The following is a 72,089-nucleotide window of genomic DNA, read 5'->3' as shown; positions in this document are numbered from 1 at the left end:
TAACACTTCAGTATACTGAATTCTATCACCCAAATAAGATTTAACCCTTAAAGCGCCGTAAGCGCATATGCGCGCGAGGATCGACTTTGCTCTGAACGCCGTAAGCGCGTAGACGCGCAATATACTTGTTTTTACTATTTTGCACTGTTAGTTCAGAGTTTGTCCGCTAGACTGTGAGGGGTGTATGTTACAGTAGTGTAGCGGGGCTGTGCCACATCACGTGACAATCTTTGTGTTTAACGATCGATACTGAACCGGTTTTTGTTGAACAGCTGGCAGTTTGGTAGTATTGCTCAACGCCGCAAGCGCATTTATGCGTACGTCACTGCCTCGCCGCGCGCCGGGCAGCTCTTGTGTTCTTCTTCATAACCTGTTGAAGCAGTGCGAATAGTTGATCGGTAAACTACTTTGTAGTTTTATGTGTTATATGATCATCTTTTTATGAAAGTTATATATTTATAAACTTTTGAAATAAACGGTTTCTTGAATGGCGATAAAAGTCTTTTTTCCTCGTAGAAATATTTTTACTCCTTATATTTATAATTATGTATTTTAGCTCTTGTTCCGAAATTCTACATTTATGTTTATTTTTTTTTATTTAGGCTTGTTTTTACTCCAATAAGTGTTACAATATTTTATTTACTTCTATAAACATCTGAAAACCATTTTGTAATTATTATAAAAATAACACCCGTTAAAGGACTAAGAATTTGGAAAATATTTGGTTTTCAAATTTGTGGCATGTAAATTTAATTTTTTATTATAACTTTGTATTAAATATGTAATATACTTATTTTCTAGTTCTATTCTAGTACATATAAGCACGCAATTTCATCATTGATATACATAATAATAAAAGGAAACAGTAAGCAGTAGGTAAAATTTATAAAGGAGCTGGAACGCTACATAGTAAATCATGTGTATTTTGGGCAATAAATATGATAAAAGATATTTTTTTGCAGTTTCTGTTTTATTTTGTTACCTAAAAAAAGAAATTAAAATTAGCGTTGAGAAAATCTAATTTTAATTTTTTATAATAAATGAGCGCTAATCCAGAGTTTAGCTGAAACTGTTTGGCGCTTTAAGGGTTAATAAGTTTAACCATATAAACAGGCACATCATATTGAACAAGTTTTTTCAAGAGAGTACCATGATTTACTCGATGAAAGGCTTTGGAGAGATCCAAACACACCCCCGCCACTCTGAAGCCATTATTTAACTTATCCAAAGACTGATGTACAAAATCAGCAGCGGCGGAGATGGTGCTCCGACCTCCCCTAAAACCATGCTGATACCCAGACAAAAGATTTTTTTGTGTGAAAAAGAATTTAAGTCTCACCAAGATAAATTTCTCAATCAATTTACCAAACGTGGATGGTAGGGAAATCGGCCTGTAATTTTCTACAAGGTTCTTAGGACCCTTCTTATAAAGTGGCCTAACTACTGTCAATTTCAAACATTGCGGAAAAATCCTATCATTAAAAACACTTTGTATTAAAAATAGAAGTATAGGAATCAGCTCGTATTTACATTTCTTCAACAAAATTGGTGAAAACTAATCCCAACCACAAGAGTCTTATTATTCAAGTTGTTTATGTGTTTTAGCACTTCATCATCTGATATCAAAATAAATTCATCATCATCATGCGGACCCAAGTCCAAATCTGAATTTTGTCCTTGTGAAGCTTCTGTATCATCTATGTAGCATGAATTGACAAAAAAATCATTAAACATATTGCTTACCACTACAGGTTCTGAAATTGTACAGTTATCCTTATCAACTAATTCAATATTATTTACACTATTTACAGGAGCTCTAATGCTATTTACAAATGCCCAGTTACTTTTGGACACATTCTTAGAGTTGTTAATTCTCTCATTAATAAGCTTAGATTTAGCCTCTGCAACCTTTTTGCGAAAATCCTTTTTACAGCTATCATACTTTAATTTATAGTCTAATATGCCAGTTTCTCTATATAAATCATAATACATGGACATATCTTCCCGCAGTATTAAAACATCTGCATCAAGATTAACCTTACCAATACTCGGGGACATACCGTTACCCAACTTACTTTTTTTTATAGGACAATTGACATCTAAATGCCACAGCAAAGTATCAATAAAAGATTTCCATTTCTCATCTAAATTTATCGCATCATAAACATTCTCCCAACTTTCCCCTGCCAAACCAGCTTTTAACGCTAACACATTAGCATCAGAGAAAACTCTTCGAGAGATCTTTTTCTGAGTAAGCCTGGAAGACTCTTCTCTCCCAGGGTTTCACACCCACACCAGGCCCATTTGTGGACTTGAATGTATTTCTAGGTGAATCGTACTCCTTTACAATAACTCCTTCCGGCCAAAAATCAGGACACAACACCCGTTCAAAATGTTTGTCAAGTATACATACCTTAAAACTTGAATAGTCACTATATTTGGTTTTCAGTTTCTCACTTTTGGAAACCTCAATACCATCAACAGTAACATAACCTACAATGTCATCAACAGAAGTATCTGGTGCACAACGGGATATAAAAACCCACTTAAATTTTTCAACTGACTTAAGCCCACCTCTCTGTGTATTGGAACCAATTATTACGGGCTTAGTAACTCTCCCGTACTGGTTTCCCTTCTTATTGACTAATCCAATAATAGGCCTGGGTTCTTTTCCCTTTACACACTTTCCAGATTTGCTTTGGTCAAAAGATGAAGATTTTTTGTACGATACAGTTTTCCAGGTTAGTTCATCACTATCAATCGTATCCACCTCCACTGTATCATTAATCAAACCAGACGACAACTGAACACATCGATTTTCTGTAGTCGATTGTATATTAGAATCTCTCAAATCATTTTTACAGTCTATGTCCACCATGGAGTAAACAGTCTGGTGCCCCCTTGTAAAACGAGAACTATACCAGCCTGCAGTGTGACAACGGCGGTCAGAAAAATCCAAAAGATGAAAGAACTCCATCATGTAATTAAGATCATCTTCATTCTTGACTACGAAGAGACTCAATATCATAACAAATATTAAGTTTACACAAAAAAATTTTTATCAAAATATCTTGTGGACAGTGATCCTTTATATTTTATATGATCAATTTAAATTTATTTTACTCAATTAATTGAAAGTTTATATATGCTGGAATTTTTTCGTTGCCGTTGTGGTTGGTCTTACCACAAGGTTTTACACCTATAAGACCAATGTAATTATTTTAACCTCTCGGCTACTTAATGTAAGTAATTGCAGCAATAGCAAAATAGGAGTTCTTTGTTTGAAGGTTATTTTTGATGATGGAAGGATTGTGAAGGAAACAGGATTTTTCCGGACATTTGCCATCGTTCAGTGAAACAATAAATCAGTAACACTACGTTTCGAGATCTGTAATCTGATCTCTTCTTCAGGTAAAGAACTAACCTAATATATAATATTACAAACTAGGTTAATCTAAACAAACCTTACCAAAGCGTTGTGGCACGCCTCATTCAGGAATCACAACCTACATGTTGTTTTGTCAACTTCACTAACTCTATAAACATGCACTTAATAAAAAAACTATACAAAACACTAATCATTAAAACTTAACTACGGAATACAGGTCACAATGCGTCTTCATTCGTCTACTAACCACCTACGACTAACCAAAGGGGACTAGCCAATGGTAATCGTGACGGCAGACTAAAACAAGATGGCGGAAATAAAAAGGAAGGGGGACAGGAATGGGCCCAATCGTTATTATTGGTTCATGCGAGATGAACTTCTTAAAACAAAATTGTGACTCCGCATTGGTTTATTACAAATATCTGATCCGTTTGATACTTTTGGTTGAGGCAAACTAACTCAAGGTTGAATTGAGGCAACATACATTAAATTAGCAGACCAACCAATAAGTCAACCATCAGTCGAGATTAGGCCGCTTTGGTTGCCAATTCTAAAAAATGAACTAAAGAGAAAACCAAAAATTATTTTATTTTACTATGTCACTAAAGTTGATTCATCCTCACTTCGCAATACTTTTTACAAAGTAATGATTCTAAAGTTTTTGTTTTAATCAATGTTTTTTTCCTAAGTACCAAACAAACATCGTTGCAGTACATTATGGAGACAAACATTAAAATTTTTACGAGTACAAAAAGATTTTATAGTCTATATATTAAAATTCTATGGTCTGAATTGTAGCAAAAGTAAATATTAATATATTAAAACACAAAGTAAAGAAGAAGAACCTGACTGTGAAATAATTTGTTTTTTAACGTCACAATCTGGTTTTACATTACTAAGATGTCAATAAGTTGTATAAAATTGAATTATTAGATTTATTTCTTATTCCCCTCCTCTTGATCTTATATTTGTAAACAGAAACAATGTGTCATGTAGTTAATTTTGTATGATATTTGCATAAAAAAGAGTTTTAATTATCTGTCATTCTATATATAATAAGGAAGTTATGTAAATTGTATTTCTGATAATTTGTATTGATAAATAAACTTTCTGTGTAAAATTATTATATTTTTAAATAAAATAAATAATGTTTAAGGAACACTACATTGTTACATTCATATTTCCTCTCAATAACATTTGCACAGCTAAAGGCATAGTTTTACTATAAATTCTGAAAAACCAGAAGAACGCTTTGATGGATTCAACGCTAGATCTAATAAAACTGTGTTGCATAGAAAAATATACAGTTGACACCCTTTATTCTTAAACAAGTGTTTTCATACTTGCAAACAATAATTATTACTGATAAATATTTACTATTTATTTAGTCCTGTTGTACAAGCGATTGTAATATTAGCTAATTTATTAAATATTATATTTATTTATTGTTAATAGTTATTAATATTAAGTAATGTTATATTTTCATTAGTATTTGCTTAGATTATAATGCCTTATGGCCTGTGATTTATTCATTAAGAGATGTACGGCATGTGATTTAGTACATTGAATGTTTAATTATTTTTAATGGATGACTTTTGATTATTAGTATATGATTTTGTGATCTCGATATCTAAAAAACTAAATAAAGCCAACACTTTCGGAGCATAATATTTCTTTGCACTGAGTGTTTAATATTCTAATCACTTATTCTTTTTACTTCAAATAACACTATGAAATAATTCGTTTATTGTTATTCAGCGGATACTACACAGTCAGTGGTTACGAGTAACGTTGTTGTGAACTGTGATGTTTGGATAATGTTTAGAAAATATTTAAACGGTAAACATCGCTTTGCATAATGAAATTTCGTTACTGAACTCAGAACACTAATTTTATTACTTTTGTTACTGCAAGTTCATTATTTTTTCGTGAGAAACTAAATAAGCAGAACTAAGAGTAGCAATTTCTGCATAACTTATATAATAAATGTTTAGCATATTTGATTAAGGACTTTACTAGGAAAGGTTTAACCATCATTGATAATTCCTCTAACCGTCATGTTTTATTTTAGTGAGTTAGGGTATGACTATCAATTGAAGGTCTGGAAATACTAATTTCTTTGTTTGTCTATCTGCTTGTCTGTCCGCATAATAACTTGAGGAAATCTTAACCTATTAACTAAAATAATACGCTACTGGAACAATGTGTTGACATAGTACCACAAGCAGCCTCATGAAATAAGCTGTATTGTTGACATTTTCATGAAAGCTTTACTGATATATATATATATTAAGCACTTTTAATTCATACTTCTTATTAATCTTAATTTGTAATGTTGAAAATAAACCAACAACATCTCTAGCAAATTTATAATCTGGTCACTTAACAATATTTTTGTCAACCAAACCACGACCACGTTCATAAATACGTGAGTTACGTTTTGTTTCAGAACTGTCCTGTTGAGCAAACATCGAATACGCGCAATAAATCAGGTACATGTTTTATTGCTAACATTCCATTTTATCGACCGAACACATCAGACAACAAAAGTGATGTTTATTCAAGACTTGAAGTAAACGTTGAAAGGAATTGTATGTACAAATACAATTGCATATGTTGGAGACGATTAAACAATACATTAGGTTAAATCTTACAAAAATTAGAACAAGTGAGCCAATACAGCTATTTTCAGAAATCTCATAATGGAACACTTTTGCTGCTGTAATTTCCACTTTGTACAATAATAATTACAGTCTAGTTGGCTATCTTTTTGTGATGACTGTCGCCCAGAGGAATAAAAATTATCATTTGTGTCGTCTAAATTTTTTTTTAACGAACTCACCAATAGTCTTTAAATCGTGATTGAAGCTCCATTTCTGAGTGGGGAACCATTAAGGTCAATGATGGTGCCGTTAGAGTAAAATAAATAAATTTGTAAACAATCTATTTAAACACAAAGAGATTTTTAGTAGTTGTTGTATTAACACATATAGTCCAACTATCCCAAAACTTACAATATCATTTTATGGAATTATCTAGACTTGTATTATTTAAAATCAGGTATGAATCAAATTTTTATAAACAATATTGAAGTTTTAACATGTAGAAAGATACCTCAAGAATTGTTTTATTCTAACCAAAATTTCTGTTAATAAATCTATATTTATTTACAAGATAAGTGAAGAGCTATTGTTTATTGTCAGGCTTACAATTCTCTAATCATTTTACCCAAGACGATCAAGTTGGAAAAAATTAAGAGTTAAGAAGTTACGTTTAAATGTAATATTTAAATATCCAACTGTAATTCACTTTGTTATATACTAAGATTGCATCGTATTAGAAAACATAAAATGCAGTGAAAATAATTTTAATTTCAGCTAATCATACTCTGGAATGCTTTATCGTGGTATAGTTTTAAACCTGCCAAAATTAGTTTTAAACTTACAAACTGTTCTAGCTTGAACCTATTGTAAGTATACGTGTAATTAAGTTATTTACTATGTGACGATATTATACATATTTGGGTTGTTATTATTTTAGCTGATTACTGACCTGAGCAAAAACTTTTAGTTACATTGTGGGACCACTATTGCTGATAGGACCATTGGAATGATGAGAGTTAACAAGTTTTAATGCAATTTATCACTAGGTATAATTTAGGATGACTGCTATATTAATGTTTTAAAAATACCTTGCATAGTAAAATATAGCGTAACTCATTAACAAAATCCATATTAACAAGTCCCAGATATTTTGAATGTTGGCTAATTCACGTTTAAACTTTTTTATTTGCAAATAGCCACTCAGTAATTTTTTTAGTAACAAGTTAATATTACAGATATTTAATTTCAATAATAATTTAATGTTATAATGTATAATAATATGAAAGAAATAAACAATGTTGTATGAAGGGACAAATTCTTTTCAATAAATACTTGTCTCTCTACAAACCTTTATTTTTCTCGAAATTCATTACCATAACAGGGATAGGGATGTTTACAGTGTTGGAATGTACCCAACTAATTTTGCTGTACAAACTCGGTAAATACTGAAGAAACATTGTCTGACAAACATTGTTGTTTAAACACTCGCCAGTAATTACTCTGCGAATGTAATCATCACCCGACAAGGAACGTATTTTAATTAAAATACTTGAGTAAGAATCTTTGGCTGCCACAACTATATGAGATTTTCATATAATACCTAATACTTTCATGGTTGTAAGAGTATCGGATTACGGATAGTATTGGGGTTTATTATAAAACTAGCAGCAACTCGCGCTTTGCACGCAAATTTAAAAATTTAAGTATAAAGCAATCTTCGTGAAAGCAAGATGTAAAATAATGTACCCATATAAAGGTTTTCAAAATAAACAAATTAATTTATATAAATAGTATTGAATGTGAAAAATATGTGATCGAAAAAGAAGTTAAGCTAAATTTCGATTGTTTTATATTATAGTGGACTTTTAGAACATTTAAGTCCCATGAGTTATAATTTCGATTCAACACAATGTTTTTTTTTTTTCAGATAGATACCTTAAATATCTTTAGGTATTTGAAACCATATAATATGGAAAAGTTCACACGCCTATACCGTGTAACCGTACCTTGTTTTACGGTTATAAGAATTAAAAATATTCATTCTTACAATTTAGAAACCTACTTCGGTAAAGGTTTCGATCCTGTTTTATTTATTTTATGCCACAATATTTTATAAAATACAAATATAGGTCTCAAAAACAGACTTCAAGCTTTAATTTTCTCTACCCGATCAAGAAAATACATAGTCAAAGCTTATGAACCTACGGAGTGGAAATTCCTTATTGAAATATGTTTTTCCACCAATACACAATTTTATATACAAAATTCCTTTACCAACTTCAAGCAACTTTTAAAAACAATTAATTATAATGTGTTTGTGCATCACAGGAGCCTTTTGTTTTTCATACTGAAATCTTGGAAAGGATGACTCGCTAAATACTGTCCATTCCTATGTGTTTTGTATTAAGCGACTGTTAAAATGACATAGTCATGGCAAGTCCATGACAAGTTAACAAAAGAGTTCGATAAACGTTACGTGAAAACATTCACAGCATTATTTTTAAGGCGATAATTAAAACTTAATTTTTATAGTATCACAATACATGGATCATTTCTTCCTCCTGGCGCAAAATGTATCAAAAGTTATATTGTAACTTTATCTTAGCAATTTGTATCACACTACTGTGTATTCAAATTTGACATAAACAATTAAATAATTATTAATCACTTTAAACACTCATAAGGATACCATGTACATATGGAATTTAAATAAATCTATTTCTTTGAGATGAATACCTTATAGGGTTACAAGAATACCATATACGGGTACTTGGAGTTTAATTATTATTGTGTACTTATAAACGTAATGTACTACAGAGTTGACTTCAATTATATTGAACGATTCTGATTATTATTGAATAAATAACAGATTGACATATAATCAATTCGTATTTTTCATTTATGACTATAAGATTTAATGTTATTATAGTTCTTTTTAAATTATTTTGTATTTTTGTTAAGAAACTTAGTTTCTTCCAACTTGAGTTAATTACACAATAATTTTGAATGGATAATCAGACCCGTTTTTAGATTGCTATATATTTTTAAGTGACAAAATAATTGTTCAAACAACAATAAATTTAGAAATAAAGTATATTTTCGACAAATTTTTTGTCAGCTATCTTTAATAATTTTCAAAGTTTGTTTCAGTAGAAAACAATTTTGTGAAATGTTCCTCGTTGAATGTATTTGGAACAGGTGGGCAAGGCAAAACCTTAGACAAAAAACCTAATTTACCCTAGAGAAAACTTTACAGTTTACGCAGCACAATCCAACCTCATTAGTCCCTCATGTACTGCTTGGTGCACAGCGAACTGGAACATGCCACGGCATCGTTGGTGTTTAGCTAGGCAGCAATTACACAATGAAATGATTTATTACTTGTGTTGGCTGGACGAAAGATCGTGTTTAATGTAAAAATTCACTCGATTCTCTAATGGTGACTTTAAAATAAATTAATAACATTCATAAAATGTTATTATAACACACCAACTTGTTTTTAGTTTTACCTTTTTATGGTAGGTATTCCTTTAATTGCAGTTCTTGTTATCTTTTTATTTTATGAGAAATAAAATTATATTATGACTTATTCATTCCAATTCATAAAATAGGAAATCGTGAACCTTATTTACCTAATGTCCAGTTCAAATCAAGGTGAGTCATTCTCTTCATTTACGTTAAATAAAAGGACTTAATATTTTTTTATTATATAACACTTTTAGTACATTGTGTTACGTCGGATGACTACTTTCGTTATTCTTGTTCACCTAGAGTCAAATCATTACTAATAGCATAGTTTAATGTTTTCCCTTAGTGTGTAAAGCTAATCTGCAGTATAAATATGTTTAATTATACGAGTATACATAAAAGAACGATTAGTAACTTATGGCAAGATGGCTCTGTACAACAAGGTTTGAATATAGAAGAATAGGAAAAAGAAGAATAATGAGGAGTAACGATTTAGTCCTTTAAATACATACAAAAACATTACAAAAATAAAATCTAAGGAATAGCCTAATCACATATCCAGTAGTGTGATTAGGTGTAATAAAATAAAATAACTTTATATAGTACTTTTTGACTTCAGTTACATTAGATTACATGCTGGCCACCCTCTGAGGTGTCTAAAACTGCAAATAAACCAAAAATAAGAATACAAATAATATTAAAAATCAAAGATAATTTTAACTAGTTTTTTCATATAATGTCAGGATAAAAATTATCCAATATTAACAGTAAACAAATAATATCCTCTTCATAAAATTCGAATTAAAAAACCCACAAATACGTTTTTAAAATAACATAGTAAACATAGGACATTAAAAATCAAACCAACATTATAAACATATAAATAACTTTTGTCATATACAGGAAAATCAGTGGTCTATTTAGGTACATTCACTATTACACACTGAATGTACATGCATTCAGTATAAATATATACAACAACAATTTATATATATTTGCTATATGAAACCAAATAAAGTTTTATATAAAATAATGAGTAACATTTAACTTAAGCTAATGACTCTATTAAGGAATCTAACATCATTTATCTCAATTAACCAGTCAAATACACTATTGCTGAAAAGGCTCAATTTATCTATTGATCTTATATTAATAGGTAATTTATTATAGAATTATTTACCTACATACTGAAAGCAGAGTCTAAATATTTCCTTTTTTAGATATGGTCCTCTAAAGGTAGTAATTGTTTTAACACTGTTAACCAAAAAAGAATTGGAAAAGCTAATTGTTTATGAATTTAAAACGGATTGTTACAGAACAGTCCTGCGATATAATACAATAAAGTGAACAAGTCCCGTATATAATAATTATTGTTATTTACTTCGTCAACAGAAATAATTTATAAGAACCATTTTCGAAAACCTTAAAAAAATACAAAAGTAAAAAGAGATTTGGAGATAAAAAACAAATTACCATGTTTTTTATACGTTTTAACAAAACTAGTTTTGTTTAAATATTAAATTTTCTTTATATTATTGTAATAATAATTTTTAATTGCAAAGAGTTTATATTATGGTAGTAGAAGGCAAAACAATCATTCATAGTCAATCACCTCAAAATAAAATTATAATAAAATTTAAGTTATTAACAGAATAAATTAATTCAGAGTAAAAAGCATTAGGTGCTTGATATATTAAATATTACAATCATTCTATCGGTAATTACCTTTGAGAGGAGACTTATAAAATGCACCCCACGCATTTTACTCTGAATTAATTTATTCTGTTAATAACTTAAATTTTATTATAATTTTATTTTGAGGTGAATGACTATGAATGATTGTTTTGCCTTCTACTACCATAATATAAACTCTTTGCAATTAAAAATTATTTTCTGTTTTTTATTTTGGTTAGCTATAAAAGCGTGTTTTTAGTTTTTTAAACTATTATTTATTTTTCATTTTTTAGTTCGATTTAAAAATTAGTTTCTTGTGGAAATGTGGTATTTCTTACGAATCATTCCGCAATCTCATCATTTCATTTAAAGCTTCACTATTGCATGGGGTACTTCCTGTTAACTTAGAGCAATCAAGTTCTTCAATCCGAATACCGTCTAATGATCTTACTCGACTAAGTGCTACATAGCCTTGTCCAGCAGCAAACTATCGCGAGCCTAGATCAAGGATGTCGGGTTGGACAGGTTTTTGCCCGCTTGCTGCGTTTCTGTCATCGGTGCCTCATTAAAGGTTCTGTCCTATTAATAGCTACCAACGGGGAAATAGCAACCTGCATCGCCTCAATATGACTCCTCGAGCTTGCACTTAAGATGTCGGCTCTGATCCCTGGAGACTCGGAGCTTCGTAGTTCTCTTTAGATTAATTATTGGGGTAAAAATCGAAGGCTGGCATCTAAGCTACCATAGAACTGTGGCTGTTTGAAACACCTTTGCCGGACTTGAGGGTTAGGTATGTAAAGTATTTAATAAACGTAATGTTGGCTAGTATATATCATTTATCATTCTTACTGAGCTGTATTAAAACTATTACTTATTTGAGATATTATACTATTATAAAATGTTACATCCTTAACTAAGTTGAATTTTTCGTATCGTAAATCATTTTATATTTTTATCATATAATTGCTATATTCTGATACATATAATTTCAATAAACATTGAATCGCAAAAAGTACTTGCTCCGCCGGGACTCGAACCCGGATCTCTCACTTGCCGGGTGAATGTGCTACCATTACACCACAGAGCCCGCACTTTTTCTTTGATATCTATATTACTATATTAAGAGAGTCAGCACATCCGAGAATACCGAGACGAATGGAGACTTAAACGCTGGGTTAGCGCAGGTTGAATGGAGACTTGAACGCTGGGTTAGCGCAGAAAATCTTTACCTAACAACTGTCTAATGAGGTGACTTAGAGGCCTGAACGTCTATCTCTGCTACTTATACATATTAAAAATAGTAAACCATTCATAGTGAACAGGATCCATTCGTCTGTTACAGGCTGAAAACGAAGTACCTTTCGCTAAACCGACTTTATTTTTGTTATCATCCAATTTTAAAAGACATATGGGACCATATTTTTTTAATCTAACATAGGGTGAATGCAAGCCCTGCGCTTTTATCTGATGAGAAATTTCATGACAGTCATGTGAGATACTTCTACAAACAAAATAACTTGTGTTACAGGCCTTTAAGAATTCACGACTTTTCAACATCCAAGATAATATAAAACACAATATACAGGGTGAATATAAAGTCAGGACCCCCCTCTACTTTTTTCTATAGGTAATATAAGGAGATATACTTTGGGTAGTGGTGCAATATGGAAAGGAAGTTTCATTTCATGATATTGAAAATTTTTTTGTCCCCCAAAAATGTGAAATGTACAGATGTTAAAGTACTCTTAATATTGCTTAAGATTGCAACCAAAGTTGTAATTGGGTTTAAAAAGTTTCATTGATAAAAGCTAACTCATGTAATTTCTTTTCTGTAGTTTCTATTCTATTTTTGACGTATAACAAAAGTTCATGATATCCAAGTTTATATTAATATATAAATATCACTTTGTCTAGTTTGTCAAAATATTCCTTCAGTTTAAAAATACAAATAATTGAAATTACTGGAAAAGTGTAACGGTATACAGAGGTGTAGTTTCTAAATTCACTCGTAGTGTGTTAGTTTTATACGACTGTAAAATGAATTATATTAAAACAAGTTTATAACACTTATCACACTAGTTATTCATAATTTATTATTATGGAATAGAATAGTATACCAATTTAAGTTTGTTATATATTCTACTTCTCCACAACGTTTTTCACAAGAACCATAAATTGTTCTACTTTTTAATATGAACATCTAAGTACTAATCCATTCGTATATACATACATATATACACACACACACACACACACACACACACACACACATATATATATATATATATATATATATATATATATATATATATATATATATATATATATATTACTATATATATATATTATTAAAAACGTCCCGTAAATGTATGAAATTATATTGAAGGGTATAAAAAAGGAATGCGTACCACCAAACAAGTATATTATTCCAATATTTGAAAGAAATTTTTAATTACAATACATTTTTAGTAGGTATCACAATTGTAGAGGCAACACATTTAATAATATTTTTATTTGTAGTTTGACTTCAATTTTATAGTGTACTCTAGTTTAACTTTGTGTTAAATACACCGTGTCCCAAAAAAACTGAACAACTTTATTAGATTGTAATTATTTTAATAACACACATATAAAAGAATTTTTTGATTTAAAGTAACACGCATAATCTTAAGTTATTTTGGGTACAACCTTTATTTGTGAACCTCAACATGGTTTCCATTGTTGGCAAAAAGATAGTCGATTCGGCTATCTAACTCTGCCCACACTCGATGACGCATTTCCTCATTAATTTTGGAAAAGGCCGTGATAATCCTTAGTCTCAATTCTTGAATGTTTAACACTTTAGACTTGAAAACCTGGTCTTTTACAAATCCCCAGACAAAAAAATCACATGGTGTTATGTCTGGGGACCGTGGGGGCCAGGCTATGGAACCACCGCGCCCAATCCACCGACGAGGGAAAGTGTCATCAAGTGATTCTCTTACAAATAAGTTCCAGTGCGGAGGGGCACCATCTTGTTGAAAAAAAACGTTGGGCTGTAGGTCTTCTAGCTGTGGGTAAGCGTAGTTTTCTAGCATGTCTAGATAAATGTTACCATTAATTGTTTTTTCATTGAAGAAAAACGGGCCAATAAGTCTGTCATAGGAAATAGCACACCACACATTTAACTTGGGACTGTCTCGAACATGTTCCCGAACTTGATATGGTCTTTCTGTACCCCAAATACGCACGTTATGTTTATTCACTTTTCCACATACATGGAACGTGGCCTCATCAGAAAACACTACCTTCTTTAGAAAGTTCTCATCAGCAGTTAAACGATCAAGCACAGTAACTGCAAAGTGTTTACGTTTAAGTTTGTCATCTGGAGTAATTTGCTGCAAAATTTGCAGCTTATAAGGTTTCATTTTCAAATTTTTCTTTAAAATTCTTTGAACACTGGATTTTGATAAATTTAACTCACGTGCTGCAGTGCGAATAGATTTTTGAGGACTCCGTAGAAATGTTTGTTGCACGTTCTCAATAGCTTCATTTGGCAGTTTAGGCCTACCATTGTTTTTTGAATGTTTTATGCTGCCAGTTAACATGAACTTATCATACCAGGCTCGAATGCTGTTCCTTGATGGTGGATGGCGACCATAGCGTGTTCTAAACCTTCTTTGCACTACAATATCTGATTTGGTTTCAATGTACCACTCAACACACTGCGCTTTCTCCTGTGCATTCATAGTGACTGCTTTATTGTAGGTTATGTTTTGGGGTTAAGCAGTTTGAGCAAACAACAATGAAACAGCTGATCTTTACAACTAACATTAAAAAAAACTTTATAAACTCTACCTTCATGTGGTCATGCTTATAATAATCTAAATTTAACTTTGCGGATTTTATTAGGCTTTAAAGTTGTTCAGTTTTTTTTGGGACACGGTGTATATACACTGAGTATTTCTATATCGAGGTAAGTAGTTTTGTATAAAATTCTGTGGTTTATAAGTTATAGCAAAAAAGATACCTGTTTTTCAATGTAACCCCTATAACTACTAGGTTTTAGTATAATTAATAATAAATAGAAATAGTAAATATAATTTCCAATATATTTATTTTTCGTGCGAGGCCTTTCAAAACCGAAGGTTTCCTCATCAGGCAACTCCACAAATAAATATTTACATAATTTTTATTTCAATTAAAATACGATATGGTGTAAATATTTAAATACAAAGATTTTGGAAATATTTTAGCCAGTACGAAAATTAGACATGGCTACGGTGAAATCTTCTAATAAATTGATAAGAAAGAAGACTGGAATTTTCAATAGGGCCCTCTTCATTGTTTATGAGCTTTTCTTTATTTATTGTTATGTGTAGTGTTTCCCAAGCGTATAAGTTCATTGGTTTTGTTATTTCTTTTATTAATTTTAGATTTTGAATTGATGTTCTGTGTCCTGATTGGATGCAGTGCTTGGCTACAGCAGATTTTTCAACTCTTCCATATTTTGTGTGCGATAAATGCTCTTTAAATCGCGTTTTTATTGTTCTTTTTGTTTGTCCAATATAAATTTTGTCACAGTCATCGCATCCAATTTCATAAATTCTCGATTTATTGTCTTTTGAAATTTTGTCTTTAGGGTTTCCTAAAATTTGGCATAGTTTGTTGCTTGCTCCCAAAATGTGTATATTTGGTTCGAGAAAGTGTTGTATGTGTGCAAATATATTCTTGTTTTGTGTCTTGAGGTAGCCTTAATGTTGTCTTATGATTTCTAGTTCTTCTTTTCAATGCTTTTTTACCATATTGTCAATCAATTTTGTAGTGTAACCATTAAACATAGCGATATTTCTTATCTAATTTAGTTCTTTATTGTAGTTTTCTGTTGAAAGTGGTCCTGAGTATAGTCGTTTGTCATGTATAATGCGTTGTAGTAACACACGCAACATAAAACACACAGGATATCTCAGAAAATATTTCATCTGTGTACGTTAATTTTTGAATAAAATTTTCCTTTCTACCTAGAAAAGAATTATTTTGACGAATGATCATTAGTTAGAGGTGTAAAATCTATACCTTCATGTAAGTCATAATATAAACACATAAAACTATAATCTAAGAGACGTGTTGTGTCATCATATTTAATTGATTTCGTCATATTTTCTTCATATAGTTAGGAAAGTGTACTGTTTCAGATACTAGAACATTTTAAAAGACCACTGATTTGAAGACCTTGAAGAAATTTGAATTGGTGTAAGAGACAAGAACTTCTACGAAGTAAAATACAAAACAAAAGGCAATGGTTTATTTTTGTTCTCCAGATTCCAGCAATTCATGTTCTAGATTTTAATTATCTCTGTATTACAGCGTAGTTATTTTGGTTTAAAAAGCTTTCAATCGTTTAAATTACGTCATTGCGTTTCCCGTGCATTTTATTTACAGTCATATACAATATCGGATATTGCTGTTAAAACGTTACACGTCATATTGCTCGCCGCAAAATGTTATAACTACTCACCATTACTGTTACAAATAAAACACGATGTGTTATAAGCCACTAAGTAATGGCAACTCATATATTTTATGTCTAAAAGCGGAAAGTTTTATTTTTATTATTCATATGTTGTATTTTGTAGTTATATTTTAATTTTACCCTAAAGAGCAAAAATAATACAACTGGTTTATTGCTATATGTTACAAATTTTCTTTACATGACACTTTGTTTCGCCCGAACGTCTCATAATCGGGGAAAACAAATAACCAACAATTATCTGGTTTTTCTATCCCTTGCTAGAATAAGAATAAACAATATTGTTATATGTTTAATCTGTATGTCTTTAAAACAGCAAAGTTATAACAGTACGGACATCAAAGAGAAAAATAATGTATATTGAAAATGTGTCATCGATGATTTTAAATAGTTAATCGGAAAACTAATGTTTCAAATATAGTATTTTATTTCATGAAATGAGTAAAACATTCACAATACTCATTTAAAATATCTCTTAAATATTTAAAACTCGTTTTTTTAACTTTACATTTATTTTACATGCCTCTTTAACTACATGCCCCGTATTTATTACTTTCATACTAATATAGAATTTTAAGACAGTTTTTAAAGTAAACTGTGAAACGTATTAGAATACAGTGATGGCGTTATCTAAATAAAAATTGTCGATAAGATAAACCAAAAGTTTCAAAAATGAATTCTGATTTATAATGTAACACTCAAATTCAAGGAAGAAAATTACGTAAGAAAATATTTTTGTCTTCTTTATCTTGTTAGCACACTGTAACATATTATTAATTCATTTTTATATTTATCTGTATGCAAACTTAAAAATATATCAAATAATAGTTATTATGAAAGTTTTAAATAGACTGCATCTAAAACTAGCTGGCCAAACTTATTTATCCAGGAAAAACTTTAATAAAAAACAATCTTAACCACAGAAAATACAATTTGAATTTTATCCCTGGCTTATATAATTGTTAATACTTAAACTAAAATTATCTTCAGAACTTGTCATGTCTATTATTAAATAAAAAAGGTGGATAACTAATTTATTTTCATATCGAGAGAAACCAGAAGAAGCCACAGGATGGAGACTATATAAAAAAACTTTTATCTATATAAATGTGTGGGTGGGATTTCTATTATATGGGGAAGATTTTAAATTTCCTCCCTTATATGTTTATGTGTTACTGCCAGTCCACATGGATTTATAAATACTTTTGGCTGTAGTTTTATTTTAAAGAGAATGTTTTCCTTAGGGAATATTTCATCAGACATTATTATGAATAAGAAGTTTTATTAAAAATTACAATTGTTCACGTAAAATGTAACTTTGTAACTTGTAACAAAGGATGAACAATATAAAATTTACCAGTTTTACGAGGGTTGGACTGAAAGTATCAATACGTAACTGCACTGCGAGTAGTAAATGGTTCAAGTTATTTGGTATAGCTTTATATTGGCAATAAGGTATAAGATCCATCTAGCGATATGAATGTTAAATGTTACTGCAACATTTTTATTGCGCTGCTGTTTTCAAATGTTTTAACATAGTGTGCATAGTGTTTCCTACTACTCTTTCACAACTTTTGGAAACTATGATGTGATAAAGCATTTACAGGAAAAAATTAGATAATCAGAAATTATAATTTATTTGCTGTCAGTACAAGTATGAAATACAAAATAGTATTCAATAGGTGTATGCATTTGTTCCCGCATTGTAATATTCTTAGATTGTTTATATCAATCCTGAAAATAATAATGATATGTAAGTAAGTTCGCTTTGAACTTCATAATGAATTATACAGTAGTAAAGCTTTTGTTCCAAAACTTTTAGAGCCTGTGAGCTAAATAATATATGCACTGTAAAGTGATAGGTGTAGAAATGGGACTTCATACATTGAATACCATTATAGGATGCTACATTTATATATATATATATATATATATATATATATATATATATATATATATATATACATATATATATAGTTTACATTCAGTAGAAAACTTTATTGGACAATACCATTCAATAAACAATAGTTATAAATAGTTTGAAATTTCTTTTATTTAAAAAATAAATTATGTTCGTTGATTAGATTTACATTCACAAATTCACAAATAAATCTGAGGTATTTAAAATCTAGTGTAAGTATTATTAACGATTACTTTCTTAAATACACCTAACAAAAGTTCCCGAGGTTGTTATATTTCTGTACAATTCACAACTTCTGTCGGAATTGGCAATAATCAATACTAGTAGTGATGGTGTCGTATAATTTAATAGTTATAAATGTTTTTAATTATTTCGATATGGAATTTAAATATATTAATTATTTATATATTTTATTAATAGATCAAATAAGCTACCACTCTTATTTCTGTTATACTACGTATTTGAATAAAACAAGAGTTAAACACTGTGAATACACGTAGTAATTTATCTGCTATTTATCTTTTAATAAAAAAGGAAACGCTAAAGTTTGATAGTCATGTATAATAGTTATAAATTAAATAAATTTGGATTTAAAGCAAGAGATAATCAAACTAACAATACGACGTTTTACTATAGCATTATATTTAATTTAATCGTAAAAAATATAAATACTATGCAGATAAAATAATACAAATAAAAATATTAAACGGATTTAAGTTATTATTTTATTTAGATAAATTTGTTATCGGTGACACATATGTATAATTTAATCCTTTGAAATAATAACACGTTAATGTATGTATCAATTATTCTAATTTTAGAAGTAATTTTGCACCACAGTTTTTGTATATTTAAATATAATTTTACTAATCTCAAAAAATTGAAATAATTAAAAGATCACCAGGAATCGAAGCAGCGCTTAACACAACTTAAGATGGTGCTCCACAGTTTATTAATGAGAAGAAAATACCATTCCAGCAGTATAAAGAGGTTTTTCTGGAATGTGGTAAAAATGTAATTGAAAGTATTTCTATAAAATATATAAATAAACTAATGCCTTTCAAAACCTTATAATCATATAGATAATGGGATATTTTTCGTTTGGTTACCTTTTTCGTGTCATTTAGCTAGTACCCAAAAACATCGTGATATACTACCAAACTTTAAGGTTTAGGTATTTTATATATGTATACAATACTAAATGAAAGTATATATATATATATATATATATATATATATATATATATATATACATAAGGAATCATTATATATGTTAAATTACCCAAGGGAACACCAATTAAAATATTCATAAATTGTTGTGTAAAATATCGAGGTAAAGTATATTCGTATGCATGTCTAAAATCTACGTCATAACAATTGGCCTCTACTGGATGTATATTTTACTAGATTTTATATGAATTCAAATTTATATTTAGAGTATTTGCAAGGCTTAAAATAACATGTTTCAGCCTACTTGTAAGAATTGTACTCTAAATGTTTATAACATCGTTTAAAAATATATATTAACAACATTAATCTGAATGTTTGAGATTTATTTATTCATTTCCAACGGTAGACCATTATAATTATTACAACATATTTGACACAATATTTCACACAATAAGATGGCATAGCTGACATTGCTATAGCTGAGATTGTGCTTCAACTGCGTACAGTTAAGTATTCTACCGTTTATTTTATTTTATAACCGTGGTCCATGTAATATAATTTGATGGTTAATAAATATAACCTGATAGTGAACATTACGTGACGGTTTACAATCTCTATTTCAGCCCAAAAAAAGTAAATATTAGAGGCTTGGTCAGATAGTATATTCTCTGTTTACTACTTCACTGTAGATACAGTTTATGGATAATATTAGATTATATCATTTTGTAGCAATACTTGGTGTTGTAAACTAATAGCAGTCACGCAAATATTCCATTGGTACTGTTTCGCGAAGCTAAATTAGCGTAATTAAATAACTATTCTCCTTATAAATATACAGAGGCTAGTCTGCGATAGCATAAATTAGGTTCTCTCTTCTTATGTTTTTATTGAGATACCTACACAGTTTTTTGGTACTTTTGAAAACGCGAATAACCCTAAACTGAACTACCAAACACCTATGTTACAGTTATGCCTAAAAAAACTCCTCGCTTCCTTAATTGAAAGCTCGAATTTTGTGCGCCCTTTAACTTTGCTGCTGTCATTTTTAATAACCTTACCAATGTGTTTAATATATTTAGATGTAAATCAAGTTTAGATTCTCTTATTTCTTAAGACAACGTTATGTAACTAAGAGCATTGTTTCACATGCTAGTTATTTTAAGAACTTACCCACTATTATGCCTTTACTAGAATCCTCAAATACACTTATTATTCAAAGGAAAACCAAAATTTGGATAGCCTGCAACTAGCGCCTGTCCTTTAAAACAATATTTTAAATACAAAATAGGCCATAATACAATTAATTCTAACTACATATGCTATTTTATTTAATTATTCTGGATTTTAATGTACAAGAAGTGGTTTTTAAGTGCAACTATGAAAGATAGAGGTGTAAATTCCACCACGCTTAACTGCGCATGATAGAATATAATGCCACGTTAATTTATCGTAGAAGGCATCGTATATAGTTGTAGAAATAGAAACTATGTGTTTATTACTTAGAATTGAGATTCTGTCCAAATTTATTTGACGATTTTTGAAGAGTGAACGCTGTCTTAATCACTAAAAAAAATGGAAAGAGTATTTTATTTTGATCATAGTATTACCGTAAAACGTAATTCGTTGAGGGGATGTTTTCATTTTAATAACCACTCATATATAATTTCATTTCTCCTTCTGAGTAAAACAAGGCAGAAGTATACCACGACACCAGGTGACAGTGATGGGCTTCGATAAGTTTAAATGCAAAGTTTTTCTTTTACAGTTAATTTTATTATTAAAAGACGAAAAGACACTAATACGAAAAAGAAGGCATTTCCAATCCCCCTCCCCCAAAATAAAAGAGAAATCGTGTCAGCCTACTGATCAATTTACTCTACTGAGTATATTGAAGAAGTCTTTTTGTAGATATAATTTTTGCGTGATATATCCACACTTTTCGTTATTAAATTGAATAAAATTATGTTTAATTAATAAAAGTCTATACACCAAGACACCATAAAATGGTTCCGTGTTTTTTTCGGATATTAAAGTTACATGTACTGAGATTGTTAATTTAATGCATATTGCCAGTAGGTCAGGTTATTTTTAATATATATTTTAGCACGGACAAAAAAAAATTAATTTTAAGCTCCACCTGTGATAGGATTCGCTGACGCTCAGCCAATATCATATCCACTCTGCGACGTAAGCAGTTTTATTTATTGATTGAAAAGTTTTAGTATTTTGCATAACCTTGAATGGCCTAAATTACTTTTGTCATAGCTACGAACATGTCTAAGTTTTCTAATAATAGTTTGTATTCATTTCAGATATGAATAAATTAATAATAATTTTGGCCTGACATGAACATAAGACACTTCATAGATCAATCAATCAATCAATCAAAAACATCTTTATTTCCATTATGGTACAAAAAATTTAGAAATCATAGGAGCACAATTTTACATTTATAATATAAAATTACTTTAGTAATTAACACCAAAACATAAAACTACTAACAAATTATTTATTATATTTTTCACTTCATAGATGTTGCATATGCTTGCTTATTTCATATAAATATAAATAATTACCTAAAATATTTAAAATAATGAAACAAGTCTAATTAGGTCATGATAAATAAGATTATTTACAAAAGGATATAAAGCATTTATTAATATTTGTATAATCTTATATTTAATTGTGTATTTTACTAATTTTACAGATACAATTTTAGTCTGCTTTTAAAATCAATGTTAATACCTAATTGTCATAATTAACATTTACCACAACAGAGGTATAAGTACCTTTCCACTAACTCACACTTAACGCAGTCTTTTACCGGGCTACACTTAACCACTAATTGTGGCAAGAGGTAGTGTTGCGGAAAAGTAGCGGTCTTATTTACTTTATGACCACGGATGTTACCTCGGGGATCTCTTTTAGCTTAAAAGAAACGTGCCATGTCCCTCTAATATTTCACTAACGGATACATTATATATATATATATATATATATATATTTATATATATATATTATATATATATATATTATATTATATATATATATATATATTTATATATTTATAATATATATTATATTATATATATATATTTTATATATATATATATAAAATTATATAACTTTAAGCTTGATTATCATTTAAAGCTTTCGTAAGAAATTTATTTTTTACTAAAGAAAACAATCACTTTTATCCTGAATACCAGCTTTAATTTTCAACCTGAAAATGCATAAAATATGGTGGAAGGTAAAAGTACTTCAATAACACATAAAGGTTTTTCTTTTATTTTTTATTCTTTTTTTCAAGAACCGTTATAATTTTCGTTTATAACGTTAGATAAATTCCCTGCAATGCCCGTAATTTCGTATAAAAACGTTCAAATCTCTTAAAAATTTTTTCTGTATTTAAAACAGTTATTTATAGGGTAAGGAGCTTAATTTAAAACATATCATACAATCCCAAATTATAATGAACCTCCTTAACAGCTTCTTCTTTATAATCTATAATAGAGTATTGCATAATTTGGGTGACGCACTCCAATATGAAGATGTACGGAATTATAAAGCTTGCGCCCAATTCTTTTTGGACAAAAATCGAAAGTCCATTCAGTAACCATAGAATTGAAAGAGCTTTCACTTATAAAGTACACATTTATAAAAATCCAAAATAAAATTGAAAGAACTATGAAACACCTAATAAAGAAGGAATTTTACAGACTTAATTTTCCACATTAAAGAACTTGTGATTGGACGGATATGTAAATAAGAAGAAATATACATTAAATACAACCTTATAGAAAATTCGCCGTAAATCATGAACAAATGCGTAGCCTAATGTACATGTGTTGAACAGAACACTATTGTTTTTATTTATAATTGAGCTGCACGTATTTTTTTTTACCTTAATCAATATTTGTACAGTAGTTTGGTCGGTGACTTGACGACATTAAAACTGGTTTAAACCATAGGTAACTAAGCTTAAAACAACAAAATATATTTTTTTAACCGTAGACTATATATTGTCATATTTTTGCACATTTTATAAATTTCCAAAAAATGTCATTTCTTTCAATACATTTCAATATAAAATTGTAAGACATAGTTCTTTTTAGTCGTTCTTGTGATATTACTTAGATATTATGGTATAATAGAAGCAGTGAAATATAATACGAATGCTATGTATTCGTATAATTTAATTGTAAAGTAAGACATTGTGTGTCCAGTGACTGAAATTTAAACAGTGTGAGATCATTGTACTAAGAAGCTTAAGCTGGCAGAACCACTTTTAATAGGATTATTTTTAGTATGGACTCCATTAAAAACAGTAAATATTTTAACTACTTAAGCAGCACAACACACCTGCAATTGTAATACAAATAACGTAAAGTTTTTCATTTCATACTTTTTGAGGACAATGACATATATTTTCTTATGAATACACAATTACCAATAAGGATTGAAAGCTACAGAGTGAACATGGTTCTAGTAAGGACCACACGTGCTTTATACATACGATATAAAATACTAAAAAAATTTTAAACTAAATGCTTTCTGAAATTTCCTATGTAACTAATGTATTGCTTGTAATAGTGATAACGAAAAAGAAGATATAGATAGTATTTACAACTAGAATAGCTGTATGGTAAAAAAACAAATAAAACTGTTCCTTAGCTTTTATATATCGTTTAATTTTACTAATGATTATACTAACTTAAAACACATGAGAATACAAAAATCATGAGGATTGATTATATAATTAATTTTATGCTATTTTTCTGCTCTTATGTTATAAATTATGATACATAATAAAAAAGAATTATAAAAAAGCTTTTATTATTTTCGATGAATACATTATTTATAAGATTCCTTAATTTTTCACAAGGCTTCACAAAGCACAAATGTCTTTGATGTCAAAAGCAAAAGACTTTTATTGCTTTATGTTAATTAATTACGACGCTTAACTACCTGGAGGAAACCATTTAGTCAGGAATAAGGTAATTTATCTTTTCAGCTCTCTTTTTCATGTGTCTTCTTGTTCCTTTTATACTGCGTTTATCCAAGGAAATACGCTTAGCTATCTTTTCAATATATGTATTAAACTATCAAAACTTTCAATACATCTAAACGCAAAATTCATTTTTAATGGTTTTTTGCAAATTGTTAAATTTCACATACTTTTTAAACGAAAATATAAATATAAAACATAAATTTTTTGAAATAAACCTCATAAAAATTAAAAAAAAAAAACATAAATAAATTCAGTAACATTACAAATATTGTGAATGAAACAATAACTATGTGAAAAATCAATGGAAATAAAGTACAAAAATACCAGACAAATCCATTATTGTAAGTTTAGTTTTGATTAAGTAATAACAGTAAAAGTGTAAAAGAATTCTATAAACAAATATGTACTATTACAGATACAAACAAAAACAAAAAACATTGTTTTAAAAAACAATTTTTTAATCAATTATTATATTTTTAATTGACTGGCGTACATAACAGAAAAAGCTTAAAGCATAATATTAAGCAATTACTAATTGTCATAAGTTTTGTTTTTCAAATAGGTTTTGTAAAGAAGTAAAAGTGACACACAATACAGTATAAATAATAATTTATGACTTCTAAAAACTCACATCTAAAATATTTTTTGACTGGCGGCCCAATAATTCGTGCTGTATCGAGTTATTACTTCATTTTTATTTAAAGATCGTAAAATTTTTCGTAAATAGTTGAAACATATATTTTTTGTTTACTACCGTATACTATGCAGAAGGAATATGACTTTTCTACTCTGTCCTTAGGTAGTTAAATTAAATATTTATACTACTAGTGATACGTTTCAATACCATAATATAATTTTTTTAAATTTTTTTTATTAAACTATGTTTCACACATATTCAACTGTTTTTGTTAATTAAAAATAAATTCTCACGATAATTCTTTTAATTTAAAAAAAATTTTAATCCTCGACGGATGAAGGTATACGTCAGTTTGTTTATAAAGTCAATATTTATCTCTGTCACCTATGAATTATTTCCTACAAAAGTACGTTTATTAAAAATACTAATGTGTCAAATTACATAAATACTTATTAATATTTATTTTGCAGAAAATAAATATGATAAAATGGAAGCTGTCTGCTAATAATGTTTATATGATGTAATTCATTCCATTAATCTTTACTGTTATTTCAATAAATATAACAATAAAATTCACGTATTTACGTTTAATTTACGTTCAAAGACCATCCCTGTTTTTACTCGAAAGATTTTACATTATAATACCACATTTAAAATATGTCCTCTAACGTTACGTTATTTTAAATTTAAGTCCCAACTTTTGATAAGAAACAAATAAGTCAACTAATAAAAAACGTGTTTGGTAAAGAAAAGGTTGGAAATATAAATAATATTTTTGAACTAGAATACTGGTACCTACCTTAAGAAACTGATTAGCGGTATACAATTTATCATCCTTAAATAATTAGAATTCAAACGATGTTTAAATGACGATTTAAAATAATTATACTGAATTATCTTTTCCAGTTAACTACTTTTCGCCTTTATTTTATAAATAAAGAGTATTTTTGATTAATTTATTTTAAAAAACTGGTATACTTTATTTGACTTCACAAAACACGTAAAGTAGCTAACAATCCCTCTAGAATGTAGAGCTCCCGTTGGTATATTTAAAACTGGTTTGCCAAGAGTAAAAAATAAAAGATTTTGTACAAATAATGCAATGTTGAAAAAAATTAAATTTAAATTGAAGTCCAAGGACAGGATCACACAGACCAATCATGAGTTCCCAAAGCCAGTGATACCCATTCGAAGAAATCCTTATTACATCGTGAAATCCTTTCTGCTGTAATAGGTTTGAATGGACCTAAATAGTATAAAACATGAGGGTGACTCTAATAATTTTATTGGGACGTTCTGATAATTCCAAAATAGCTTGTGATCCGTTTAATACACGCATTGTATGTTATACAACTGAATGAATTATTCAACCTGTAATGTGTGTGTGTGTGTGTGTGTGTGAGTGTGTGTGTGTGTGTGTGTGTGTGTGTGTGTGTGTGTGTGTGTTGTGTGTGTAGATAGATAGTAAATGGAGAGGCTACCGAGTTATTAGGCAGTGCCAATTGTAATAAAATTAAAATGAAAAACTCTACTCATTATTCCAGTAATTATTTTATTCCAGATTACAAAGCCACGACATAAATATTACAATATAGTCTTACCTAAACTATCAGTGATCCTGAAGAAGCCTGAAACGAGTAATAGCTTTTGAAGTTAAGATAAGATAATTTAATAGTCTGCATATTGTACGTCTACCAGTTATATACAGTTTCCACAGATATGTAGATACAAATGTAAGTAAATAACCTTCCAACGTTTAAAAGGCGGCGTAAATAGAAGCTGTATACTTGATACTACATAAATAACGACGTTAACGATAAATTATTAAATGAAATATATAAATTACTTTAATACACAATCACACAAAAAATCCTTCCCAGCCAACATGCCTACTTAAACATGCAATCTAAACAGGTTGGAGGACGCCACACCACGTGCCGTGAAACGGGTCTTAGTGACGTTGCATGCAAAATTTGTCTGTATTGAGTCTTGAGATGCTGTGCAGAAAAGAAGCCACCTTGTACTTGTCCCATGTGAAACCCCAGTAAAACAAGAACTATATCAGCCTGCAGTGTAACAACGGCGCTCAGAGAAATCCCAAAAATGGAAATACTCCATCATGTAATCAAGATCATCATCATTCTTGACTACGAAGAAACAGAATATCATAAAAAATATTAAGATTACACAAACAAATTTGTATCAAATTATCTTGCGGACGGTGATCCTTTATAATTATGGTATATGATCAATTTAATGTGATTTCACTCAATTGATTGAAAGTATATATATTCTGAAATTTTCTCGTTGCCATTGTGATTACACATGAGACCTACGTAAACATTTTAAACTGTCGGATATTATTTTAATGTAAGTAACTGTAGCAATACCAAAATTGAAGTTTCCTACTGTATGTAGAAACTCAATTTCATTTGATAGTTCATGGTAAAATCTTTCACGAGATATTGTCCTGGAGAAAAATAAACATAAAAATACAACTTTTTCTAACCCTTCAATAAGAATGACAAAATAAAGACAATATAAAATTTGTAATAATAATAATTAATATTATCATAACACTATAAATTACTCAATTTAGTTATATTGTTATTTTAATCAATGAAGCAATAAAATCCATATGTTTAAAATAAATACTTGGGTAGTAAAAGAAAAAAGTTATTATGTTTTACTATATTACTAAAGTGTATTCAGCCTCACTTTGCATTTCTTGCTACAAAGTTATGATTCTAAAGTTTTTGTCTTAATCAGTTTTTTTTTTCAAAATACAAAACAAACATCGTTGCAGTAAATTATGCGGACAAACGTTAAAATAGTTATGAGTACTAAAAATTTTATAGTCTATATATTAAAAGTCTAAATTCTGAATTGCACCAAAATCAAATACTAATATATTAAAACACAAAGTACATAAGAAGAAGCTGACTGTGAAACCATTTGTTTTGTCTCGTAACAATCTTGTTTTACGTTACTAAGATGTCGTTAAGTTGTGTATAATTGAATTATTAAATTTATTTTTTTATTCCCCTCCTCTTAATCTTATATTTATAAACAAAAACAATGTGCCATGTAGGTAATTTTTTAAGATACTAGCATAAGAAACAGATTTAATTATTTGTCATCTATATATACATAAATGAATGTTTGTATGTTTGTCCTTTATGGAATCGTGAACTATTGGACCGATCATGATGAAAATTTGTACGTATATGTATTTTTCCACGGAGAAGGTTTATAAGCTATGCCCATCCCTTTCCCGATTCAGGATTCCGCCCCACTGGTTACAGAAATACCCATAAGAAATGCATTGCAGCAAACATATGTTAACGTCTTTTCAAATTTTTAATCAGCTGTTCTTTGTAAACATATATTACACTTATAGTTTTAAAGCATAGAGTAAGCTTAAGAGAAACGACAAATTTTGTTTAAACTGTTTTTGCAATCACTGTTAAACATAGACTTTACTATCCAGATAATACAATTCAAATTTGACGTAAAAATTCACCTTTAACTGCAATATTTATTTAATATAAACCATGCTCATGCTTGATCAGAAGAGTAATGCAGATATCATAATTACTATCTTACGTTGGCTACAAATATAAAGAATGTTATAAAATCAACCTTAGTTGTTTTTTTTGACAGAAGTATGGTTCTCAAAACTCCGTGTGTACATATTCTCTCGATCGAGACAACAAAGCAAGCTCAATCGTGGCATCGGAGATATACCTAATTTAATCTAAAATTTATTATAGTAAAAAAAAAAAAATTACTAAGTAATATAAGGACTTCGGTTCTTAAGATTTGCGTGCGCAGCCGTGGGTAACAGCTAGATAGAGGCAGGAATATGGTACATACCTTCATAATACGCCCAAGAGGCTCACGATGGAACGACTATCAATTATCTCAGCAATGTTTAGAATGTGATAGAAAAAGAATAAGTGAATATAGTGTACTGTTTTCAACGGGAAATTGCGTGCGAAGCCGCGGGCAACTTTTGCAAAAAATTATTGAAATGCGCAGCAAAGCGCGCCGGGCCCGCTAGTTGTATATATAATAAGAAAGTTATTTAATTTGTATTTCTGATAACTTGTATTGATAAATAAACTTTCTGTGTAAAAATTATTATATTTTGAATAAAATACTATAATATACTTAATGTTTAAGGAACACTACCTTGTTACATTCATATTTACTCTCAATAAAATATACACAGCTAAAGGTATAATTTTACTATAAATTCTGAAAACTTGTAGATCGTTTTGATGGATTCTACTCTTGATCTAATAAAAATGTGTTGCTCGGAAAATATACAGTTGCCACTCTTTATTCTTACTGGTAATTAGCAAGTGTTTTCATACCTGCAAACAATTAAAACTAATACATATTTACTATCTAGTCAGTCTGTTGTAGAAGCGATTATAATATTAGTTAATTTATTATGTGTATTTATTGTTAATTGTTATTAATATTGAGTAATGATATATTTTAACTAGTATCTTTTTCAACTATTAATGCCTTACGGCTTGTTATTTATTCATTAAGAGATGCACGGCATGTGGCTTTGTACATTGAATGTTTAATTATTTTTATGCATGACTTTTGATTATTAGTATATAATTGTTTGATCTCGATAGGTAAATAACAAAATAAAGCCATCAAATTAAAGGCCACATACGGGTGCACATAGCACAGTTAATAAGAACCCTTTTATACCTAAAATAGCTACTTTATTTATGGAAGAGTTTTTCGTATTTTTGTCCCCAAATGTCTGAACTAGCTCTTTTCCTCTTGCTATAATATCTAAACATTCTACCACTTTAAAACAGACACTTTCAAGTCTGATTACAAAACCGTCAACAGTTTATTTCTTGCATTGATGAATGATATTTTAGTTTTTTGTGTTCAATGTATCTGAAAATAATTTAATTCTAAAATTTACAATCAGGATAAATTACAAAGTATATTTTATTAACATCAATACTGTTTTCTACGGGGGTTGACTCGTTCGACTTGATCTTGACCGGTCATGCTGTGCAACACTCACTACCATACATGTTTCAATATATTTTATAGCAATATTTAAGGAATAATACACTTCTTTTAAACATCACTGTTATTAGTAGATAATTTATTAATTACATTAGTACGGTGCATTAAAATATCATTGTAGTTGAAGATGTTTTATAACATAGTTAAAACTCTTTAAAGCAACGTTAAAACAAGTGAACAACGTTATAACCACGGCTGGTATATCTATGAGCTAAGTTTGGCAGAACTGCCTAAACTTTGCAGCTTATTTGTCTCCAAGGTGATAAGACTCCTAATTGCTATTTTGGTTAAAGAAAACTGACACTTCCTGACTCTACTGAATGATCGTTTATGCTAGCAGTTTATATATACATATTTACTTTTTATATATCTTTCTTAGATGAAATAACTATATATATATATATATATATATATATATATATATATATATAATTTATTCTTGTCTGATACCGTTTGGAATTGGGAAAGGACATCAACTGCTTCTGATTCGAAATCATACAATCCAATCACACTATATGACCAGTGCAAATTTGTTAGTTAGGAACATGAACTTAATTTTAAGAGTTAAGAGACCGGTTTTATCAGTGTTTATAATATAAAATTTAAAGATGAAATAAAACAAACCTGTACGCTGTTATTTTTGCTTGTAAACTTAGTGCTAATTTTAAAACGTAATTTAAGAAATACATTGTACGGTTTATTTAAGCTCGTAGTTTAATTTGGACCCCACTGACAAGTGTTGTACCTATCGGGGCTATTTAAACGTACAAGCTTTTTGAGATAAACCACTAAAAAAAATTCAATTCAATTCAAATATGTATATATATATATATATATATATATATACCTATATATATATATATATATATACCTATATATATATATATATACCTATATATATATATATATATATATATATATATATATATATGTATATACAGCAGCTTATATATAGAACATGTAAGATAAGTATAACTACTAGCACAATTCATGGTTTAACTATTTTACATGAGTTACATAACTCATACTGGTACCCTATAAACATGTCCTCATTTGAAATTTTTTATATTGCAAAAAAATAATATATCTTGCGAAAAACATTGTTGATCAGTAAAAGACAAGACAAACAAAAATTTTCGTGTTATTCTATGGCCTAATTAAAATTTATAAATAACAAGTACGATAAGTTTTATAAACTTTCTTCAATATAATACATTTTACAGTCGTATAAAACGAACTAACATAAAACGAGTGAATTAATAAATTAATCTCTATATTCAGTTACTTTTACCTGTATCTTAAATTCTTTTTATTTAAAAAATTGAACGAATGTTTTGACAAACTGATATTTATGTATTATTATAAACTTGGATCTCATGATCATTTGTACTACGTCAATAATGGAATAGAAACTACAGGAATAAGGTTACGTGAGTTAGCTTTTATGCAGAAACTTGTTAAACCCAATTACAACTTTAGTTGCAATCCCAACCAACATTAAGAGTACTTTGACATCTGTAATGTTCTTCAATTTTCTTTCAGCGGTAGCAATAAACCTAATAGTGTAATAATTATTTTACATTACTTTTTCTGTCGTTCACATATAGCCCTCAGTGGAATCATTTCAACTCTTGTTCCTGCCAGAGTGAACACTGTTATGAATGCAATAATACTGGTGTCACTGGAAAGACAAATGTAGTTAATACAAGAAACACTACAAGAAGATTCCTTTTTATGAAATAAAAGGAATCACTGAAATTACTGTTAATGTAGTCAATGGCAAGAATAAATTGAATGTGATGTTAAACTACACTACTTAAAGTATCCGTTGATGAAATTTGGGACATTTATTGGAATAAGTTACTACTAGAAATTATGTAAAAATCTAGGAATCACCTATGTATCATTTTTTAACACAAAAGAGGAAATCCTTGTGATTAATCTTCCAAATGCTTATTTAGAAATACCATAACAATCAGTGAAAACAACTTGCAGGACTTTGGTAATACACCAAATATGGTCTTTAAAAATGTAATGTATTGTGTTTTATTATTTTTTTTGTTTTACTTATTTGTGTTATATTAGCTTGGATGTTGCAAAGTCGTTAATTCCTTGAGGCCTGTGACCCGAAGTCTTCACAGTGAAACTGTAATTAATTAATCGTATTTTATATTATAATAATATGATAATAATATTAAGATGATTTAATATTTGATGAGAACTAGTTTTGTTTAATCGTATAAGAAAGCATGGTAATCTGTGTTTTATATCTAAATCTCTCTTTACTTTTGTATTTTTCTGAAGATTTTCGAAAACGGCTCTTAGAAATTCTTTCTGTAGTTAAAGTAAATAACAAACAATTCTTCTATGTAGAACGTGTTCATTTTATTATACTATATCTCAGGACTATTCTGTAAACAAAACGCCAATTTTTTTATAAACAATTAGTTTTTCAAATTTATTTTCGTTTAACATTGCTAACACAATTAATATTTTAGATAATCCAAACCTTGTTGTACAGAGTCATCTTGTCATAAATTACTAAGTGACTTGATACATGTACTCGTATATCAATTTAAGATCTTAACTGCAGATTAGTTTTACACAGTGAAGTGAAAACATTATATGATTTTATTAGCAGTGATTCGACTCTAGGCGAACAGGAATAACTAGAACGTAGTTATGGAACGTGATATAATAAACTAAAAGTGTTAATATTTTATACACCTACATTCAGTGCTTTTAATTATGCAAATGAAAAACATGGCTCACCTTTCATTTCACTGGGTATTAGGTATGATAAGCTTCATGACTTCCTTTTGTATCAATAGCAATGAGTACGTCATAATATTATTTTAGGTCTCTATAAAATACAGTTATAAAAAGAAAAACATTTAATGGGGTACTTACCTTTTCTTTAAACAAATAAAACTAAATAAAACTCGTTGTGTTATAATCAAATTACCAAAAATTACACATTTATTTTAGGGCTGTGTTTAATTGCTGCCTAACATTATAACTACGATGCCGTGGCATGTTACTGAGCCCTGTGCACCAAGCGGTACATAAGGGACCAATTAGGCTGGATTGTGTTGAGTCAACTGTAAACTTTTCCATGAGGTAAATTATATTTTTATTTGCACGTATGTTCCAAATACGTTCACTGAGGTACATTTCCAAAACTTTTTGGACTCATATGACCTTTGAACATAATAAAATATTCCTGCAAAGAAATTTATACATATAAGAATTTTTTTATTGTTTATTTGCCAATGTGTAAATACTTTAGTGAAACATTGCACAAAGAAACATTTTACAAACTGCTTTGCACTGAAGCAAACTTTGAATATTGTTAAAGATAACTGACATTAACTTTATACATGGAGAAACTCCATTTTAATTTAGATAAATACTTAATCTAACAAATAATTATAAACTAGATTGAAATAAACACATCATACCACAGCGTTGTGACACGGATATGTCAGGAATCACAACCTACATGTTAAAAATGTTTAAAACCAACACACTAATTATTAAAATTTAACTACAGAATAAGGTCAAAATAGGTGTCGATTCGCCCTAGCGAATAAATAGCCTCGAGGCCAATAGCAAATGGATAACATCACGGCAGAAACATGATTCTGAAAAAAAGTGAACAGAATTAGACCTTTTTTAATATTGGTTTATGCGAGATTACCTTCTAAAAACCATCTCTGACCTATTGTGACCTGTATTCGGTAGTTCAATTTTAATAATTTTGTTTTGTTTAGTTTTATACTAAGTGCATGTTTTAGAGTTAGTGAAGTTGAGATTTCAGTACGATAAACTAAACGGCCCTTACAAAGCATAAACATAATATAAATAATAGTTTTTAAATGTTACATGAATTTAGTTAAGGAATTGAGTACATATAATTGTGTATTGGCAAAATACCAATTTCCATAAGAAATTTCCACTCATTTGCTCATTCTGGACTAAAAGCACCTAAAGTTAATAAGTTTTTGCCACAGTATTGTTATTAGGTTAAGTAGTATTTATTTTTTTAATCGGGTCCACCAAATTAAAGAATTAATACATTAGATCGGAAGGTCATTACAAATGCCGGAAATAAAAACAGTTTTATTGAAGTTGGTTTTTGAGACCTACATTTGTATTTTATACAATACTGTGACATTAAATATATATAACAGGATCGAAAATTTTACCGAAGTAGGTTTCATAATAAGCATGAATACGGTAATTTCTTCGTCGGAAACACAAACTATACTAATTATGCCACTGGAAATATATTACATCAGAAGGAGCCATGTTATAATGTAAGATACAAAAAATATCTGTAATTGGGGAGTCTAAACTAATTGCTATAGAAATATTTAATATCATGTCTGATGACACATAAAACTGTGACAATTTAACATGTTTTAAAAACGATTTTGACACTTTTTGATCTGGATTAATATATTCTTCAAGAGGCTCTTCAATCTTTGAATGGTTATTAAGTCACGTTATCAAATATTGTGAAAGTTACACAACTAATTATTGAGATAGTTAACTATTCCATTGACATACTATAAGACTTACTATAAGAAGTATTATATGGTTTTCAGTATAATGTACTAGAATTATTTGTACTGCACCGACCTGTGTAGAAAACATATTATATATGTAAACCTGGCAATAAATAAAATTTATTTTTATGATAAATTTGATATTAAAAACAAAATATGCATGTATCCTGATTATATTTAAAACTGTAATAGGGCTAAATTTTTTGCATCTTAATTTCAAGAGAAAAGCTTTATACTTTTTTTATTTTCCGTTCACAGCGCGAGTAACTGCTAGTTTTATTATAAATCAAATAGTAGCCGTAATCCGATACTGTAATACCCATGAAAGTATAAGGTATTATAAAAAATTTCATATGTATGAAACAGCCAAGGATTCGTACTCAAACATTTTAATTAAAATGCATTCCTTGTCGGGTGATGATTACATTCCCAGACTAATTACTGGTGAGTGTTTAAACTACAATGTTTGTCTGACTATGTTTCTTCAGTAATTTACTCAGTTTTTACAGCGGAAATTAGTTGTGTACATTCCAACACTGCAAACATCACCAACACTGTTATAGTAATGAATCTCGCGAAAAATAGACGTTTGTAGAAAGATAAGTATTTATTGATAAGAATCAATCTATTCGTGTATTTTTGTTTATTTTTTCACTTTATTACGCATTTATCATTACATTATTATTGTAACTAAATCTCTACTTTATGACTTGTTACTAAAAATTTTACTGAGAGTTTAATTGCATAAAAAAAGTTTAAATAAAAATTGAGTCGCCATTCAAATTGTTTGGGACTTTATATGGATTTTTTTTAGATTTACGCTATATTTCATTATGCAAGATAATTAGAAAATATTGACTTACCAGTCGTCCTAAAATAAACCTAGTTATAAATCTTACTGAAATATTTTAAACTATAATCATTCCAATGGTCCCATCAACAATAGTTGTCTCAAAACTTCACTAAAAGTGATGAGCTCAGGTCAGTAGTCAACATAAACTAATAAAAACCCAAATATATAAGTATCGTCCCATATTAAAGAACATAATTACACGTATACTTAAAATAGGTTCAAGCTAGAAAAGTTTTAATGTTTATAAATAATTTTTACATGATTAAAACTATAACACGATAAAGCTTTGCAGAGGATTATTTGCTCAAACTAAAATTAAACTATTTTTATAAATATATAATTGTTTAAATAGACGACTAGATTAACAGTGTAAGAAGTGATTAGAATATAAAATATGGATTTAGAACAATTTTAAAAAGAAAAAGAGTGAGTACAAGACAGGAAGTTTGTAACAAGAGTTGGAAAACAACTTACCTCGTTAACACGTTACATGAGATACTGTGCTTGTTGGTGCAAAAAAAAAGTAAACATGTTCCACATCTAGAATAACCGTGTGTTATAACAACAACCTAATATTAAACATGTCATAGATTTAATTACCGCAATTACATTAGTTTTTTGTGTGAAAAACTTAAGAAGCAAATGTTAGCAATAAAACTCCTTTGAACTGTTACTTCAAGTCTCAAATAAACATCATTTTTGTCCTTTGATGTGTTCGATCGACAAAACTGAATGTTGTCAATTAAACATGTACCTGATTTATTGTGAGCATAGCATAGTTGAGCATTATCATGCAAATCGTAACTCACGTATTTGTGAACGCATTCGGGGTTGGATAAAAATATTGTTAAGTAACCAGAGTGAAAAATTTGCTAAAGGATTTCTTGTTTTATTCTCTCCATTATAAAGAAAGATTAATAAGGGGTATGTTTCTAAAGAGTTGTTTAAAATATTTCACTGTATTTTCCAGCAAAAATTTCAACTTTCCAACTTAGTTTATGAAGCTGCATGTGGTGTTATGTCACATATTCAAATACCATATCATTTTAGTCAATAGGTTTAGATTTTCTCATAGTATGATGCGGACCGAAAATCAGATAGATAGATCTAAAGACATGATTCTTTTCCACCCCTTCAATATATAGTCACACTCTAACTCACTCAATAATACATGGTGGTTAGAGGAATCATCAAGGATTGTCAAACCTTTCCTATTAATGTTTTGATTCAAACATGATAATGTAAATCTTAAAACTATGAAATGTTATATTTCTATCTATGATATAACAATACCAATTATTAAAAGTATTATCTTAGCTTTATAAGTATATAGCAATAAATAATCACTCATACGTGATGTTCTAATCACGAACCTGTTGAAAGTAACTTGCATTAACTATTTTTTAATAAATAAACATTGTGTTGTACATAATAAATAAAACCAGGGCAAACTTTATTTTTCTTTAGTGCAATTTAAAAATACTAAAACACGTATAGTACGTTTTTATGCATTTACTTAAGGAGGCTAGCACATCAGTTTTGCTAGCAGGGTTCACTATACCTCTACTATGACAAAATAAAAGATTTTTCAATATAATATGTTCTGTATTTATTGCTGTTAGGTGTGCAAAGAGAAACCGTGCTATCTACCACCTTGACTGTGTGGGAAGTAAAATCACGTATGCTGTCAAGTCGTAACATTGCATATATGAGTGACTTTTCATAATATATATTATTACAATATATATTGTTCATAGAATTTTTATAATTTCTATAAAGTTAGATTAAAACCTTTGAGTACAGACTTAAAAGGTATTTCTAAATTAATTATAACCGCAGTGGCTGTGACAGGGAGTACCAATCAGATTAAAGTCTGATCGGAACTATCTAGATATTACCTGACACAATTTCATTTGAAACCATATACTTTAACCCAGTGAAAGGAAACATAACATGGACATTCATACAGAGTGGGAAATCCATTGAAGCAACTAGTCCCATATCTTCCATCAGCAGCCAAAGCAATTAGCCAAGTATTAGCAACAGCAAGCATACTTTTAAGTTTAAAAACTAATAAAATGTACTACTAAAGCTACTGAAAATTTAATATAAACATGTTATACTAAATATTAAAATTATACAAAACACATTAATAGGATGTATTACAACTGATTTTAATTATGATTAACTTTGAATCAGACAGCCCAAATATTTCTTTTATAATGTGTCTTTACTATATTGTGTTTCATATATTTTATATGTAATATAATATACCGTTATTTAATTTTCTAATCTAATTATCATATGAGTTAATTGTATATGTGAATTCTTTACTTATGATTCCCATGAACTGTCAGATAAACCCTTAAATTGTGTATGAGTTTTACTATTTTTCATCGTATATGCAACATTGTTATTTCCATTTACTGATAAACACTATATTCAATAGCAACAGCTTTTATGCAAAGAAAAGCTCCAGCTTCAAACCATTACTGTTTAAAGGAGATAAAACCCGCTGTAGTATGGATGGTCACGTATTACTATTTCATACGTGAGTTCTTGAATATTCAAGCTCTGTTATACATTCTTACTCACATTTCATAGCATATTTTTATGAAATATAAACTGTTGGTTTTAGTTACGATAGAGAAGCAACTAGATTTTGAGCACAATTAAACACTTTAAGTAACATAAAAGTTATAAAACTCCAACGAGACATGAAATTATATAGTCACCAATATTTAGAGAATTAAATAATGTTTATACTAAACGATACATTGGTTTAAAGGTTGCTAATTTTTGTCCAAACAAAAATGGTCAATAAAAACACAAGAATGTTTACATTTGGTAAATATAGTGCTATACGTTCTTACCGTACATTGGGATTCTTCCGGTCTTTTACCTTACCCTGTACACCATAAAAGTAATTAACGGTGAACTAGACACATATAAAATAAATTAAACACATCGTAGCGAAGAAACATTATCAAATTAATATTTAGGCTGTCTTATTATTAGGCTGTAATAATTAGGCTAATTATAATTAAAACCAGTTAAAATGCCTAGTATTAAATAGTTTTTTAATGATAATTGTACCGTTATGTATAATGTGTTTTTTCGAAGCTATAAGTGGCTTTAATAGTAATGTTCATTAATTTTCGAAAGATTTTAAAAGTTTTTAAAGAATGCCCACAGTTTAGTTACAGTAAATTACAAACTCCCGTCTATGTCATCTACTTGTTGGAGGATATGGGACTAGTTAATGCTATGCATTTCTCATACTGGATGGATATCCAAGTTACGTCGCCTTTAAGTGAAATATAAGTAGATTGATTCCAATTGTGTCAGGTAATATCTAAATAGTTCCCATCAGACTTTTAATTGATAGCTACTAGCTTTCACAGCCACTGAGGTAATAAATAATTTAGATATACCTTTGAAGTCTTTACACTTTACTCATAGGATTTAAATCTAACTTCATAGAAATTTAAAAATTCAATTACATAAAAACCATAATAACATATATTAAAAAATTTATAATAATTATTATCCTATGTTACAAAGCGCCACTAATGTGATATGAGACTATGGATACTGCAACGAATTGATTTGTTCTCTCTTTTCATTTATCGTGAGCTATATGATTGATATTGTATATTTTAGTGTCACCAATCAATCAAATTTATAGTTCTGCAGTATCTCACGAGATTTACGTCAAAAGAACGCCCAAAACGGCCAATCAAATATAGTGTAAGACAATTATAGACACTAATCGATTTATTAATTTAGTTTAAATTACGTCTATATTCTTTAACCTAGCATACTGGACAGTATAATGGAGTATGTCAATATATGGAGCATTTTCGATGAAACTTTAAGCATGTTTTAAGTACCACATCTTAGAATTAGATGGAAGACGATAAAAAACCACTCGAAAATGCAATATTACGCCTTGACCCCATACATGATTTTAATTCGCACACAGTGGAGGTGGTGGATAGCACGGTTTCTCTTTGTACACCTAACAGCAATATATACATAGCATATTATATTGAAAATATTTTATGTTGCCCTAGTAGAAGTATAGTGCACCCTGCTACCAGAGCTGTATGCTAGCCTTCTTTAGTAAACGCATAGACAAGTACGATTCTTGTTTTATTATTTCAATGTACCAAAGAAACGTTTATAAGATGCTAAATCTTTACCTTTTAGGTTAAGCATAGAAAAAAATAACTTTCTGTGGTTTTTGAGGTTATATAGAACACAATGTTTTTTTTATGAAAAATGCGTAATGAAAGTTATATTCAACAGGATGGAGATTAGGAATCCATATGTCATTGATTATTTATAGCTATATACTTACAAAGCTAAGCTAGTACTTTTTATACATGGTATTATATTATAAATAGAAATATTATACATTAAATTATGATGATTTACACTGTGATTTTTATTGATATTATAAACAAAATTTCTTTCTATTTTGTACCTTATTTACGCATATTACATATCAATGAAATCAATAATTAGTACGTCACGGAAAACATATTAGTTAGATTGATGATGTTATTTTTTCTTAAAATATGTTTATTCTGTAGGATCATATTACATTACAATACAATATTTCTTTACAATCAATGTTTAGTAATCAAATCACTTTTGGTTGAGAAAAACAATTATCAAATACGTAGCTTATTATTATTCAGCGGATCGTAGATATCCAGTGGTTAAGAGTAACGTTCTTATAAACTGTTATGTTTTGGTAATGTTTAGAAAATATTTAAACAGTAAACATCGATTTGCATAGTGAAAGTTTGTTACTGAACTTAGCACACTACTTTTAGTTAAGTATTGTGCTCAGGTCAGTAATCGACATAAACCTATAACAACCCAAATATGTAGCTATCCTCACATAGTAAATAACTTAATTACACGTATACTTACTATATGTTCAAGCTAACATATTGATTGTTGTAATTTTTAGAACAAATGTTGATACAATAAATAACAGTATAAAAAGATTAATTGAACATATAATATGGATTAAGAAACACTTTATAAAGGAAAGGAATGAGTGCAAGACAGAACCTTTGTAACATACACACGTTACATGAAATACTATGCTTATTAGTGCCAAAATACTAGTAAACATGTCAAAAATCTAGTATAATCGTGTTTTGCAATAACTATTCTTGATATTAATGATTTCATTACCTTAATTTCAGTAGTATTCTTGAGAAACTAATGAAGCAGAACTAAAAGTAGCAATTTCTGCATAATGTATTTATTAACAGTTTAGAATGTTTGATTAAGGACTGTAATAGGAAAGGTTTTACCATCCTTGATGATTCCTCTAACCATCATGTTTTTGGAGTGAGTTAGGTCATGACTAAGAATTAAAGGGCTGGAAAGACTCATTTCTTTATGTCTGTCTATCTGCTTTCTTGTTCTCATGATACCTTTAGGAAATCTAAACCTATTGATTAAAATAATACGATAATAATACGATGTGGTAATTTAGTACCACATGCAGCCTCATGAAATAAGCTATTGAGTTCAAATTTAGCATGAAACCTCACTGAAATATTTTAAACAAAATTTATAATTCATACTCCTCATTAATCTTAATTTGTAATGTTGAAAATAAACAAACAAATAAATTTACACTCTGGTTACTTAACAATATTTTTGTCAACCCAACTACGACCGCTTTCACAAATACGTGAGTTACGTTTTGTTTGAGAACCGTCACGTTGAACATTATTGAATCGATTGCGCACAATAAATCAGATACATGTGTTATTGCTAACATTCAGTTTTATTAACCGAACATATCTACAACAAAAATGATGTTTATTTGAGACAGTGACAGTTAAAAGGAATTTTATTTGATATGTTGAGGAAAATTATATTACTTATAAAATTAAGCAATATAACAATTAAATCAAGTGAGGCATTAGAGGTCTTTTTACCAATCTTATAATCAAACATTTGGTTTTGCGGCAGTAATTTCCACTGTATTCAATAATAATTATAGTGTTGTTGGTTGTATGCTTGCAAAGACTGTCACTCGAACGAACGGAAATAATCATTTAGGTACGGTTTTATGTCTTTTTATCTGACTATGTCTCAAAAACGTCTCCAACATATAAAAAAATATAATTTTTCAAGATACTCGAAGAGCTGTTTTCTATTTTCAGGCTTACGACTCAAACCCGCCAGCTAGGCATATGGCATCAAAAGTTTTATTGTTACCTTAAAATTACAATTCCCTATTCATTTTACCCATGAGTATCAAGTTGGAAAAGATGAAGAGCTATGAAGTTACGTTTGAATGTAACAGATACTTTTTTACAATTTGAATATCCAATTTCAATTCACTTTGTTATATACCAAGATTGCATCTTATTTTTAAAAAATGCAGTGAAATTTTGTTTAATTTAAATTTGAGATAGTCATACTCTAGAATGCTTTATCGTAATATAGTTTTAAACATGTCAAAATTAGTTATAAACTTGTAGGATGTTCTAGCTATAACATATTGTAAGTATTCGTGTAATTGTGTTTTTTACTATGTGACGTTATTTATATATTTGGGTTGTTAATAGTTTAATGTTGACTACTGACCTGAGCACACTACTTTTAGTTACGTTGTGGGACTACTACTGTTAATAGGACCATTGGAATGATGAAATTTAAAAATTTGTTAATACAATAATTTATCACTAGGCTTAATTTAGGACGACTGCTATCTCAGTATTTTTATAATATCTCGCATAGTGAAACAGAGCGTAACTCATTAACAAAATCCTTATAGTCCCAAACAATATGAAAGGTGGCTCACGTATATTAAAAGCTTGTTGTTGTCTCTGTAATAGTTTTAATAACAAGTTAATAAAATAGAGATTTCATTACAATAATAGTTTAATGATAATACACTATAATACAATAATTTGAAAACAAAATTACATAAGGGGACAAATTCTTTTTAATAAACACTTTTCTCTCTAGAAACCTTTTTTTCTAGAAATTCATTACGATAACAGAAATAGGGATGTTTAAATTGTTGGAATGTACCAAACTAATTTTCGCTGTACAAACTTAGTAAATTACTGAAGAAACATTGTCTTACAAACATTGTTGTTTAAACACTCGCTAGTAATTACTCTGGGAATGTAAACATCACCCGACAAGGAATGTATTTTAATTAAAATTTTTGAGTACGAATCCGTGGCTGCTTCAGACAAATTTGATATTGGCCTAATATTTTCATGCTTGTCAGAGTACCATGTTACGGATATTATTGGGTTTTATAGTTAAACTAGCAGTTAATCTCGCTTTGCACGCAAAATTTAAAAATTGAAGTATAAATCATTCATCCTGAAAACAAGATGTGATGTAATGGAGGCATATTATAGTTTTAAAAACAAGCAGGAAGCATGCATATTTTTTGTGTTCTAAACAAATGTATCACCAATGAAATCGATCTATATTGCCAGAATGAAGTATGTAATTTATGGTCGGTACAGTGGGAAGAATTCTAGTACATTATGTTAAAAATAATATAATAATTCTTATCGTACATTATATGTCAATGAAATAGTTAACATTCTAAATTAATAATTATATTAGAATTTCATAATAGTTGATAACATGACCTAACAACTATCCAAAGATAGAGCATATTTAAGAATATATTAATCCTGACCAAATAGTGCCAAAATCGTTTTCAAAACAGGTCAAATTGTCGCAGTTTTATGTATCAACAGACATGGAATTCAATAGTTCTAGAACATTTACTTTAGACTTCCCAGTTACAAGATATTGTTTGCATCTTGAATAATAACAATGGTCGAGAGGGAAAAAGGATAATGTGTTTCGAATAAATAAAACAGAATTTGAAAAATTACATGTAAAGGTTGAGTCAGAAACCATGTGATCGAAAAGGAATTCAAGCTAAGTTTCTACACTTTTTATATTAATTTTTGGACTTGCAGTATTTTTACGTTTAGTTAATTAAAATTTCGATTTAAAATTGAGTTTCCTTTGTTGCCCGATGGTAAATTTAAACATATTTGTGTCTATGAGACAATGTTAGATGAAAAAGTTCACACTCCCAAGCCACATAATCTCTTTTTGATCTAAGATATTTCCAGTGGCATAATTAATATTGCCTTGTTTCTTCGACGGAGAAATTACCACATTCATGCTTAAAACAAGAAACTTACTTCGGTAAGAGTTTTTATCCTGTTTTATTTATTTAATTTCACAATATTGTATAAAATACAAATGAAGGTCTCAAAAACCAAATTCAATCAAACTGTTTCTGCTTCCGGCATTTGTATCGCCTTCCGGTCTAATGTATTATTGCTTTACTTATGAGGACCCAATCAAGAAAATACATAGATACTTAAGCTTCTATAATAGAAATGCTCTGGTCAAAACTTAATAACTTTAGGTGCTCTTAATATGTTCATAACAAGGAAATACCCATTATTGACATGTGAATTAACGCCAATTCAGAATTATATTTACAAAATGTAATTACTAACTTCATGCAACATTTAAAATTAACTATTTATTATGAGTTTATGCATTATAAGAGCCGTTTTGTTTTTTTACTGAAATATTGGAAAGGATGACTCGCTTAGGTAAAACACTGTCCATTCTTATGGTTTTTGTATTAAGTCACTGTAAAAATATCATAGTTTATTCCCATGGCAAGTTAACCAACTAGATCTTTAAATGTTACTGAAAACATTCATAGTTTTATTTATAAGGCGAGTGTTAAAACTGAAGTTTTATAGTATCAAAATGCATAGGTCTTTTTTTAAGAGAAGCCGATCCCCTTTTATGATTTATGCTGCCCGTTCTTATGCACCACTGGCCTTTGTGAGGATCTTATTAAACGGAAAAAGGGGGAAGTTCGATACAATACAAAACAGGACAACACTCTCGGGGGGAGAGTAGTTTATATTCCTGCTGGCGATAAGTGTATTAAAAATTATATTGTAACTTTATCTTAGCAATCTGTATCACAATACAGATCAAGCACTGTATAGGTACTTGCAACTTAAAATATAAAGATATGGAGAAACTCTTCTTGCAAGTGGCAACAGATATTGAGAGTCAGTAAAGTTCTGACAGTGAATGATAAATACTACCATTATTTTTTGCATTTTAAAAAGTAGGTAGATAAGCCTAGCTAGTCAGCTTCAGAAAATGTGTTGAAGTTGATGGAGCTCCTTTTAATATGGTATACTTTTACTAAGGTGGACATGGGCTGTTAGGCTGCTTCGTGCCTAATTTTACTAGATATGCTGGACACAAATATATCTGGACTCCATTCCTGTCAGAGCACATATATGCCTATTAACCTTTTACATGTGATCTAGCTAGACACCCTACCCCAAACGTTACAATAAAAAAAATACAGTCATCCCTGAAACAAGCACAAAGGTCCTTTTAGGACCAAATCCAACGAGATATTTCTCAGCTTTTGTCCTGTATGCACAAAATATTCTTTTCTTGCTCGGGAATATTGATCAAAATAGAGTAGGTGTAACCTGATAGGAAGTAAAATTTTAAAATATTTAGAATATGAGTTATATTTTTATGCTTATACTTCTGTGCTTTCAAATTAAACGTAAACATTAATTGAATATTAATAAATTTAAAAACTTATAACGATTCCATGTACATATGTAATTTACATAAAATCATTTCTTTGATATGAATACCTTATAGGGTTACAACAATACCATACACGGGTACTTTGAGTTTAATAATTTTCCTCGTACTTAAAAACGTAATTTACTACGCAGTTAGTTGGACGTCAATTATAATGAACGATTCTAAAAATGTTTCAATAAATAAATGTTTTATATATAATTAATAATTAATTATTTTGATATAATAATGTATGACTATAATATTGTAATGTTGTTATTATGTTTTTTAAGAATGGTTTTTTTGTGTGATTCTCTTTTGTATTAACAAATTTTCTATGTTTCATAAATATTTCCATAATTTATAATAATGACTTATTTAAATAAATCTCCAAAATTACATCACAAAATGTTTTAAGTATTGTAGTTTAACATCACAGATATTTTAATATTGCTCTTAACTATATTTTAAAATACTGTAATGTTCGGTAATTCCTTTTATTATATAAAAGTATTCCTCGTGGTATTATACATATTTATTTAAAATATATTTCCAGTGACGCAAGTATTATTGCGTTCTTAAACGAGTTCTCCCAGGCAGGAACACGCGTACCACAGAAACATTAATGTAAAGGAATTGCACTTTAAGTTTATTGCTACTGTTAAAGAAAAACTAAGGAACATTAAAGATGTCAAAGTACACTTAATGTAGGTTAGGATTGCAACTAAAGTTAATTTTGGTTTAACAAGTGTCTTGCATAAAAGCTTATGCGATTTAGCTTTTACTGTGCAAATTTTATATGTAGTTTCTAAAATATACTGGATATTTCCCGGAAAATGATAATACATGTTACTAAAATGCATTTAGCTAAGTGGTTGCAAGTATTTTTTCTTTGTTGCTAAGTGTAACTATGATGGAAACGAAAGATTAGTTGAATAAATAAACGTGTAAACACTCTGAACACAATAATAAAAGATTGTAACCCGCGTCATATTAAAACAAGCAGGAAAATCGTACACAGAAATGAAAAAAATATTGGATTGAAAGTCTATGTTAAAAGGTGACAAGATCTGATTTTAGCACACTCTTACTTTGAAATACCCTCCTTGCTGCAGTAAAACTTAAAAAATTAAATTATATTATGAGTCATACACAAATGGGAGCGTATCATGGAGCAGCATATATAAATATCATCTTGCAAACTTGCAAAAAGAGTTTCTTGTAGAAAGTGCATGGCCAAACATCGAATTGGACTCAGAATCATTGAAATTAATCACTTATTTAGCAGGCACTTTTGTCCGTTGGGGAACCTAACAGATTTAATCTCAATGATATCTCCCTTTGCATTTGTTCGAAGGACATCAAATGAAATGAAAAATGCCTTTAAAGAGTTAGAGTTGGGGTTGTAAGTCCTCTCTGCTATCAACATGAAAACATCTTGAAAAAGAAATGAGCTATACATTTTGCATGTTACATTAATGAGAGTTCTTACGTACGTAAAATGTACTTACCTAATTGTTTAAAAGTAAAGCATCATAGAGAACCCAATTTTAAATTTAATACGAAGTGCGAGCACAATTAGTTTTTATTTAATGATTGTATTGTGAAAATAAAGCAATTTGAATTTGAAGAAATATAAATTTTTAGATGTTATTCTTTTCAGTGTTTTATTAAAATTAACTTTTTGATGTAATTACTTCTTCAACTAGTTAAGTAAATGCTTTATTTAAATTTTGCAATAACCTGTATATATACTCCATTCCTATTAAGAAGGTTCATGCATCTTGCTATACTTGGTATGGATAAGCATTTAGAAGTAGAAAATCTAACTTTATCAAGTACATACGAACATTACATTTAACATCTATGTCTCCCATATTTTTTTCGTTATTTTAAATAGATATAATACAAATGTTTAGACATAAATAAATAGAGTGGATGCAAGCAATATGTAAAACAGCGTTGACGAGGTAAATTGCCATATTCTAAAACGAAAGGATTTCCTCCAGGTAGTTAGTCTCTGTAATTAACGTGCAGTAAAACAATGAAAGCCTTTGTTGGTGACAACAAAGGCGTTTGTGTTTTGCAGTTGTGTAAGTGAGTCCTTTCGCGTACCCTTTGTATTTTATTAATAGTTGAATACTTATGACCTCATTTATAAATCTTATAGGAACCTAATTTGAGTAGTGACACTCAATAGTTCAGGGTTCATTTAAAACAAACTGTTAAATGCGCATTAAATGATAAGATAAGAGGTAAATGGATACAGAGGTGCGTTTTAATTGGTGTTTCAGTTCTTGTCAGTAGTTTTTTAATAGGTATTCTAGAGGTTACATTGAAAGAAATGTTTTTTCTAAAACTTACAAACCACAGAATTTTATAAAAAAACTGCTTACCTTGATAGAGAAATATTCAGTGTATATATTGAAAACTGAATTAAACGGGAGTACACTATTAAATTGGAGTCAAACCACAAATAAAAAAAAATAAATATGATGTCTGTACAATTATTTTACCTTTAGAACTTGAAAATTAATACATTTTTTTACTTAAATAAATATACAAGTTTTTCAGTAATAAAAAGTATGTTAATTTAAAATATTCTTTACATCTTGGGACCAATACGTTTTTGGTAATACGCATTTTTTTATCCTTCATTGTCATGACATAATTTGATGATATTTTAAATATATATATGTGTGTGTGTGTGTGTGTGTGTGTGTGTGTGTGTGTGTGTGTGTGTGTGTGTGTGTGTGTGTGTGTGTGTGTGCGCGCGCGCGTGTGTGTGTGTGTGACAAGCCTTTTCATTGCAAGTCTAAGGAATGTATAAACATGGATTTATGTAGTTTTAGAATCTAAATAACGCTCACCTCTTACTATTTTGAAATCTATAAGGCCTAGGACTCTAAAAGTTGGCACAAATATTTTTTATAAACTCAAGATGTGTAGATTAAAAAGTATTAGAAAATTCATTCCGTAAGTATATTTAATATTGATACCAAGTAGGTGTTGTGCGTGATGCGTACACGAGTTTGAAGCAGTGCCTCTCTGAATCGTTTTTATTTTCATTTGACAGATGTGTCCAGTGTGATTAGAACTATTACAATCGCCTCTCTAATAAACTTTTTATTTATTATAATTTCACGGGAACGCAGCCAGAAAGCTGAGCTATCGAGGATATAGTCATCGAGCATGTCTGAACTATTTTCTATATGTTCTAAATGTAAAGAATTTTTTTTTCGATTTGCTCAAAACTATATCTTGAACTATAACTATAATTTTGGTAGAAGTTTTTTTGATTGGCAACAAAGTAATAATTATAAAGATAAAAATTCGATATTTAGAATAACGAGTTAGATTTGCGAGATGTTTGTATGTACTACCTAAATGATGTCGTATGATAATAAATATCTAAGATCAATGATAGAAATTAAGTGACTAAATCCAGTACTAAATTAGGTAAAAGACCGTAAAATAGTAAAAGTACTCGTAATTCTATGTTATAGGAAAACAGTGAGTAAAATGTCTAATAATTGTTCTTCTACTATCTGATCGTAAGCAAAATCTAATAATTAAGAAGGTAATATAATTTCATTTTCTTTTGTACGTTTATCAACATGATACTCGTAAATCTAGAACGCACTCACCTAATGGTAAACTTTTGTATGAAATTATGATTTGATATAATAAAAAGCATGTCATTCCAAGGTAACGCCGTGTTATTTAGCAGTTATAATTCAGTGTTATGTTATAACCGCTGGGCAAAAGAGAAAACTGAAAAATAAACAAAATTAATCAAACTGTGCATAGTATTTTGTCATGTATTATGCGTTCTAGTAACACAGTACGTAACTTAAAAACACACCAGATATCTCGGAAAATATTTCATCTGTGTATATACAATTTTGAATAAAGTTTACCTTTTTAGAAAAAGAAAATACAGATTTTAATTATCTCTGTATTACAGCGTACTTATTTTGGTAAAAAAAAACTTTCAATCCTTTAAAGTACGTTATTGCGTTTTACGTGCTTTTTATGTACAATCATATCCAATATCGGATATTGCTGGTAAAACGTTGCAGCACATATTGCTCGCCGCAAAACGTTATAACTTCTCACCATTACTGTTACACATAAAACACGATGGGTTATTAGCCACTGTGTAATGGTAACTCTTATGCATTTTATGTCTAAGAGCCGCAAGTGTTGCTTTATTATTCATATACTGTATTTTGTTGTTGTATTTTACTCTTACCCTATATAGCAAAAATAATGCAACTGGTTTACTGGTATTTGTTAAAATTTTTTTACATCAGACTTTTTTACATCAGAACGTCTCATAATGGGGGAAACAAATAACCAACAATTATCTGGTTTTTCTGTCCCTTGCTAGAACAGGAATAAATAATAATGTTTTATATGCTATATATATATATATATATATATATATATATATATATATATATATATATATATATATATATATATATACATTGAATCTGTGTGTCTTTATAATAAAAAAAGTTATAGCAATACGGGCAATAAATAGTCATATAACCTAGTCATATATGATAAAAATGTGTCATCGATGAAGTTAAACAGTTTATCGAAAAAATACTGTTTGTAATATAGTAGTTTTATTTCACCAAATCAGTAAAAAATTCACGATACTCATTTAAAATATCTATTAAACATTTAAAACTCATTTATGTAACTTAATTTTATATGCCTCTTTAACTGTTTTATTATTAACATATTAATATAGAGTTTCAAAAAAAAGGTTATATAGTCAACCGCGAAATGTCTTTGAATTCAGTGATGGCGTTATCTAAATAAATCTTTACCAGGAATTAAATCAAATACGAGTATTTCAAAAATCAATGTGGTATTTCAGTTTAACACTTGACAGCTGAATTTCTTAATATTGAAAATCCTTATATTAGTTAGGGTGAATATTTGTTATGATATCTCATTCAAAGCTAAGGAGGAAAATTACGAAGGAAATAAATAGTCTCCTTTATCTTTTAGCGCACTGTAATATAGTATTATTTAATATTTTGGTGATAGGTTTATCTGTATATAAACTAAAACATTGATCGAATAGTAGTTAGTATGAAGGTTGTCAATAAACTACATCTAAAACTAGATATCGATACTTATTTATCAAGGAAACACTTTTATAACAATTTATTTTAACCATATAAAATACAAGTTGAATTTTAGCACGGCTTGTATAATTTATTACTGCTTAAACCTAAAATAACTTCAAATTTTGTGATAACTGTTATTAAGTAAAAACTCTTTATAAATATTTTTTTTCTTCTTGATAGATACAAAAATAAGCTACAGGCTGGAGAGGATAACAAAACATATATCTATATAAATATGTGGATAGGATTTCTATTATATGGAGAGGATTCTAAATTTCCTTCGGTTACATGTTACTGCCAAGACACATGTGTATGTAAAGAATTTTTGGTGTACTATTATTAAGGAGAATGTTTAACTTGTTAAATATTTCATTTTATTGTATTATATAATAGAAGTTTAATTACAAGTTATAATTTTCACATAAAATGTAACTTTGTAACTATCTAACCTGTAACACAGGATTTAAAATATCAAATTTACCAGTTTTACGAAGGTTGGACTGAAAGCATCAATACCTAACTGCACTGCGAGTAGTAAATGGTTCAAGTTATTTGGTATAGCTTTATTTTGGTAATAAGGTATATGATCCATCTAGCGATATGAATGTTAAATGTTACTGCAAGCTTTGTATGGCCCTGCAGTTTTCTACTGTTTTTACATAGTGTGCATAGTTTTTCCTACTAATGTTTTACAACTTTAGGAAACTATGACTTGATAAAGCATTTACGGGAAAAAGATACTGTCATTTTTAATAACATTACCAATGTGATTAATATATTTTGGTGTGAATCGAGTTTAGATTCTCTTATTTCTTAAGACAACGTTACGTAACTAAGAGCATTTTTTCAGAGCTAGTGATTTTAAGAACTTATCCACCAAGACACCATAAAATGGTTTCGTATGTTTTCGGATATTAACGTTACATGTACTGAGTTTGTAAATTTAATGCATAGTGTCAGTTGGTCAACTTATTTTCAATATATTTTTTAGCCTTGACAAAAATATCAATTTTTAGCCCGACCTTTTATAGGATTCGCTGACGCTCAGCCAATATCATATCCACTCTGCGACGTATGCAATTTTATTTATTGATTGAAAGGTTTTAGTATGTTGCATAAACTGAATGGCTTAATTACTTTTGTCATAGGTACAAACATGTCAATGTTTTCTAATCATCGTTTGTATTAATTTCAGATGTGAATAAATTAATAATAATTTTGGCCTAACATGAGGGTATAAGACACAATTTATAGATGTTGCATATGCTTACTTATTTCATATGAATATAAATAATTATCTAAAATATGTAAAATAATCAAATATGTCTAATTATGTCATGTTAAATAAGTTTATTTACATAATGATATAAAGCATTTATTACAGAGTTTCCAACAGGTACCATTCCACTAACACTTAACGCAGTCTTTTACACGGCAATACTTAACCACTAATTGTGAGAAGAGGTAGTGGTGCGGAAAAGTAGTGGTCTTATTTACTTTATGACCACAGATGTTACCTCGGGGGTCTCTTTTAGCTTAAAGTAACGTAACATGTCCCTCTGATAGTTCACTAACGAATAATGTATTATTATTTTACTATAAGCCTAATAATAATTTAAAGCTTTTGTAAAAAAGTGTATTATTAAAAAAATTACTTTTATTTTGAATAACAGCAATAGGTTTTAACTTGAAAACACATAAAATATGGTAGAAAGTACAATTTATTTACTTCAATAAAACATAACAATATTTTTACAAACCGTAACTTTTCTTGATTATAAAATACGCTACAATTTGTACAATGCCCGATATTTCGAATACAAATTTAAAAATATCTTACAAATGTTTTTCTCCGCTTACTTCAGTTACTTTAAAGGTTAAAGGGTTTAACTTAAAACATATTATCTAATCTCAAAGTCTACTGAACCTCACAGCTTCTTCTTTATAATCTTGATACGTATTTTATAATTTGTGTGACGTACTCCAACATGCAGATATACGGAATTTAAAATATGTATATGGGGCTAGCACCCCATTTTTCTGAGACAAATAGAAGTCCATTCAGTAACCATGGAATTAGAAGTGCTTACACTTATAAAGTACACATTTTTAACAATACAAAATTAATTGGAATGAACTATCAAACACCTGTTAAAAATGAATTTCATACTCTTAGATTTCCACAGTAAATAACTTCTGATCGGATAGATATGTAAATAAGAAGGCATGTACAGTAATACGTCCTTATAGAAAATTAACGCTGTAATTCATAAAAATGTGTCTAGTCATATGGACATGTGTTGAACAGAACTCTAGTTTTTATTGATAATAAAGCTACATGTATTTCGTTGTACAGCTGAATCAATAGTTGTACAGTAGTGTGGTCGTTGACTTAACGACATAAAAAACTGGTTTAAACCACAACTAAACTTAAAACAATAAATTATATTCTTTAATCGCAGACTATATCATTTATTGTTATATTTGTGCATATTTTAAAAAAGTTTCAAAACAAATTTCATATTTTACAAAATTATTCAATATAAAATGTTAAGACATAGTTTACTTTAGATATTTTTGTGACAAAACTTATATTAGAGTGATGTTACGATATATTAGAGGCAGTGAAATTTAAGACTAAAGCTATTTGATAGTTATAATTTAATTGTAAATTAAGACATTGCCTGACCAATGACTGAAATGTAAACAGTATGAGCTTATTATACTAAGAAGCTTAAGCTGATACAAACCACTTTTAATAGGATTATTTTAAATTATGGTCTCCATTAAGAACAGAACACTTAGTAAATATTATTCTACATAAGCAGCAGAAACTTGCATTCTTTTTATTTACGACACGGCTATATTTGAAATAACAGATAACTAAAAACTTTTTATTTTTCATACTTTTTGAGGACGATAACATCTATTCTATTATGGATACACAATTACGAAATTATGGGTACAAAGTGAACATGAGTCTAGTAAAAAACCACACGTGCCTATAGGGTTTTAAATACTATCAAAATTTAAATCTAAATGTTTTCTGAAATTTCATATGTGAATCGTGATTTGTTAAAAGGGCCCTAGTCCATTTGGTAAAACTTTCAGGAATTAACAAAAAACCATCTTGTTTGGAAAATATTTACTTTATCTTTTATATTTTTTAGTTATATTTAGTTTATTACTATTTTTAATTATGGAAACAAAATATATGGTGTTTTTTGTTCATTTATATTACTTTTTAAATTATTTAAAACTGTGGACTTGTGCCCTTTTAACAAAATGCACTAAAAAAGGATAAAAAAATAAACAATTTCTGATCAAACTTATGCTTTTATTGCTTACATTAGTAGTTTGGTACAGCATTTGGATTATAAATTAGACAAATTTACAAAATAAACATTTAATTTTATTTGAGAAAATATTTTTGAGCCATAGTATTAGTTGGTCACTTTTTAATGTGTTATAAGGTCTCTGGTACTCAAATCTTCTTCTTCAGCTGTTCCAATGGGTCCATTTACAATTTCATTATAAAATTCCAGATGTTCTTCTAATACATACTGAAGAGCTTTCTTGATGTCATTGGCCTTGGCTTCCTTCAAGGGAATTTTCCCTCCCGGGTATGCAAGTCTGGTTGGAGCTGAAGGCATACCTGATTGAGCAGACATGAAAAATGTTTGCTTGTCTAGGCCATTAATTGTGGAATAGGCCGCGATGTACCCTTTTAATTCTGACCTATACACAAAGTGGTATAGTTTACTAATACCAAAGCAAACCCTACTCTCTCTTTTCAAGTTTTTCGCCTCTTTAGAAACTGTGCGGAGTTTGTAATGCTTGCCCCACCAGTTTTTGAAATCCAATATTTCATCACAGTTCACTTTCTTAACCAAAAACTTTCCTGGTATGCTGCTTTTAACAATTTGCTCCACAACTTCATAGGAGGTGAAGAGTCTGTCATATTTCTTAAGTTTTCTATAAGTTATTATTGTAAAAAACTTACCCACAAGATAACTTTGGATGTTTTTCATTCACAAAGTTTCCTTTGTGGTTAGTGTATGCCTTTCCTTTCAAAATGGAACATTTTATGATGTTCCCCTTGTAGGACTCAGGATCATATTTCCTCTTCTTTGAAATATTATTTTCAATTGCAAATTCGTCATTTAAAACAGGAAAACCGTCATTTGACAAGTTAAACACAACGCATTTGACAACAAAAGCAAGTTATAACCTTAAAATGCAGAAGGTTAGTCTGGAACAACAATCTGGGAATGGGAAACAGCTGAGACACAAACTAAACACCACAGCTGGAGACAGTGCTGCCAATAAACGTTTTGTTACAGGGGCACAAGTACCGGACTAGTGCCCTTTTAACAAAACTTTCAATACCAAACAAGCTCTGTAGCTTATGCTATGTGGTGGATTTGTGCCTTTCTAACACAATTAGATGAATCTATGTCTGAAGAATGCAAAATAGTGAAAAAGTGAATTTCTCAAAAAAATGCACTAATGCCCTTTTAACAAATCGCGATTCATGTACATATTTTATTTCTATTTAATATTGGTAAGAAATAAAGGAGATATAGATGGTGTTTTCAACTGGATATTTTTTACAGTAAAAAGTGTTCCTTAGCTTTTAAAGAACATTTAATTTAAACTAATGATTATTTTAACTGAATACCATAACAATTAAAAAAATCATAAGCTTTGTTTACGTAATTAATTTCATGCTATTTTAATGTTTTGTGTTATAAAATGTAATTCTAATGAACTGTGCATTGATTATTTCTGATAAATTAATCTTTTTTAAGAATCCGTAAGTAAGATTCACAAGCCCTCATAAAAGCACAAATGCCCTTGATATCAAAAACAAAAGACTTTATTGCTTTATGTTAATTACGACGCTTAACTACCTGGAGGAAACCATTTAGTCAGGAATGAGGTAATTTATCTCTTCAGCTCTCTCTTTGATATGTCTTATTGTTCCTTTAATACTGCGTTTACCCAAAGAAAAACGCTTAGCTATCTTTATAATTGTATGAATTGAAAGATCAAAATTTGCAATGCATCCATACACATAAAATAGTTTTTTAATGGTTTATTGAAAACGGATAAATTTCACATATTTTTTAAACAAGAATATAAATATCAAACCATTTTATTTGACATAAAACTAATACAAAATTTTTAAAAATAGAAATAAATTCAGTAACATTACATCTATCGTGTATGAAACAGTAACGATATTAAAAGCAATGGAAATAAAGTACAAAAATACTTGGCAAATCCATTATTGTTAAGTTTATTGTGGATTAAGTAATGACAGCAAAAGTGTAACAGAGTTCTATAAACAAATATGTACTATTACAGATATACTAAAACTAATTTTTCAGTTAATTATTAAGAGTTTTAACAAATTATCTACCAACATTTGTTGTATAGAATGATCAGATAACAAACCACCTGAAGTGTTTTTCTTGATATATTTATTATACTGGCGTACATAATAGAAAAATATCAAAGCATAACATTATGAATTAACCGTTTGTCAGAAGTGTTGTGTTTGGAATGGTTTTGTAAAGAAATAAATGTGACACACAATACAGTATAAATAAGCATTTATGAATCAAAACTCACATCAAAAATATTTATTTAACCGGCGGCTCAATAATTTATACTGTACTGAGTTACTACTTCATTTTTATTTATAGATCGTAACAGTTTTCGTAAATAATTGAAATAAATGAAACTATGCAGAAGCAATAGAACTTTGCTAATTTGTTCTTAGTTAGTTAAATTAAATTTTCAAACTACTAGTGATATGTTTCAATATAATACACATATTAAATATTTTCCTTGTTTATTAAAACTATGTATCACATATGCAACTGTTTTTTTCCAAATTAAATCATCTTTCTCAAAAATTTTAATTCTTGCGTATCCATGAAAAGATTTAAAAATGTAATATTTAGATAATTCAAACTTATGTTTTATGAACTTGTTTTGTGCTATGTACACAATAATTTATCTACAATATGTTTAAGTTAGTTAATTAAATAGTCTGCATATTGTACGTCTACCAGTTATATACAGTTTCCACATACATGTAGATACAAATGTAAGTGAATAACCTTCCAACCCTTAAATGCCAGCGTAAATAGAAACTATATACTTGAAACTACATAATTAACGACACATTATTAAATGAAATATATAAATTACTTTAATACACAATTACACCACAAAGCCTGCCCAGCCAACATGCTTACTTAAACATGCACTCTAAACAGGTTGCAGTACCCCACACCAGATGCCGTGAAACGGGTCTCAGTGAGCTTGCATGCAAAATTTGTCTGTATTGAGTCCTGAGGTGCTATGAAAATAAGAAGCCCCCTTGTACTTGTCCCATGTGGTAAAACGAGAACTATACCAGCCTGCAGTGTACCAACGGCGCTCGGACAAATTTCAAAGATGGAAACACTCCATCATGTAATCAAGATCATCATCATTCTTCACTGCGAAGAAACAAAATATCATAACAAATATTAAGATTACACAAACAAATTTGTATCAAAATAGCTTGCGGACGGTGATCCTTTATATGTTATATGATCAATTTAATGTGATTTTACTCAACTAGTTGAAAGTATTTATATTCTGAAATTTTCTCGTTGCCATTGTGGTTACACATAAGACCAATGTAAACATTTTTAACTCTGGGATATTTAATGTAAGTAATTGCAGCAATACAAAAATTGAAGTTTCCTACTGTACATGGAAATTAAATTTCATTTAATATTTCATGATAAAATCTTTCTCGAGATATTGTCCTATTGAAAAATAAACATAAAAATACAACTTTTTCTAACCCTTCAATAATAATGACTAAATAACTGCAAGATATAGTTTGCAATAATAATAATAAACATTATTTTATCTGTCAATTACTCAATATAAGTTATATTGTTATTTTAATTAATGAATCAATAAAATCCATATGTTAAAAATAAAAATTTAGGTAATAAAAAAACGTTATTATATTTTACTATATCACTAAAGTTGATTCAGCCTCAATTTCCATTTCTTGTTCCTAAGTTATGATTCTAAAGTTTATGTCTTAATAATTTTTTTTTAATACCAAACAAACATCAATGCAGTACATTATGGAGACAAACATTTAAATAGTTACGAGTACTAAAAATGTCTAAATATTAAAAGTCTATACTCTTAATACTAATAATTATATTAAAACACAAAGTAAATAAAAAGAACCTGACTATGAAAGAATATGTTTTGTCTCGTCACAATCTTATTTTACGTTACTAAGATGTCATTAGGTTGTATAAAATTCAATAATTAAAATTATTTCTTATTCCCCTCCTCCTAATCTTATATTTATTGACACAAACAATGTGTCATGTAGCTAATATTTTAAGGCGTTTGCATAAGAAACGGTTTTAATTATCTGTTATTGTACATATAATAAGAAAGTTATGCAAATTGTATTTCTTATAATTTTTATTGATAAATAAACCTTCTGTGTAAAATTATTATATTATGAATAAAATACAATAATACAGATAATTTTTAAGGAACACTACCTTGTTACATTCATATTTACTCTCAATAAAATATGCACAGCTAAAGGTATAATTTTACTATAAATTCTGAAAAACCAGTAGAACGTTTTGATGGATTCTACGCTTGATCTAATAAAAATGTGTTGCTCAGAAAAATATACAGTTGCCACTCTTGATTCTTACTGGTAATTAGCAAGTGTTTTTATACCTGCAAACAATTATAAATGATACATATTTACTATCATTTAAATATGTATCAGTCCTGTTGTAGAAGCGATTGTAATATTAGCTAATTTATTATATGTGTTTATTGTTAATTGTTATTAATATAGAGTAATGATATATTTTAATTAGTATTATATTAACTTTTAATGCCTTATGGCCTGTTATTTATTCATTAAGAGATGCACGGCATGTGACTTAGTACATTGAGTGTTTAATTATTTTTAATGCATGACTTTTGATTATTAGTATATAATTCTTTGATCTCGATAGGTAAAAACTAAAATAAACCCAAAAAATTAAGGCCACATACGGGTGCAAATAGCACAGTTAATAAGAACCCTTTCATACCTAAAATAGCTACTTTATTTATGGAAGAGTTTTTCGTATTTTTGTCCCCAAATGTCTTAACTAGGTCTTTTCCTCTTGCTATAATATCTAAAGATTCTACCACTTTCAAACAGACACTTTCAAGTCTGATTACAAAACCGTCAACAGTTTATTTCTTGCATTGATAAATTATATTTTTGTTTTTCTTGTGTTCAATGTATCTTAAAATAATTTAATTCTAAAACTTACAATCGAGATAAATTTAAAAATATATTATATTACCATCAGTGCTGTTTTCTACGGGGGTTGAATCTTTCGACTTGATCTTAATCTTGACGTGTTAAATTAATAACATGTTTCAATATATTTTAGAACAATATTTAAGGGATGATACACTTCTTTTAAACATCACTGTTATTAGTAGATAATTTATTAATTACTCTAATACGGTACATTAATATATCATCGTAGTTGAAGATGTTTTAAAACCTTAGTTAAAACTGTCTAAAGCAACGTTAAAACAAGTGAATAACGTTATAACTACGGCAGGTATATCTATGAGCCAAGTATGGCAGAACTGCCTAAAGTTTGCAACTTATTAATCTCCAAGGTGATAAGACTCTTAATTGCGATTTTGGTTAAGGAAAACTGACACTTCTTGACACTTATGAATAAACGTTTATTCTATTAGTTTACACGAATATATACATATATCCTCTTTATAAATCTTTCATATATCTTTCTTAGATGAAATAGCTATTTTATATATATATATATATATATATATATATATATATATATATATATATATATATATATATATATAGAAGATAATGTAAGATAAGTATAACTACAGCACAATTTATGTTTTAACTATTTCACATTAGTTTCATATTGCACAAAATTTAATATATCTTGCGAAAAACATTGTTGAGCATTAAAAGACAAGACAAACCTACATTTTCATTTTATTCTATGGCCAAATAGAAACTTATAAATAACCAGTACGATAAGTTTTGTAAACTTTCTTTAATATAATACATTTTACAGTATGTAATGAACTAACATAAAACGAATGACTTAAGAGATTAACCACAATATTTAGTTACTTTTTCCTGTATCTTTATATGTATTCTTTTTAACGAATGTTTTGACAAACTGATATTTATTTTCATGATCATTTGTACTACGTCAATAATGGAATAGAAACTACAGGAATAAGGTTGCATGAGTAAATTTTTATGCAAGAAACTTGTTAAACCCAATTATAACTTTATTTGCAATCCCAACCAACATTAAGAGTCCTTTGACATCTGTAATGTCCTTCAATTTTCTTTCAGCAGTAGCAATAAACCTAGACAATAACATTTATTGTCATCAATCAATCAAATTTATAGTCCTGCAGTAACTAACGAGATTTATTGCACAGGAACGGCCACAACGGTCAATCAAATATAGTGTAAGCCAATTATAAACACTAATTGCATTATTACTTTAGGGTAAAAGTACGTCTATAATATTTTACCTTGTATACTAAACAGTTTAATGGAGTATGTCAATATATGGAACAACGTCAATGTAAATTCAAGCATGTTTTAAGTACCCTTTCTTAGATTAAGAGGGAAGATGATAAAAAGTCACTCGCATATGCAATTTTACGCCTTGACCTCGTACATGATTTTAATTCGCACACAGTGGGGTGGTGGATAGCACGGTTTCTCTTTGCACATCTAACAGCAATATATACATAGCATATTATATTGAACAATATTTTATATTGTTTTAGTAAAGTATAGTGAACCCTGGAAGCAAAACTGATACGCTAGTCTTCTGAAGGAAACGAATAAAAAACGTATTATTCTTGTTTTTAATATTTATAAATTGTACTAAAGAAAGTTTCATAAAATAATGAACCTTTACCTAGAAAAAATATTTTCCTATGGTTTTACTTTTCACGTACAACACAATGTTTATTTCATAAAAAATAAGTAATGCAAGTTACTTTTAACTAGTTTTTAATTATAACTTCATATTTAATTGAAATTTATAGCTATATACTCAGCTATATAAAAGCTAAGGTAATATTTTATTACCTTTTTTATTTTATTGGTATTGCTATATCATAAATAGAAATATATCATTTTAAATTATGAAGATTTACAATACCATTTTTGATTAAGAACTCTAATAAGAAAGGGTTATTAATCCTTGATGATTGCTCTAACCATCATGTATTATTGCTTGAGTTAGGGTGTGACTATATATTGAAGGGGTAGAAAACAATCAAGCCTTTATATCTGTCTATCTGATAATCTAAACCTATTTAATAAAATAATATGATATTTTAACATGTAACATAATACAGCTTTATGGCCTAAGCTATAAAGCAGAATTTTTGCTGGAAACCACACTGAAGTATTTTAAGCAACGGTTTTGAAACATACCCTTATTAATCTTTCTTTATAATGGTGAGAATAAACCAATTAAATCTCTACCAAATTTACACTCTGGTTACTTAACAATATTTTTATCAACCCAACCCCGACAGCGTTCACAAATACGTGAGTTACGATTTGTTTGAGAACTGTCATGTTGAGCAAATATCAAATGCTCGCAATAAATCAGGTACATGTTTAATTGCTAACATTTAGTTTTATCGATCGAACACATCAGACGACAAAAGTGATGTTTATTTGAGACTTGAAGTAACATTTCAAAGGAGTTTTATTGCTAACATTTGCTTCTTTATTACAAAACAAATTATGGAATAGCGGTAATTAAATCTATGACATGTTTAATATTAAGAATTGTTATTGTAACACACTGTTATTGTAGATGTGGGACATGTTTACTAGTATTTCGGTACCAAACAAGCGCAGTATCTCATGCAACGTGTTAACGAGGTAAGTTGTTTGCCAACTATTGTTACAAAGTTCCTGTCTTACACTCACTCTTTTTATTTATAAAATTTTTCTAAATCCATATTTTATATTCAAATCACTTTTTACACTGTTAATCTAGTTGCCAATTTAAACAAATATGTATTTATAAATTTAGTTTAATTTTAATTTGAGAAAATAATACTCTGAAAGGCCTTAACGTGGTATAGGTTTAAGCGTGTCAAAATTTGTGCTAAACTTACATACTTTTCTAGCTTGAACATTGTATTGTAAGTGTACGTGTAATTATGTTCTTTAATATTGGGCAATATTTATATATTTGGGTTGTTATTAGTTTATGTTGACTACTGACCTGAGCACACTACATTTAGTAAAGTTTTGGGACTACTATTGTTGATGGGACCATTGGAATGATTAGAGTTTAAAATACTTCAGTAAGATTTATTACTAGGCTTATTTTAGGACGACTGCTATGTCAATATTTTCTAATTATCTTGCATAATGAAATATAGCGTAACTCTAACATAATCCATATAAAGTCTCAAACAATTTGAATTGTACTCATTTATATTTAAACCTTTTTGTATGCAATTAATCTCTCAGTAAAAGTTTTAGTAACAAGTAATAAAATAGAGATTTAGTTACAATAATAATTTAATGATAAAATGCGTAATAAAGTGAAAAAATAAACAAAATTACAGGAATAGATTAATTCTTTTCAATAAATAGTTAACTTTCTATAAACTTTTTTTCGCGAAATTCATTACCATAACATTGTTGGTGATGTTTGCAGTGTTTGAATGTACCCAAATAACTTTATAATGAAATATATTTATTTTATTTTATAATTAGTTGGGTACATCCCAACACTAATAATTAATACTTTCATGGTTATTAGAGTATTTGATGACGGCTATCATTTGATTTTATAATAAAACTAGCAGTTACTCGCGCTTTGCACGCAAAATTTAAAAATTTAATTACAAAGCTTTCCTACTGATTTAGAGATGTAAAAAATGGAGTCCCATTGCAGTTTTCAAAATAATCTGGATACATGCATATTTTGCTGTTCAAATCAAATGTATCATAAAAAATGGATATTTATAGCAAGATTTAAATATATAATATATAATTTCTACACAGGTCGGTACAGTACAAAGAATTAATTCTAGTACATTATATTAAAAATCATATAATACTTCTTGTATTAGGTAGTATGTCAATGAAATATCAATCTCCAAAATTAATTGTGTTGGACTCTCATAATATTTGATAACATGAGTTAATAACTATCCAAATATTGAAGAGCCTTTTTAAGAATATATTAATCTAGATAAAAATGTGTCAAAATCGTTTTCAAATCATGTTAAATTGTCATAGTTTGTACCGTTGGACGATAACACATGAGGGTGGTGACTTCTGAGGTCGTAGTATTAAATACTAGAAATGCAAAGTTTACTTATAAGTTCAGTTTAATTACGAAAATTTACAAGCACCATTTTTAGATAGTAAAGGAAAAGTATGTAATGCCACGTTGCTGCCAATTAGAACACAAGAACTAAAAACGAATATCTTCTAGGTGGGCCTAAAATATCCAATGTTCTCTGGAATTATGCCTACGATGTTCTACTGTATAAAACAATAAGATTTCACTTCCCTTCGCAATATGTAGACTCACAACCCGGGTGTCGTCATGGCACGAGACATTGAAGCTGCAGTCTAAGAACGGTTATTTCTAGAAGAGGAGTAGAAGTTGGGAAACTGGTAGCCATCTACTCAAACAACACGTGAGATACATCAGGTACGTGAGCTACGTGAACTACGTGAACTCGCCTAAAACAAATTCGCGACGGTATTAGCCATTTAATGATACAAATTACTTATTACAACAATGTGTTCGCCATTAAGGACGACGCCACAACTTTTATCTATCTCAATCAAGCAAATAAAAGATCTTCAAGGGTAAGTAACTTTACTATTTACAACTTTACTTTACGTTCTTTACTTACGTGAGCCATGTTTTTAATTTTCATAATTAAAATCACTGAACGTAGGTGTATTATATATTAACACTTTTAGTATCACGTGCCATCACTACGTTCTAGTTATTCCTGTTCACCTACAGTCGATTTATTGCTAATAAAACCATTTGATGTTTTCACTTCACTGTGTGAAGCTAATCTGCAGTTAATAACTTAAATCGATTTACGAGTGCATGTATCACGTCACTTAGTAATTTATGACAAGATGGATCTGTACAACAAGGTTGGGATTATCTAAAAATATTAATTGTTTTAGCAATGTTAAACGGAAAAACTAATGGTTTATAAATTAAAAATGGGCGTTTTGTTTACAGTATAGTCCTGAGATATAGGAGAATAAAATGAACATATTCTTCATAAAAGTATTGTTTGTTATTTACTTCAATAACAGAAAGAATTTATAAAAACCGTTTTCGGAAATCTTAAAATAAAGTAAAAAAGTAAAAATAGATTTGTGAGATAAAACACAGATTACCATTCTTTAATATACGATTAAACTAAACTAGTTCTGTTTAAATATTAATGATTATATATAGAAAAATAATAAATCAAAATATATATCATTTTTAAAGACCATATTTGGTGTACGAATAAAGTCCTGCAAGTTATTTTCACTGATTTTGTGGTATTTCTAAATAATCATTTGGAAGTTTTATCAATAGGATTTTCCTCTATTGTGTTCAAAAATTATACATAGGATATTCCTACATTTTTACATAATTTCTAGTAGTAACTTATTCCAACAAATGTCCCAAATTTCATCAACGGATACTTTAAGTAGTGTAGTTTAACATCACAATCAATTTATTCTTGCCATTGACTACATTAACAGTAATTTCAACGATTCCTTTTATTTTATAGAAAAGAATCTTCTTGTAGTGTTTCTTGTATTAACTATACTTGTATTTCCAGTGACACAAGTATTATTGCATTCTTAAAAGTGTTCTCCCAGGCAGGAACAAGTGTTGTAATGATTCCGCTGAGGGCAAAGTCTGAACTATAGAAAAAGTAATGTAAAATAATTGCACATTAGGTTTATTGCTACTGCTGAAAGAAAACTAAAGAAAATTAAATATGTCAAAGTACTCTTAATGTTGGTTGGGATTGCAACTAAAGTTGTAATTGGGTTTAACAAGTTTCTTGCATAAAAGATAACTCAGGTAACCTTATTCCTGTAGTTTCTATTTCATTATTGACGTAGTACATACGATCACGAAATCTGTATTTAAAATTTTAAAAATATAAAGAATTTCAGATACAAGAAAAAGTAACTGAATATAGAGGTTAATCTTTTAATTTACTCGTTTTATGTTAGTTCATTTTATACGACTGTAAAATGTATTATATTGAAGAAAGTTTATAAAACTTATCGTACTGGTTATTTTTAAGTTTTAATTTGGCCATAGAATAACATGAAAATTTAGGTTTGTCTTGTCTTTTACTGATCAATGAGGTTTTTCCCAAGATATATTATTTTTTTTGCAAAATTAAAAATTCCAACTGAGGACGTTTATAGATTACAGTATTAGTTATATAACTCATGTGAAATAGTTAAACCATAAATTGTGCTATTAGTTATACTCATCTTACATTATCTTCTATACATAAGTTGCTGTATGTGTGTATATATATATATATATATATATATATATATATATATATATATATATATATATTATAATATCTATTTCATCTAAGAAAGATATATAAAGAGTATATATGTATAACTGTATATATGTAAACTGCTAGAATAAATTTTGATTCAGAAGAGTCAAGAAGAGTCAGTTTTCCTTAACCAAAATCGCAATTAGGAGTCTTTAGGCAGTTGCAAACTTTAGGCAGTTCTGCCAAACTTGGCTCATAGATATACCAGCCGTGGATATAACATTGTTCACTTGTTTTAACGTTGCTTTATAAAGTTTTACAAAGTTTTTAAAACATCTTCAACTACAATGATATTTTAATGCACCGTACTAATGTAATTAATAAATCATCTACTAATAACAGTGATGTTTAAAAGAAGTGTATTATTCCTTAAATATTGCTATTAAATATATTAAAACATGTATGGTAGTGAGTGTTGCACAGCATGACCGGTCAAGATCAAGTCGAAACGAGTCAACCCCCGTAGAAAACAGTACTGAATGTAATATAATATATTTTATAATTTATCCTGAATATTAGTTTTAGAATTAAATTATTTTACGATACATTGAACACAAAAAAGCAAAAATATAATTTATCAATGAAAGAAATAAACTTTTGAAAGTTTTACAAACAGACTTGAAAGTGTCGGTTTGAAATGTGTAAATGTTTAGACATTATAGCAGGTGGAAATTAGCTAGTTAAGACATTTGGGAAGAAAAAACCGAAAGACTCTTCCAGAAATAAAGTAGCTTCTGTAGGTATAAAAAGGTTTTTATTACCTATGCTGTATGCACCCGTAAGTGGTCATTAATGTGTAAGTTTATTTTGTGTTTTATCAATCGAGATCACAAAATCATATAATAACAATCAAAAGTTATGCATTAAAAATAATCAAACATTCAATGTAGTAAGTCACATGCCGTGCATCTCTTAATGAGTAAATAACAGGCCATGAGTCCTTATAATCTAAGCAAATACTTATTAAAATATAACATTACTTAATATTAATAATAATTAACAATAAAATAAATTAGCTAATATTACAACAGCTTCTACGACAGGACTAACTATATAGTAAATATGTATCAGTAATAATTGTTTGCAAATATGAAAACACTTGATAATTAACAATAAGATTAAAGAGTGGCAACTGTATATTTTTCTGAGCAACACAGTTTTATTAGATCTTGTGTTGAATCCATCAAAACGTTCTTCTGGTTTTTCAGAATTTATAGTAAAACTATGACTTTATCTGTGCAAATTTTATTGCGAGGAAATATAAATGTAACAAGGCAGTGTTCCTTAAACATTATGTATATTACTGTATTTTATTCAAAATATAATATTTTTACAGAGAAAGTTTATTTATCAATACAAATTTGTCAGTAATACAATTTACATAATTTTCTTATTATATATGCATTGACAGATAAATAAAACTGTTTCTTATGCAAACGCTTTAAAATATTAGCTACATGACACATTGTTTGTGTCAATAAATATAAGATTAGGAGGAGGGGAATAAGAAATAAATTTAATTATTCAATTTTATACAACTTAATGACATGTTAGTAACGTAAAACAAGATTGCGACGAGACAAAACAAATTCTTTCTCAGTCAGGTTCTTTTTATTTACTTTTTGTTTTAATATATTAGTATTTGGGTTTGCTACAATTCTGAATATAGACTTGTAATATATAGACTATAACATTTTTTAGTACTCGTAACTATTTTAATGTTTGTCTCCATAATGTACTGCATTGATGTTTGTTTGGTTAAAAAAAAAAATTAATTAGACATAAACTTTAGAATCATAACTTCGGAACAAGAAATGCAAATTGAGGCTGAATCAACTTTAGTGATATAGTAAAATACAATAACCTTTTTTTATTACCTAAATGTTTATTTGAACATATGGATTTTATTGATTCATTAATTAAAATAACAATATAACTATATTGAGTAATTGACAGTTAAAATAATGTTTATTACTATTATTGCAAACTATATCTTGCAGTTATTTAGTCATTCTTATTGAAGGGTTAGAAAAAGTTGTATTTTTATGTTTATTTTTCAATATGCCAATATCTCGAGAAAGATTTTATTATGAACTATTGAATGAAATTTAATTTCTATATACAGTAGGAAACTTCAATTTAAGTATTACTGCAATTACATACATTAGATATCCAGGGTTTAAAATGTTTACATTGGTCGTATGTGTAACCACAATGGCAACGAGAAAATCTCGGAATATATATACTTTCAATCAATCTGAGCGCCGTTTTACACTGCAGGCTGGTATAGTTCTCGTTTTACTACATGGGACAAGTACAAGGGGGCTTCTTTTCTTCATGGCACCTCAAGACTCAATACAGACAAATTTTGCATGCAACCTCACTGAGACTCGTTTCACGGGACGTGGTTTGGCGTCCTCCAACCTTTTTAGAGTGCATGTTTAAGTAGGCAGGCTTTGTGGTGTAATTGTGTATTAAAGTAATTTATATATTTCATTTAATAATTTGTCGTTAATTATGTAGTTTCAAGTATATAGCTTCTATTTACGCTGGCTTTTAAGAGTTGGAAGGTTATTCACTTAAATGTATATCTTTATGTATGTGGAAACTGTATATAACTGGTAGACGTACAATATGCAGACTATTAAATTAACTTCTCTTTAACTTCAAAAGCTATTACTCGTTTCAGTCTTCTTCAGCATCACTGATAGTTTTGGTAAGACTTTCTTGTAATATTTATGTCGTGGCTTTGTAATATGGCATAACATAATTACTGGAATAATAAGTAGAGTATTTTATTTTAATTTCATTACAAGTTGTACTGCCTAATAACACGGTAGCCTCTCCAATTACTATCTAATATAGAAATTTGTAAAAGACTTTTCTATACATTCAAACAATAAATATATCATTTTAAGTTGATTATTTAATTTAGTTGTATAACATACAACGCGTGTATTAAACGGATCACAAGCTCTTTTGGAATTACCAGACCGTCCTAATCAAATTATTAGAATCAACCTCATGTTTTATACTATTATGGTCCGTTCAAACCTAGTACAGCAGAAAGAATTTAACGATGTAATAAGGATTTCACTGAATGAGTATCACTGGCTTTGGGGAATAAAGAAGGTTGAGGATTGTAAATTGTTTACATTTTTTATTCCTGCATTTGATTTGTAAATAATACATACACGGTCTGAAAAACGTTGAAGGAAAACAGAATAAAGGAAAATTTTAAATTAGTTTTTTATTTAGACCCAATAAAAAGATATGGAAACCAAGATAAGTGATTTAATTCTTTTTTGGTGTGAGTTATTTAGGTCGTATAAAATAAATTATCTTCGAAGAAACGAATTAGAAAACTATTTAACAGTGTGTAAGTCATCTTTCTCAATAATTGTAATTATTTCATATCCACGAAATGATTTGAAAATCTAATATTTAGGTAATTCACACTACCTAATGTTTTATGAACTTGTTTTGTACTATGTACACAATAAGTTCACAACAATAAGTTTACGTTAGTTAGCGTTTATACGAGAAAATTATCAACTTCTGTTACAACTTCACTTTAAAAGGCAAGGTTTTGAAATGTAACAAACGCTTACAACCTTTTTAAATTAACATACGAGATATAGATTACGATGTACATGTGAGAGAAAAAGTGTATACTAGGATGGAGTGAAAAAGATCAATAATGTTTTTTTCGGAAACGGGTACCTTTCAATGACTGTGTATTAGGCCCAATAACAATTCTGTAAAATATTTAATTTTTATCATGCCATCTTCAGTCTGCGCATTTGGTATAAAATCTTTAAATTTTTAAAAATTTTTAGATTTTTAAATATTTTTTATTTAGGAAAGATACGAAAAAATCGCAGGTGGGTGGTTTTCAAATGGTTGAAATTGGTCTAAAATACTCACGTATTTTTTTCATACATTTTTTGAAAGGTTGTCAGTCTGCGCATTAGGCATTAAATTTGTGGAAATTCCCGAAAACGTTCATTTTTCGATGTTTTTTCTAACAATTATTAATTGCCTTCAATGTCATAAAATTATTTTCTCGTTTCTTGCGTAATCATTTTTATATTTTGCAACTCTTCGCTAGCTCATATGGAACTACCCAGGACTCACCACGAGGAGGTGGTTGCACTTCGAGTCCCACCCGTGCCCTCCCTTCCACCCAACCATGAGGACAAGTCTTTACATTCACAACATCAGTCTTTAACAGTTAAATTGTTTCTTTGTGTTAAAGATTGGCCTGATATTCCTATCAAACATTCTTGTCTTTATTAGGCTTTCTCTTTTCTTGTTATCATAGACCAATTTATAAGCGGCAGTGACCTCTTTTACGGCTCTTTCAACCGCTTGAGTATGTGATGGAAGCTCAAAAAGAGTGCATTCGGAAATCATATTTACATTCTCGGTTTCCAGTAACCTTTGTAAATCCTGTTTCGTCAGATGGCGTGTAAGAGGTGGTTCTGTAACTTCTAGATCACTCCAAACAATCATGTCGATATATTGAGATGCTCCAAAAATTATTTTTGGAATCTCAAATCTCCTTATTTGCTTATTGGCTAGTTGTCTAGATCGAGCGTTGATTATACGTCTTAATGCTAGTTTCTTTATATGCTCTCTGTCATCAACATGGAAAAGAGCATGTTTTCAGGGTGAGCAAAGTACCCATTGTCTTGAATGCATTTGAATACAATCGTTTTATTTTCTTCAGAGAGATAAGAGCAATTATCTACGGTATGCCACAAGTTTTTAGCTCCATTGATAACTTTTGGATTGCACTTGATCCGGAACCAGCTAGGAGCATACACTTTTACGATGAAAGTTGCGAGCTCAATTAAAGTTGGACTAGGATTAGTCGTAGCAACATACAACCTTAAGATCCTGTTTGCTGTAGTTAACCATCTCGCGTGGGAAAGCTTTCCTGGACTTTTGTTTTCTAATTCTTGGGATATTTCCCCAGTAGAAACTGCCTGGCATATATCGTAAAGATATTTTTGGTCGGTACTTAAATTTTTTTTTATCTCCACGATCGAATTTATCAGCTACAAACTCGATGGGTTCAAAGTGAACTGATTTCAAAGAATGGCAAGTTGGTAGGCTTTGCCCAACAGGTCCAACAAATCCTTTCGGTCCACTAGTTGGACCATCTAGCTTTTCCATTAAATGCCGTAACGGAAGTTCATTTGAATGCAATTGGCAAATAACCCACTGCAGTGGGCTACCAAGTTTTTCTTCAAGGATTCGAATTACACCGTTGTATTTTCCTGATTTTAATTTTAATTTCGTTAAATTAAACTGATTTGAATTACGGACTTAACAAACATAACGCACCACTTGCCAGTATCGATGCCGAACCACGACTAAAGTGGAAAAGGAGAAGATGGGGGGGGATTCAAGTCGCGACTTGTCTGTACCGTCAACGTCAAAACTATAGTCAGCGCTACCACCTCACTCGTTCCGCACAGCGGCCGTCAGAAATGTTGACACATGCTTCTTAAAACTTTTATTGAGCTTAATGAATGAGTTTTTTAATATGAGGTTGTGAAGATATTCACAGTATACAATTGATTACAAAAAAAATAAGAAAAGTAATTGTTAAACGAAAAACGCAAAAATCTGATATTTCGGGGATTGTTAATGCCTAATGCGCAGACTAACACCCTATCCATAAACCTTTGAAAGAAATTACGTGGATATTTTACCCTCTTTCAAATTAATTGGCAACTACCCAACTGCAATTTTTTATATTTTTTATACAAAAATTTAAAACTGTATACCAAATGCGCAGACTTTCAGATGATATGATAAAAATTAAATATTTCACAGAATTGCTATTGGGCCTCATACACAATCATTGAAAGGTACCCGTTTCCGAACAAAAATTATTGATTTTTTCACTCCACCCTAGTGTAGACACTTTATCACCATGACACTGCAAAATAACGTTACTTTCTGCTGCAAAAAAAGCAAAACATTAGGTTCTCACAACGATATTTTGTTATTATATCATCACAGGGCGCCAGCAAATAGATATTTTATATGTGAGTTTTGAGAAGTCATAGATGCTTATTAATACTGTATTCTGTTACACTTTATTTCTTTACAAAACCAATTTCAATCACAAAACTTCTAACAAATAGTAATTTCCTAATATTATGCTTCAAGATTTTTCTATTATGTACGCAAGTGAATTAAATATATAAAGAAAAAGATTTAAGTTGCTTTTCTTATCTGATCATTCTATACAATAAATGTTGGTAGTAAATTTGGTAAAACTCCATAATTTACCTAAAAATTTGTTTTAGTATATCTATAATAGTGCATAAATTTTTATAGAATTCTATTACACTTTTGCTGTTATTACTTAATCGAAAATAAACTTAACAATAATAGATTTGCCTAGTATTTTTGAACTTTATTTGAATTGATTTTTCATATCTTTATTGTTTCATACACGATAGATGTAATGTTACTGAATTTATTTATATGTTTTTATGTTGTATGGGTTTTATGTGAAATAAAATTATGTTTGATATTTATATTTTCGTTTCAACGTAAGTGAAATTTAACAATTTGCAAAAAAATATTTAAAAAACATAAATATTACGCATGGATGCATTGAAAATTTTGATCTT

The sequence above is a fragment of the Homalodisca vitripennis genome, chromosome 7 (assembly GCF_021130785.1).
Source record: "Homalodisca vitripennis isolate AUS2020 chromosome 7, UT_GWSS_2.1, whole genome shotgun sequence".
In the NCBI taxonomy this organism is placed as follows: Eukaryota; Metazoa; Arthropoda; class Insecta; order Hemiptera; family Cicadellidae; genus Homalodisca; species Homalodisca vitripennis.
This window is presented reverse-complemented; position numbering follows the sequence as displayed.